General features: G+C 54.2%; 3 protein-coding genes across 3 annotated transcripts; 2 read left to right on the top strand and 1 right to left on the bottom strand.

The window, feature by feature from the left end:
* Positions 1-29,864: 29,864 nt before the first annotated feature.
* On the top strand, positions 29,865-32,204 carry LOC111145911 (claudin 4). Its single transcript, XM_022501219.1, has one exon. It carries the CDS (start codon positions 30,085-30,087, stop codon positions 30,712-30,714), a length of 630 nt encoding a protein of 209 aa, XP_022356927.1. The 5' UTR covers positions 29,865-30,084; the 3' UTR covers positions 30,715-32,204.
* A 76-nt stretch (positions 32,205-32,280) lies between these two features.
* Positions 32,281-35,944, bottom strand: LOC111145910 (methyltransferase like 27). The gene is given in 7 exon segments (XM_022501218.1): positions 32,281-32,557; positions 32,559-32,679; positions 34,014-34,106; positions 34,379-34,514; positions 34,770-34,898; positions 35,527-35,653; positions 35,903-35,944. Coding segments are annotated over 6 exon segments (819 nt in total). The 5' UTR covers positions 35,650-35,653; positions 35,903-35,944; the 3' UTR covers positions 32,281-32,340.
* A 12,694-nt stretch (positions 35,945-48,638) lies between these two features.
* Positions 48,639-50,401, top strand: LOC111145453 (transmembrane protein 270). The gene is made up of 3 exons (XM_022500349.1): positions 48,639-48,710; positions 49,598-50,014; positions 50,108-50,401. The coding sequence occupies exons 1-3, from the start codon at positions 48,639-48,641 to the stop codon at positions 50,399-50,401; spliced, it is 783 nt and encodes a 260-aa protein (XP_022356057.1).
* Positions 50,402-59,045: the final 8,644 nt, after the last annotated feature.

Raw genomic sequence — 59,045 nt, 5'->3', positions numbered from 1 at the left:
TTTATTTAAAAGATTTTATCCACTTATTTGACAGAGAGACAGTGAGAGAGAGAGAGCATGAGAGGGGAGAAGGTCAGCGGGAGAAGCAGAGTCCCTGCGGAGCTGGGAGCCCGATGCAGGACCCGATCCCGGGACTCCAGGATGACAACCTGAGCGGAAGGCAGTTGCCCAACCAACCAAGCCACCCAGGTGCCCTCAGTTTTATTTTATTTTACTGTCAACTTCTGGAATTACTTTTCCCTTTTAGGAGAAAGAAATTCTGGCATGATACTTTCCTAAGAAATCTTGGCCCAGCAAATGAATACAGGCAGAGGAAGTAGGGAGAAAAGGGTGCATATTCTCTTACTAGGTTCAGAGGCAGGAAACTGTTGAGGTTTATTAGAAACCCCTATAATCTGGGGGCGCCTGGGTGGCTTGGTGGGTTGAGCCACTGCCTTCGGCTCGGGTCATGTTCTCAGGGTCCTGAGATCAAGTCCCGCGTCGGGCTCTCTGCTTGGCGGGGAGCCTGCTTCCTCCTTTCTCTCTGCCTGCCTCTCTGCCTGCTTGTGGTATCTCTCTGTCAAATAAATAAATAAAATTAAAAAAAAAAAAGAAACCCCTATAATCTGAAGCCCTATTATTTTAATACTTTGAGACAGGGGTTGCTTGACAGCAAAGAAGTTGAACCCTGAGAGTCTAGGTCGGTGTCAATAAAGACAGAGACAGACTCGTATTTCTCCAAGCTGATTAAGAGTGAGGGTTGGGGGGCGCCTGGGTGGCTCAGTGGGTTAAGCCTCTGCCTTCAGCTCGGGTCATGATCTCAGGGTCCTGGGATCGAGCCCCGCATTGGGTTCTCTGCTCAGCGGGGAGCCTGCTTCCTCCTTTCTCTCTGTCTGCCTCTCTGCCTGCTTGTGATCTCGCTCTCTCTGTCAAATAAATAAATAAAATCTTTTTTTTTTTTTTTTTTTTTTTTAAAGAGTGAGGGTTGGGAAGAGCCCCTTGTAGTTTCTGGAAGCTCAGACCCCAGGAACTGGGAGGACATTGGAAAGACCCACCAGATGTGTGGAAGCAACTGGAGTGCTTAAATTAGTAACTATGTTAAAAAAATTTTTTTAATGCCCTGGATCTTTGCAATAATAATAGAAACTAGAAGGTTTGGGGGGGTCTTCATTTGCCTGAGTTGGAAATTGAGAATTTTACTGTCTTTTTTTTAGGGGACTCATCTCGTACATGAGCAAGGCAGTCTAAATCTGGAGTGGTTGGTTTTCCATTCCACTTTGCTCCTTTTAACTGAAAGAGAAAGATCCCTGTTCAGTCTGTTAATAAACATAGACTTACGTTCCCTGGATGGAGTTAACATCTAAAGGGAGACCAGAATATTCTTTTTTTTTTTTAAGCCCAACATGGGGCTTAACCATGGGACCCTGAGATCAAGACATGAGCTGAAATCAAGAGTCAGACGCTTTACCGACTGAGCCCCCCAGGTGTCCCCAGAATATTCTTAAAGGGCAATTTGGAGCAGACTATAATCGTTAGGAGCAGGACCATCAGATCTCTGTGCACAAGCCCAACTCTTGTTTCAATCAGCGGGCGATGACTGTCATTGCTCGGTGGGAATTTCCAGACAGTGTTCTAGCATCTTGCCAAAAGTTAGGGGCTCCTTCCTCGAAATCCCCTCCAGGATGCTGCTTTCCTGTTCATTTTATCCAGTGCTCAGCCTGGTCCTCAGCAGCAGGCACGTGGGCTGATGGAGAGAAATCTCAGAAACCATGTTGTTAGATGTGAATAAATGTCAGATCTGCCAGCAAGGGGCCGGGGCCCTCCATCACATTAGGAAACTCGTTTTGCTTAAGACTCATCATCCAGCTCTAGTCCGGGGAAGGTAGGAAACTTGAGGTTCGTTTGTTTATTTATTTATCTAAGATGTATTTTTATTTATTTGAGGGAGGGGCAGAGGGACAGGGAGAGAGAGAGTCCCAAGCAGGTTCCACGCCCAGCACGGAGCCCGATCCAGGGCTCGATCTTACCACCCTGAGATCATGACCTGAGTCGAAATCAAGACCCGGACTCTGAACCGACTGAGCCACCCAGGGGCCCCATACTCGATTTTTCTTATTTATTTTTCATTCTTTCTCTTCTCCTGTATGTCATCTCCACGGGGGCAGCCAGAATGTCCCCAAACGGGCAAGGATTTCTGCCAGTTTTATTTGCCCCAAGGGAGCTTTGTAATCTAGTAGGAACCAAGGGCACCTCCAAGGGAGGGGAGAGCCCTCACAGAGCTGGATCTCAGGGGTTTTCTGGTTTGCCCACATCTTTCAAACCACACACATGCAGCCTGTGTCCTCTTCCCTAAGCGCCCAGGCCCCAGGGTGATAGCAAAGTAGAGGGAACAGGGCCGGAGGCCCTTGAAAACGACGGTCCTGCTTCTTGTAGGGGCAAAGGTCTTGGGCTGGGCCTGCTGGGGCTGGGCTGGGCAGGACTGGGAGTGCCCGGCCAGAGGGCCCAGCTGGTGCTGGGTCGGGGCTGCCCTTCAGAAGCTTCGGGTAGCCCAGGTCCATCTCAGTGGACTGCTGGCTGCTGCAGTTTCCTGGTTTGTGGGGGTGGCGTTGGGCGGGAAGAGAAATAGAACCCCAAGGCAGCTGGGCTGGGTTTAGGGGGGTCGAGGTCAGAAGCTTTCGGCCAGAGCCTGGGTCGCTGGCTGGTGGTGCTGGGGTGGGGAGGGCTGTGTGCTCTGTCTGTTGCTAGCTACGGGGCTGAGGACAGTCCTGTCACTTCTCTTACCTGAGCTTCCTCTTCTGTCCAACAAGGAAAACAGTGTCTGTAGGGCCCACCTCCCAGGGCTGGGGTGAGAATGGACACAACGTGGGAGTAAACCAGGAAAAACAAAAACAAAAACAAAAAAAACCAGGCAGGAAACGCCAAGGTGCAGAGAATGTGTGGAGAGAGCGTGGGGTGTAGTTGGCCAGACCGGAAGGGAGCCCAGCGGCCCCTCCCCAGCCGTGTGACCTTGAGCAGGTGCTTTTCCTCCCGGAACCTTAAGTTCCTCAGCTGTGAGGAGGGGCTTGTTCTGAACTGCTTGGGTTAGGGGAGATGGGCAAGGAGAGGGGCCTGGCTCCAGAGGCTGAGGGATGGGGGCGTGCTGGGCAGGGCTGAGAGGAGGTATCTGGACAGGAAGCTTCGTGCCCAGGGGCCAAACTTCAGGGACTCTGCAAATAAGACTTTGGCTCTGGGCAAACAGCTCCAGTTAGCTCTGTGCTTAATATCTACCACGGTTCTTACAACCCAATAATAAAAAGACAAATTACCCAAGCCTCTGCCTTCAGCTCAGGTCATGATCCCCGGGTCCTGGGATTGAGCCCCGCATAGGGCTCTCTGCTCAGCAGGGAGCCTGCTTCCCCCTCTCTCTCTGCCTGCCTCTCTGCCTACTTCTGATCTCCTACGTCTGTCAAATAAATAAATAAAATCTTTAAAAATAAATAAAATCTTTTTAAAAACTATTTTATTTATTTATTTGAGAGAGAGGGTGAGAGAGAGAAATCACGAAAGGGGGGAAGGTCAGAAGGAGAAGCAGCCTCCCCGCTGAGCAGAGAGCCCCATGCGGGACTCGATCCCAGGACACTGGGATTCTGACCTAAGCCAAAGGCAGAAGCTTAACCGACTGAGCCACCCAGGCATCCCTTAAAAAAAAAAAAAAAACAACAACCATAAAGAGATACCACTTCATACCCACAAGGATGGCTGGAATGGACGGTCCCAAGGAGCTGGAGAAACGGGAACCCCCATACTCTGTTTGGGGACGTAACATGTCACAGCTGCTTGTGAAAACCAGTGCGACAGTTCCTCAAAAGGTCAGGCTACTATTTGCCCCAGCTTTTCCGCTGCTGGGTGTCTACTCAAGGGAAGTAATAAATAGGTTCACGCAAAAGCTTGCACACGGATGTCCTGTTTGTAGCAGCATTATTCATAATAGACCCAAAGTGGAGACGTTCCGAGTGTCACCTGATGAGTAATTAACCAAATGGGGTATGTCTATCAACAGAATACTATTTGGCTGTAAAAAGGAATAAGGCACCCACACCTGGATAACTTCTGACACATTACAGTAAGTTAAAGATGCCGGTCACAAAGTCTGACACGTTGGGTGAGTCCATTAAAAAAATATATATATCCAGGGGCACCTGGGTGGCTCAGTGGGCTGGGCATCTGCCTTCCGCTTGGGTCATGATCCCGGGGTCCTGGGATCGAGCCCCGCATTGGGCTCCCTGCTCAGTGGGAAGCCTGTTTCTTCCTCTAGCTGCTGCTCTCCCAACTTGTGCTCTCTCAAATAAATAAATAAAATCTTTTAAAAACTTTAAAAAATTTAAAAAATTTTAAAAATGTCCAGAGGAGAAAGATCTATAGAGACAGAACAGATGGGCGGTTGTCAGGGAGCTGGGGTGGGGGTGTTGGGAGGAAAGGAGGAGCGGCTGCTAATGGGTACGGGGATTCTTTTTGGGGGTGCTGAAAATGTCTTGCAGGTGACAGGGCAGAGAACTCTGTGCATATACTTACTAACCATTTAATAGTGCGATTTAAATAGTGAGCTGTAGGGTGTGGTTGTGCTCAGGGTCTGCAGTATGTCTGTGCATGTGTGTGTGTGTGTGTGTGTGTGTGTGTTTCCAAGGAGCAAAGCACTAGGAAAAGAAGAAGGGAGAGAAAAGTGCCTGCGGCTCCATGAGCCTGTTCCTTATCTCCTGCCCAGTGTCCAACCCCGGAGAGCAGGCATCAGGGGCCTGGGGCCAGCTTCCCCCGATGGCAGCCCCTGGAGCACCCTCCTGTTTCTTCCAGTCCCAGCACGCTCCGGCCCTTACTCTGCCCGCCTCAGCAGGCAGTCTCCGCTGGGGCCACCTTCTTGTAGCCTCCAGCATGAGAAGCCGGGAGAGCTTGTATGCAAGGCGGGGACGGGGGGGGGGGGGGGGGGGGGGGGGGGGGGGCGGGGGGGGGGGGGGGCGGCGGCGCAGAAGGGAAGAGCCCAAGGCTTGAGAAGCTTGGGGGTCCAGATGCCCTTGCTGGGGACAAATCAGGGACAAGGAGAAGGGCAAAAAGTGTACACAGGGGACCCATCGGTGCCTCCTGTGACGGCCGAGTCCTCACAGGAAGTCTCATCGTTTGTCTGCGGCCTCTAGGTGTCCGTCTGGTGGGGGCGTGTGTGAGTGTGGGTGCTGGGGGTGGGTGTAGAGTGCGGCATTTGTGTACGAGGTGTGCGGATGTGTGAGGACGACAAATGAGCAGTGATGATTATGCGTAGCGCTACCCGTGTGTTTTAAAAGTGGTTGTCAATTTCATTTGATCACAGCACTCATCTATGCTCCCAGCGCTTGGCCAAGGGTTGCAAAGTGCAGCCCCGGGGCAGAATTCAGCCTGCAGAGTCTCCTTTGACCAGCACAAGGTTTTTCCAACACTACAGAGTGGGACATGCACACTCTGGTTGCTGATGGTAGCTCGTGTCTTTCTTTCTTTGTTTAACTGGCCTTTTTATTTGGGGATCTTTGTAGATTCACACACAGTGGTAAACAATAAGGCAGAGTTACTCACATATGGGTGTAAAAAGCCACGCGGAGATCTCCATACTCTCTACCAGGTTTCCCCCAGGGATGACATCTTATAAAATTATAGTACAAGATCGTAACCAGGATACTGACATTGGTAGGACACGGAGCATTTCCAAACCGCAGGGGTCCCTCATTGGTGATTGATTGATTGATTGATCTTTCAATTTGTGGGGTAGGTGATCATGAGGCTCTTTTTTTTTTAAATGAATTTATTTATTTATTTGACAGGCAGAGATCACAAGTAGGCAGAGAGGCAGGCAGAGAGAGATGGGGAAGCAGGCTTCCTGCTGAGCAGAGAGCTGGATGTGGGGTTTGATCCCAGGACCCTGGGATCATGACCTGAGCCGAAGGCAGAGGCTTTAACCCACTGAGCCACCCAGGCACCCTCATCGTGAGGCTCTTAATACATTTTTTTTAAAGATTTTATTTATTTATGACAGAGACAGACAGTGAGAGAGGGAATATAAACACAGGGGAGCCGGAGAGGGAGAAGCAGGCCCCCCACTGAGCAGGGAGCCCCATAGGGAGCTGGATCCCAGGACGCTGGGATTGTGACCGGAGCTGAAGGCAGACACCCAAAGACTGAGCCACCCAGGCGTCCCGTTCTCATCTGCTCTCTAATAGCCACTCCCCATCCTGGCCCCTGGCAATCACTCATCTGTTGTCATTTCAAGAATATTATATATAGGGGCTCCTGGGTGGCTCAGTGGGTTAAAGCCTCTGCCTTTGGCTCAGGTCATGGTCCCAGGGTCCTGGGATCGAGCCCCACATCAGGCTCTCTGCTCGACGGGGAGCCTGCTTCCTCCTCTCTCTCTGCCTATCTCCTCTACCTACTTGTAATCTCTGTCTGTCAAATAAATAAATAAAAATCTTTAAAAAATAAAAAATAAAAAAAAAAAGAATATTATATATAGGGGTGCCTGGCTGGCTCAGTTGGTGGAACCTAGGACTCTTGATCACGGGGTCACGAGTTCAAAGCCCATGTTGGGCAAAGAGATTATGCAAATGAGTAAAATTTAAGAAAAAGAGTGTTATGTAAATGGAATCACGCAGTACGAACAGTAACTTTTGGTGTTGGTTTTGGTCACCCAGCGTGATTCTTGTTCACGCAGCTTGTCATGTGTCTCGACGGCTTGTCCCTTGTTATTGCCGAGTGATATTTCCCGGTATGGATGTGAACTTTTCCTGTAACTAACCATCTCCTGCTTGAAGGACGTCTGGATTGTTTCCAGTTTGGGGCTATTACAAACAAAATAGCTGAAAACCGCCTATGTACAGGTGTTTGTGCGAACATGTCTTCATTTCTATGGGGTAAATGTGTATGGATGCGATTTCGGGGATGTATGGAAGTTGTATGTTCAACTTTTAAAGAAACAGCCAAACTGCTTTCCTGAGTGGCTGTATCATTTGTCATTTCCATCAGCCGTGTGTGAGCTGTCCAGTTCCTCTGCATCCTCAGCAACATGCGGTACTGTCCCCAGATTTTACTGAAGTCATGCTGAGAGGTGCGTCATGGCATTTTGCTAGGGTTTTAATTTGCCTTTCCTTAATGACTTCGCGAGGTTGGACTTCTTTGCATCTGCTTATTTGCCATCTGGGTCTCTCCTTTATTGAAATGTCTGTTGGTGGGACGCCTGGGTGGCTCAGTGGGTTGGGCCGCTGCCTTCGGCTCGGGTCATGATCTCGGAGTCCTGGGATCGAGCCGCTTCGGGCTCTCTGCTCGGCAGGGAGCCTGCTTCCTCCTCTCTCTCTGCCTGCCTCTCTCCCTACTTGTGATCTCTCTGTCAAATAAATAAATAAAATCTTTAAAAAAAAAAAAAAAAAGAAATGTCTGTTGGTAACTTTTGCTCATGTTATAATTGGATTGCTTGCTTTTTTTTCTTTTTTTTTTTTTTTAGCTCTTGTGTTTTGAGAGTTCTTTATATATCTTACATAGTAATCCTTTGTTGAATGCGCGATTTGCAACTGTTAACCTTAAAAAAGGAAACTGGCAGTTCCTTATTATTATTTTTAAAATATTTTATTTATTTATTTGATAGACAGAGATCACAAGTAGGCAGAGAGGCAGGCAGAGAGAGAGAGGGGGAAGCAGGCTCCCGGCTGCACAGAGAGCCGGATGCGGGGCTCGATCCCAGGATCCTGAGACCATGACCTGAGCTGAAGGCGGAGGCTTTAATCCACTGGGCCACCCGGGTGCCCCAACCTTATTATTTTTTTAACTAGGTTCCTTGCCCAATGTGGGGTTCGAACTCATCGCTTGTTTATGGACTGAGCCAGCCAGGAACCCCAAAACTGCCAGTTTTTTTAAAATGGTTTTATTTGGGAACAAGGGAGAATCTATGAAAAACAAACTATGGCAAAAACCACAGGCAGGTCCAGGGAGGAACGCTCTTTTCTAGAAGAGGGGGAAGTTGAGAAGTTTGTTAAAACAAGTCCATTAGAGGAAGCTGGGGGCACAGAGTCTAGTAGCTTCTCATTGGCTGAGTGGTGACAGTCTCTCATTGGCTGGGCTGTTGCTGGGGTGTAGGAAAGCCTTTCATCCTCCCTCTGGGTTAGTGAGGGAGAACCTCACTGGAAGAAAAATAGTTTCTTCCTGTTGGGTTTGCAATTGAGCATGAGTGGTAGGACATGAGAAGACTACCCCTACTGGTGGCCTCCGGACTCGGTTTTAGTGAGGTTTCCTTTTATTAATTTTAACCCAGCCGTTGCTTCCGTGCTAGCTGGTCTTTTTGTCCTCTTAACAAAGAGCAAATATTTCTTTATATTTATCTTGTATCCCCAGACCTTGTTAAACTCGCTTATTCTAGGAATGCTTTTGTAGATTTCTTGGGATTTTCTACATGTGCAGTCATGTCATGGGCTAATAGAGCTAGATACATTCTTTCCTTTCTGATCTGTACACCTTGCATTTCTCATTTTTTGCCTTACTGCTTTGGCTACAACTTTGGTCACTAGCTGATTAAGGTAGTGAGAGCTGCCATTCTTGCTTTGTTCTTGATCTTGGGGTGGAAGCATCAAGTACAATGTTAGCTGTAGGTTTTTTGTTTTTGCTTTTTGTTTGTTTGTTTGTTTTTAAGATACTCTTAATCAAGTAGAGGAAGTTCCCTTCTATTACTATTTTTCAGAGAGTTGTTTTTAAATCATGAATGAGTGTTGAGTTTTGTCAAATGCTTTTTCTTTTTTTTTTTTAAGATTTTATTTATTTATTTGACAGACAGAGATCGCAAGTAGGCAGAGAGGCAGGCAGAGAGAGGGGAGGAAGCAGGCTCCCCACTGAGCAGAGAGCCCGATGCGGGGCTCCATCCCAGGACCCTGAGATCATGACCTGAGTGGAAGGCAGAGGCTTTAACCCACTGAGCCACCCAGGTGCCCCCTCAAATGCTTTTTCTGCATCCGTTGAAATGATGATGTGAGTTTTCTTCTTTAACTTGTTTTTTTCTTTAAGATTTTATTTATTTATTTGACGGAGAGATTGAGAGAGAGCACAAGCAGGCAGAGCAGAAGGCAGAGGGAGAGGGAGAAGCAGGCCCTCCACCAAGCAGGGAGCCTGATGTGGGGCTCGATCCCAGGACCCTGGGATCATGACCCGAGCCGAAGGCAGCTGCCTAACCGACTGAGCCACCCAGGCGCCCCTTCTTTAGCTTGTTCATGTGGTGGATTATATCGATTGATTTTGGCATATTGAGCCAATCTCGCATGCCTGGAATAAACGCCACTTGTCATGGTGTATAATTCTTCTTATGTACCCTGAATTCTATCAGCTAATATTTTTGTTGACGATTTCTGAGTCTGTATTCATGAGCAATAGTGAAGTTTTGATTTTTGTATTGTAGTTGTCTGGGTTTGGTATCAGGGTAATATTAAACAAAATGTTTAAATCTGCTGTGATGATCACCCTGTCACCTGGAACCAAATCTCCCGCAATGATCTTCTGTGACCTGAGACCTTCTTGAGCCCATGAACTTCCCCCTCCCCCACTGCCCATTCTTTCCTTTTGTTTAACCATCCCCTTAAGTACACAGTTGGGGCAGAAGGTGCTTAATCCGCCCTGGAGATAGGACTCTGACACACTTGATTCTTAAACATTCTCTTCTTGGATGGTCCCCCAGTATGTACTCCCAGCCTCTAGGGCTAGAAAAGCAGGTGGTTTTTTTTTTTTTAAATTAACATATAACATATTACTTGTTTCAGGGGTACAGGTCTGTGATTTATCAGTCTTGCACAATTCACAGTGCTCACCATAACACATACCCTCCCCAATGTCTGTCCCCCAGTGACCCCATCCCTTCCACACCCCTCCACTCCATCCCTTCCACCCTGCTTCCACTCCAGCTGTCCTCAGTTTGTTTCCTGAGATGAAGAGTCGATTATGGTTTGTCTCCCTCTCTGGCTTTATCTTGTTTCATTTTTCCCACACTTCCCCTATGATCTTCTGTCTTGTTCCTCAAATTCCTCTTATCAGTGAGATCATATGATAATTGCCTTTCTCTGACTGACTTCTTTCGCTTACATAATACCCTCCAGTTCCATCCATATCATTGCAAATGGCAACATTTCATTTTTTGATGGCTGCATAGTATTCCATTGTATATATATGCCACATCTTCTTTCTCCATTCATCTGTTGATGGACACCTAGGCTCTTTCCATAGTTTGGCTATTGTGGACATTACTGCTGTAAACATTGGGATACACGTGCCCCTTCAGATCACTATATTAAGGCTCTTTTCTCTGGTAACCCTGGTGAATGAAGTAGAATTCTCCAGGGAAAACTGGACCTGGAAATTCTTTTTTTAGGAGTTTAATTGATTTATTTATATTTTTAAAAGACTTATTTATTTAGAGAGAGCATTAGCAGGGAAGGGGCAGAAGGAGAGGGAAAGAGAATCCCAGGCAGACTCCGTGTTGAGTGTGGTGCCTGAAAGGGGGCTTGATTTCATTATCTTGACATTATGACCTGAGCCAAAATCAAGAGTCAGATGCTTAACCGACTGAACCACCCAGGTGTGCCAGGAGTTTTAAAGTTACAAATTTAATTTCTTTAATTTTTTAATTTCTTTAATATTTGCAGGGCTATTCAAATTATCTATTTTATTGTAGTTTGTGGGCTTTTTTTTTTTTAAAGAAATTGGTCTGCTTCATCTAAATTATTGAATTTATCTGTGTAGAATTGTTCATAATAATTACTTATTATCCTTTTGAAATCTATAGGGTCTGTATGATAGCTCCTGTTTCATTCCTATTGGTAAGTTGTGTCTTTTTAAAAATTTATTTATTTATTTATTTGAGAGAGTGAGCAAGTAAGAGAGAGCATGAGAGGGGAGAAGGTCAGAGGGAGAAGCAGACTCCCTGCTGAGCAGAGAGCCCTATGCGGGACTTGATCCAGAGACTCCGGGATCATGACCTGAGCCGAAGGCAGTTGCATAACCAACTGAGCCACCCGGACGCCCCAGTAAGTTATGCCTTCTCTCTCTTTTTTTTTCCCCTTTGTCAACCTTACTAAAGGTCTGTCATTTTCATCATATTCTTTCAAAGATGCAGCTTGTTTCATTGATCTCTATTTTCAAGATCTTCATGATTTCCTTCCTTCATTTACTTTGGGTTTATTTTGCTTCTCTTTTTCTAAATTCTTTTTTTTTTTAAAGATTTTATCTATTTGACACACAGAGAGAAATCACAAGCAGGCAGAGAGGCAGGCAGAGAGAGAGAGAGAGAGAGAGAGGAGGAAACAGGCTCCCTGCTCAGCAGAGAGCCCGACGTGGGGCTCGATCCCAGGACCCCGAGATCACGACCTGAGCCGAAGGCAGAGGCTTTAACCCACTGAGCCACCCAGGTGCCCCTGAAGTTTTCTTTTCCATTTGTTTTAAGTGCATTCATAATTGCTCATGCAATTATTTTTACCATGGCTTGTTTAAGATGATTTTTGTCAAGAAATTTTGATATCTCTGTCACCTCGGTGTTGACATCTCTTGATTGTCTTTTTCATTCAGTTTGAGATCTTCCTATTTCTTCGTATGATGCGTGATTTTTAGCTGAATCCTGGGCATTTTTGTATTATGTTCTGAGAGTCTGGATGCTACATAAACCTTCTGTTTTAATTGTTTTATTTTGACACTGCAGGAGAAGGGCAAGGGTCTTCCTTGTATTGTCAGGCAGAAGTAGACATTCCAAGCTCCCCATTTGGCTTTGACTGGCATCTGGGCCATGGAGGAGGGTGGCTCCTTTTTACTTCTGGACAGACACGGGTGTTCTGGCTCTTCAGGTAGTTTCCATCAACGATATGACAAGGGTGACCTCCTCTGATGCACCCCGGTGGGGGGATCCTGTGTGGTGTCCCTCCCCGGTGAGTGTGGACCGCTAATTTCCCCATGGGGTCTCCCCTGACACTGAAGGGGTGGGGGGTGTCACACCACCTTGGTGAGCATGTTTGTTTTGGTACAGCCTCTGGAGGGTAGAAGTCTGGGCTCTGGTTACACAGATGGTGTGAGTACGGGTGGTTATTGTCAAAAGTTTCTGTCTTTCTAGGCTGCGCCTTTGCTGATCCTTTGACGAGAGCTTTCTTCGGGGCTGTCTTTGTTTGTGCCCATTGGTGTCTCCCAGTTGCCTGCTTCCTCATTTCCATGTCTGGGATACAGGAAGGAAAAAGAAAACCCAGAGCACTCACCAGGTGTCACAAGGAGCCCGAAGGTGGCTAGCAGGATGATGACAACGAGGGCATAGCATGTCCTTGGGTCTGGAGGTCCCTAACTGCTCTGCCTTCTCTCTACCTTTCAATCTTCTCCTGTTTGTTTTATCTATAAAGGGGCCAGGGCATTTAGTTGTTCCTGGCAGAAGGAACCGGGAAAGGACATCTACTCTGTCTTCTAAGAAGTGGATGTCCCCCGCCTGCTGTCTTACAGATGGCTCTGAGTATACATTTTCATTACCTGTTCAACCCCTGTAACCACTTAAGTTTGAGACCCCCAGCTTAGCTTTCACAGTTCGTGTTTTGGCTCTGGATCCCTTACTGGCAACCAAAATGAGAAAAGGGGAAAGGAAAAGAAAGAAACCCAAGGGAAACTCAGTGGGGGACAGGCTGGGGCTGAGGGAGACTCAGGAGAGAGGAGGGACATGAGACCTCAGTCCTCAGCTCCTGCAGGGTCTTGGGAAGCCTCCCTCCTAGGGATTGGAGGGTAATAGACTCCGCCGCATTATAAGTTTATGTAAACCTTGGGGACCTTATCATATCTTCATCCAAGCAGCATAAAGTTAAACAAAGCAGCTTTTGAGGCCCAAGGAGAGAGAAGTTGACTTAAGATAGGGCTCTATCAGAGGTTACTCAACCCTTAGCGTTTCCTGCCTTATAGCTGACAGAGGCCATGCTCCCCTGTCAGCACAGTTCTGGGCCACTGGTGCCCTGACTCTGAGCACCAACCCAAAGGACCGTCCTGTTGCTGAAGGGGCTCAAATTACTTTCCAGGCTGATGGACAACCCTGTTGGGTTGGCACCTGTGGGTGCCAGGTAACCTTTTCCCCCAGCCAGCCCAGTGTGTGTTTGCTGGGCTTGCGACTGCAGAGGCCGCTATGGCAGGGACGGAGGCCATACAGGGCTTTCTCTCTCCAAGGCTGACTCCAGCCTGAATCCAATATGGCCGCCTCCTTCCTTAGGGACCATCTGGCCTAAAGCAAACCCATCACCCCAGACTCCTGTTGGAAGGATGTCAGCAATTGGTCCATATCCAGTAGACGGTTATTTGGGATTTGTATTAGCTCTACTGGTGTATCATGCTTCTGCCAATGGCACCCTTCATGAAATTTCTAATGCCTCATCTACTGTTCTGGTGAATGCCACTATATTGCTTCTGATTTAGAAGCTGCTTTACAGCCAAAGAAGCATGGGTAATGTCTTGAGAGCCCTGCTTTTTTCTCACAGACCCCACCGTCTAGAAGCATCTGGCCCTGCAGGATGATGAAATGACCTTTTGAAGATAGCAGTGGCTCCGCCCAGGAGACAGGAGCCTGGGAGATGGGAATGCCATCTGGCAGTTGTTTTTACACCTCATGCTGTTTCTCCTGTGGGAAGAACACAGGTGCATTCCCGGACTTCCCTCCTCCCTTCTCTGCTAAAGAGGATTCATTAATTGAGATGGAATTTGCTTTCCCATCTCATCAATCGGAAGGAGGAAGAATTGCTTGCTGCAGGGAGAGACAAAGTGGATATACAGAAAGTATTGAGATGGACAGGACAGGAACAGAGCTCTTTAGACTGGGGGTGGAAAAGAGGTTTTGGGGGGAAGCTTCTCGATCTGCTTAGGATCAGTTGTAGGGTGTGAGGTGGGAAGAGTGGTGAGGAAACGAGGTTCTCATCTGTTGCAGTAGACCACATATCTCTATATGTTTGACATGTTTCAAAAGGCCAGGGTGGGGTAGGGAGTTCCTACATGCTTCTAGGTCATGCTTAGTAGATGGGACATCAAGCCTGGCCTGAATGAGTTCTCTTGGATCTTGGATATATATGGGGATCCAGGAACTGAGGGGCAAAAATGGGGGTGACATCATCCCAAAAAACTCCTTATAGTCCACTCTTAACAGTTCTGTTTTCTGAATGCTGTCAGAGGAGGCATGCTCTTGAAGGGGGACTGCATGATCACAGGCCTGCTATACTGGAAGGGAAGGGGCCTCCTGGCCATTTGGGGTTCCTCGTGCCCCTATAAGAACAGGCCAAAGGGAATCTGTACAATGGATTAGGTGGTTGACTTTGACCTTAGAAGGTGTATCAAGTCATGGTTACAAGAGGGGAGCAGGGGCAGAACCTGTAATAGCTCAGTGACCCTCCTGAGCATCCACCTTCTGCTGTCACCACTGATAAATGTTTAGAGAAGCCCACATCCAGGACCACCAAAGGCTAGGAGGCCCAAGAATGAAGTCCAAGCCATCTCCATGGGCAAAGAGTGCCAGCCCAGCCTCCAAAGCTGAGCCGTGGAGGGAAGCAGAGAGGGCACAGCCTGGGATCTGCTGCAGAAACCAAGATGGCCGCCCATCCACCATCTTGCTGCTACACTATAAAGTTGTCCTCTTGCTCTTCCAATGTATTTTGTTTGTTTGTTTGTTTGTTATTTATTTGACAGACAGAGATCACAAGTAGGCAGAGAGGCAGGCAGAGAGAGAGGAAGGGAAGCAGGCTCCCCGCTGAGCAGAGAGCCCGATGCGGGGCTCGATCCCAGGACCCTGGGATCGTGACCTGAGCGGAAGGCAGAGGCTTTAACCTACTGAGCCACCCAGGCGCCCCCTTCCGATGTATTTTTGAAGTTATGAGATGCTTCAAACACACGGGAGAGTACAGAGAATAATGTAAGAAACACCCACAGGACTCCGTCACTCAGATTTAGCAAATCTCATTCCACTAAAGCTCTTTTGTGTCCCTTCACTGTCCTCAAGTTGGCATGTCATCTTCCTATTCATGTTTTTATGTTTTTGCTACTTAGTTATACATCCCCTTACAATACTTAAATCTATTTTGTGCGTTAAAATTTTTACATAAATGGGGATACTTGAGTGGCTCAGTCTGTTAATCGACTGCCTTCAGTTCAAGTCATGATCCCAGGGTCCTGGGACTGAGTCCTGCATTGGGCGCCTTGCGCAGCAAGGGGTCTGCTTCTCCCTCAGACCTTCCCCCATCTCCTGCTCTCTCTCTCACTCTCTCTCAAATAAATAAATAAAATCTTGGGGCGCCTGGGTGGCTCAGTGGGTTGGGCCTCTGCCTTTGGCTCAGGTCATGATCTCAGGGTCCTGGGATCGAGCCCTGCATCGGGCTCTCTGCTCCACAGGGAGCCTGCTTCCCTTTCTCTCTCTCTGCCTGTCTCTCTGCCTACTTGTGATCTCTCTCTGTCAAATAAATAAATAAAGTCTTTTTAAAAATAAATAAATAAAATCTTTTTAAAATTTTATATAAATTTTATATATTTTTATATTTTATATATATATATAATTTTATATAAATTTATATATAAATTTTATATAAATGGTCTTAGATTGCACTTATCATTCTCCAGTTTGCTTTTTTCATTGACTCTATGTTTTCTTTTTTTAAATTTTATTTATTTCTTTGACAGAGAGAGACACAGCAAGAGAGGGAACACAAACGGGGAGTTTTCTTATCAAGTTATAGAATTTATATATTCTGATTACTAATCATTTGTTGCAAATATCTTCTCCCAGACCATGGTTTATCTTTTCCCATTTTTATGGAGTCTTTGGCATGTGGTTTCTTTCTTTCTTTCTTTCTTTCTTTTTTTTTTTTTTTTTGAGGCCTAAAGTACATTCAGTGAGGTCCTTAGAATGCACAAATCTTTTTTTTCCCCCCAAAGATTTTATTTTATTTTATTTTATTTTTATTTATTTTTTTTAAAAGATTTTATTTATTTATTTGACAGAGAGAAATCACAAGTAAGCAGAGAGGCAGGCAGAGAGAGAGGAGGAAGCAGGCTCCCTGCCGAGCAGAAAGCCCGATGTGGGGCTCGAACCCAGGACCTGGGATCATGACCTGAGCCGAAGGCAGCAGCTTAACCCACTGAGCCACCCAGGCACCCCAAAGATTTTATTTTTAAGTAATCTCTATACCCAACGTGGGGCTCGAACTCACAACCCCAAGATCAAGAGTTGCATGCTCCACTGACTGATCCAGGCACGTGCCCCTAAAATGCATGAATCTTAGATGTACAGCTAGATGAAATATTTACATTTGTATGTAGTAGGTAACCACCACCCAGATCAAGGGAGAGAGCATTTCCATAATCCCAGAAGGTTTCCTGGTGTCCCTTCTCTTTCTGTCTCCCCAGAGATGGCCCCCCTCTTTCAACCTTGATTAGTTTTGCTTGTTTTGATATTTATATAAATGGAATCAGCAGGTACTTATCTGTTTCTAGCTTCTTTAAGTCAATGTGAGGTCCACGCATGTTGTTGGGTGTGTCAGTAACCGTTTCCCTTTTCAATGCTGTATAGCATCCCATCCCATGACTCTGTCACAATTCTTTTGATGAGCATTTGGCTGGTTTCCAATTGCTTGTCTTCTGGGTACATGTGCCTGAGAGTTTCTCTAGAAGTGGAAATGCTGGGTCATAGGTCTGTTTACCCTTCACTTTATGAGATATTGCCAAATGATTCTCTAAAATTATACCAACTAACACTCAGGCAGCATGTTGGAGTTTCTGTTGCCACATATCCCTGCCAACACCTGGTAGCTTTGTTCTTCTCTGGATATAGATGGTTACTCATTGTAATTTGCATTTCTCTGATGGCTAGTGAGGTTGCACACCTTTTATAGATTCATGGGTCATTCCAATTACCTTCTGTAGGATGCCAGTTCATAGCCTTTGTCTGTCTTTCTATTAAGCTTTCTTTTTCTTATAGATTTTGTAGAAGTTCTTTATTTATTCTGATTACTAACCATTTGTTGGGTGTGTGGGTTTTATAACCTTTTTTATTCTCTTTTATCAGGCCAGGGTTTTTTTTAGTGATTTTATTTTATTTGTTGTTTTTTTTTTTTTCTTTTCCTTTCTGTAGGTAGGGGTAAAAGAGGCTGGGAGACGGGCAAAGTGGTCTAGAGGGCCTGTAGTTCCGTCCCCGGGGCCAGATCCACCCCACCCATCTCTAGTCCTGCCCCCGTAGAGATTTTATTTTTAAGTAATCTCTACACTTGGGCTCGAACCACAACCTTGAGATCAAGAGTCTCATGCTCTACCCACCGAGCAAGCTGGTAACCGAGATCATGCCAGTTTTTTAATGCATCCAAGTTTATCAATTTTTTTCATACCTTTTGAATCTTATTTAAGAAGTGTCCCTAGCTCCAAGAAAGAGAATTCTCCTCTATTTTCTTCTAAAAGTTTTATAATAGTTCTTTTCATTCATATGAATTTAATTTTAATTTATTAATTTTTATTTTTTATATTTATATTTATATTATATTAATATATTTATATTTAATTTAGTAAATTAAATATAAATAAAAATATAATATAATAAATATAATAAATATAAATAAATATAAAATAAATATAAAATTAAATTTAATTATTTAAATTTATTTAAAATGAATTTAATTATTTAATTTATTTCTAGTTTATATATATTTATATTTTTTCTAGCTTATATAATTATATGTATCATGTTTCATTTATTCATATATTTATATATATTTATTTATATATTATATATTATATATATTATTTATTTATATAAATTATATATACACATATTTATATTCATTTATCCCATTTATTCCAAGTATATATATTAGAATTTATATATTGACTATAGATGAATATTTACATATTTTTTAATAATATATATGCATATAATACACTATGCTAGTCCCCAGGCTGTCCCAGTTGCTGCCTTTTTGGAATCCGGTGACCCTTATTTTGCTCCACAAGAAATCCCAGTAGACATGCTATCACTGCTCTCCCCAATTCTCTTAGTATTTTTTTTTGACTTAAGTTCAGCATGGTCCGTTGTTGTTGCCTTCAGCAAAAGGAATCACGTCTAGCCCTCCTGCTATCTTCAACACCGGCGCCCTGGTCTGACTGGAGAGCCATGGCCATGCCACTGGGGAGAATTTTCTGAGGGGACACAGGCCCTGCCTTGGGAAGTCCGTCCGAGGTGGAAAAACATGAAGGACTCACAGACACCGGAAGTTGCGAGACCCCAGCAGAGGCCCCGGCCTGGGAGGTCTGGGCCTGAACACCGCGCTGGGCTGCGCTGATGGGAAAAGCCCGCGTGGCCCCGGGTGCTATCGGTTCCCGGGATTTTCGGGGAGTGACTTTGCCGCTGGCTTTGGTTGTGCACACCTGTGCTGGGATATTGAGGTTTAGGGTAGGGAGCCTAGGCCTAACACATGGGGGTGGTGGGCTTTTGGGTGAGCGCCCGGGAGTGTGTGTGGGTGGCGGGTGTTTACTTTGGGGTGTGTGTGTGTCTGTGTGTCTGTGTGGGTTTGTGTTTATGGGAGAGGGTGTGTGTTTCTCATCCGGGGAACCCACTGTTCTGGGTGTGGTCTGTCCTTTCCTGTGGGTGGCGGTGGGAGGTGGGAGGTGAGAGTGGACAGGGTGGGGTGGGGCTGTTTTCTCTTGGACCGGCCCAGTTGGCTGCTTTGGGGTAATTCCTAGGCTCTGCGGTGTCACTGGAGCCTGGGAGGGAGGAATGAGTCACTCCCTCCCCACCTGCTCAGGGAAACTTCTTCCCTGTCCCCAGGGCCAGGTTTCACCAAAAGCCATAAAGAGGCCCTGCCCTGCCCAGGCCTCTTCCGTTTTTTCGGCGAGGCCTGCTGAAACCGAGCCTGGGGGCTGCCTGGAAGCCGTGCCCCGGGCGCTCCCCGGATGCGATGCCACCCAGCTGTCCCAGCTCTAGCCTGAGCCCCTCCCTGCACTGAACCGCCTACTCTGTGCCTTGTCTCTTCCCTAAGCTCTCTTTCTCTGCAGGGGCCCCAGAAGGGACAACAGGGGACGTGACTCTGGAGTGCCCATCACCCCAGGGGCTCCGGGATAGCTCCTGCCCCCTCCTCCCCTTCTCACCCAGTCACAGGCTCCTCTACCTCCCCGCTTCCTTCCTGGCCTTCTGTGGAGAGACAGCTGTCCTCCCCCTCACGCCCAAGCTCAGCTCTCAGGCCCACCCCTCCCCACAGACCCGGGACAGAGTGCCAGGGCTGTAGTGCCATCAGCCTCCCCTGGGGCCCCACCCCTGCTCCCGGGACCACCCCATCAAGTGTGGGCTGCCCCCTTCCCGTGGACCTCACCGTCCTGCCCTGGGTGATAGGCGATTCCCCTCCCTGCCGTCTGCTTCAGGGCCTCGGCCACACTTGCTGTGCCCTCACCCAAGGGCACCCACTTCAGGCCTGCCCAGCCGAACACGCCCCTCCCACCCCGCATGGCAGCGGTCAGCTTGTATTTTCCATCATGATGAAAAATCTGTAAACCCCACCTATGGCTCACGATTTGCACTGCAGGCCCTCCCTTAGCTGAACCCCACTTTTGGCGGCCCCATTGCATGCACTCCTGTGGGTCACAGCGCTCCCTTCCCCTCCACCTGCCAGAGCGCAGGAGCGGATTTTCCGAGCTCTGCTCCTTGGGCTCTTGGACGCTGTGCCCCCTCGGAGGCTGCAATTCCCACAAGCAAACAGACGGGGGCGACTCCCGGGAGAGTGACCTGGAACCCAGGGCTGGCCCAACACCGGCAGGGAGGTGGAAATGAGTTTGAGCAGACCCGATGGTTGTGGTCGTGGTTTCACACTCAGACTTGGGTTTTGGTCAGTTCTGGGTTCAGGTTCTGCCCCCACAAACGGTGTGTCCCTGGGGAAGTCACTGCAGTGCTCCAAGCTCCCGTTTCTTCGTTGGGAGAATGCACCGATATTACCGGATCGGAGTTTCCCGGGGTTTAACAGTGGCTGTGTGCGCCCGCCTGGCCCCCCGGCAGGCACTGGAGAAGGGCTAATCACTGCTGTGTTTGAAGCAGCTTTATTATTATTTTTAAAGATTTTATTTATTTATTTGACAGAGAGAGAGAGAGCCCAAGCAGGGGGAGTGTCAGAGGGGGAGGGAGGAGCAGGCTTCCCACTGAGCAGGGAGCCCGATGTGGGCTCGATCCCAGAACCCTGAGACCATGACCTGAGCTGAAGGCCGAGACTTAACCCATTGAGCCACCCAGGCGCCCCCCCACCCCGATAAATAAATCTTTAAAAAAAATTTAAAAATCCGTGTAGGGACATAGCACGCTTTGTCTGTGCGTTCATCCACTGCTGGCCACTTGGGTCGTCTCCACGTTTTGGCTATTGGGATGGCAGTGCTATGAACATTTGGGACGTTACTATTAGTGTTACTGGCCTTGCCTCCAAGGCAACGAGGTCTGAGTTCCCCAGCCTGGCCAGAGCCCCGAGAAGAGAAAGAGCTTGGGAGGGCTGCTTTGGTACCAGACTCATCCCAAAGGGAGGCCTGGGGCTGTAGAGTTCGGTAGGACAGGGGAGGCCACTTCCCCGCCTGCAGGGGAGCCCCGTGTAATCAGTTCAGGGTCAGGAGCTGGGGAGAGGCAGGGGAATCGAGGCATGGGTGGCCATGGGGCTGGGGACACGGGAGCCCTTGTAGGTGTCTTTTGGGGAGTGGGTGAACAGTATCTATGTGACCCCGCCCTAGGGCAGCTCTGGGGACCTGGCTTGTGGGGGTGCAGGGTGGAGGAAGGGGCCAGGCCTGGAGAGCTCCGGTCCTGCCTGCCTGCCTGTCTGCCGACGGGCTCTCAGCATGCCCCCTGCTCACCCACCTGCCCACCTTCCCCTCCTCTCTGTCCCTCCTGACTTCCAGGCCTCTGCGCCCTCCCCACCTCCCCCCTGCCTCACCACCTTTGCACCTGTGGTTCCCCCACCTGGAAGGTGCCTGCCTCCCACCTGCCCTCCTGATGGGTCCCTGAATTTTTCTCTTAACTTGTTGTTTTGCAAAATTTAAAACCCACAGAAAAGTTGCAAGAAGAGGGCGATGGACGTTCACCGTCCGCGCAGGTTCACCTTATTTATTTTTTATTTATTTTTTCAGTAGGCTCCATGCCCAACCTGCGGCTTGAACTCACGACCCTGAAATCAGGAGTCACATGCTCCATGGACTGAGCCACCCAGGTGCCCCAAAACAGACTTTTTAATATTTTTTAAAAAATTTATTTATTTGTCAGAGGGAGAGAGAGAGAGAGAGAGAGAGCACACAAGCAGGGGGACCGGGAGAGGGAGAAGGAGGCTTCTCACTGAGCAGGGAGTCCGATGTAGGGCTCGATCCCAGGATCCTGAGCCAGGATCACGACCTGAGCCAAAGGCAGATGCCTAATGACTGAGCCGCCCAAGAGCCTGAGATCACCCTGGCTTCTGACGATTGTTTTTGACCTTGATCACCTGGCGGAGGAAATGTTTGTCAGAGTCCTCTACTATACACTGACCCTTGTCTCCCTCTTCTGTGCTGTCCTCTTTGGAAGGAGGTGACTATAGCCCACGCTTGAGGCAAGGGGGGTTACGCTTCCCCTTAATGAAGGTACAGCCTTTACGCTCATTTTTTGGTAATTTTCTGCCCTGGAGATTTGTCTCTTTTCCTCCCTTTATGTAGTCAGTCATTTATTTCTAGTAATACCTGCTTTCTTTTTTGCCACTCGTGTCCGGTGATACTAAGAATTCAGGAGCTAGCCTTTGATGCTGGTTCAGACACACTTGGGCTCCTCTTGGGAGGATCAGAGAGTGGTACGTGGTCACTCCACCCTCAAGGAACTCCCAGCCTGGTGTGTGTGTGGCGTGGGGTAGATGGGCAGCAGAAGCCACATCCGCAGACAGCGTGTCAGGCACTCTGATGGGGGTGACCACACTATGTGGGCAAGTCCACGGGCCACCCCTGCACTGTCCGAGAGATGAGATTTGCTGTGTTGGCAAAATGATGAGCTTGCTCATGGGGTAGAGGCCTCTGTCTGCGCAAAGGTAGGAGGCTTGAGGAAGATGCGGTGTGCTCAGAGCGAGTGACACGGGACAGGTGGCTGGCGGAAGCCGTGGCCGGGCAGGACATCAGGACGTTAGGATATGTGGCAGGAGAGAAAGGCTGGGCTAGAACTAGGGTAGACTTTAGGGTCTGCTCCTGGGGGCAACCGTCATCTTGCTCACTTGGGGCACCAGAGAAGGCTTCTGCTGCCAAAGGTCAGTGTGTGTCTCAAGGTCACTCTGCCCTTGGGGTGGAGGGTGAGGCCAGAGAGAAGCCAACGAGGAGGCTGGGGAGACAATGGCTGGTGTATGTGTGTGTGTGGGGGGTTGTTGGGTGGGAAGAGAGGGCTGAGGCAGAAGCTCTCCCTGAGCTTGACCCCAAGGTAGAGACCAAGGTCAAGAAGAGCCAGGGTTTGGTGTTCTGGAGTGGAGACAGACCGAAAGGATGGGGATGAGGTGCCTCCATTGGGATGCCAGGACCTGGGGGGCTGTGGGCCCCTTGAGAACGTACCGGGACAGGGAAGGCTGCTACTATGTGCTCCTACTAAGCACCGGCCTCACTATTCCCAGGAACAGAAGGTGATACCTTTTAGGCGATGGCTTTATGGTTCCTGGTCAATGATTTCTGATTCTTCTGTGTATCTGGGGGGCCGCTGAGCCCCAGGCCCTGGAGGGACCCCTGGGCCTGGAGCCTGGAGGTTTCCATGGCAGCCAGGGCCTGGCAATGGCTGATGGCACAAGGAGGGACTCGTGGGTGTCCTGGGACCAAGAGGATCCCTGCGTAAAGATGAGCTGCCGAAGGAGCAAGGTTGGGTTTCCCACCAGCCGGCTGAGATGCTAAAGGCTGGGATGAGGTGACTGCAAGAAAAGAAACGAAACTTGAAACTCAGGAGACTGGCTGCATGCGCAGGTGTGTGCGGGGAACTTCCCACTGCCTGGGTGGCGAGGCCGGGCCTGGGTAGGCTGTGTGGGGGTCGGGGGAGGGCCGTGGAGTACGGGTGGCGACACCAAGCTCGTGGCGGCCGGCCAGCCCCCCGGGCCTCTGCGGCTCCCCCAGCTGCGCTGGAGAGAAAGCAAGGGTGTGCGGAGGGAGGGAGGGCGTGACGGAGTGCTCCGGGTGGCTCCCCGGGCACACACCAAGAGTTCAAGCCAGGTAGGTTAAGCCCTGCCATAAAAAGGACACTGGAAAAGAAAAAAGTTCAAACCTGACCACTCGCGTGGCTGCTCTGGGCTCGGCCCCACCTCCCACTCCCCAGCTGGTGGGGCAAGTGGGGTCCGGGGCCCTTCCTCAGAGCTAGACCCATCCAGAGCCAGGAGCCACGGGGAATGAGGGCTGCGGGCTGGGCTGGATCAGTGGGTGCACCTGACGGGGTCCGAGGAGGTAAGGGGGTCAGGATCTGGGGGCGGGGGCCGCCCCACCCGGGCCAGAGGCGTGGAAGCCAGGCCTGGGGGCCTCTGCAGCCAGAGGGAAGAGTAATGTGATTTCTGAGTCACCTGGGGTTCGGGTGATGCCACTTAGGATCCCTAGACTTTGGATAGGTCCCGTTCCCAGGTAGTCACTGCTGACTCACTGGCTTCCCACCTGGGAGTCCCTAGGTCAGCCTGCTGGTTTCTCTCTCCCTCTCGGTGTGTCACGAAAACAGAAACAGCTTCTCTGCTGTGTTCTCAGCAGGCATGGGCCCTGCCCTGGCGGCTTGGAGGGCAAGGGTGCTGGGTTCCAGGCTCGTCTGGGGCTCCCCCCAGCGGGGTGGGGAGGAAGCAGGTTGGGACGACCCCAGCTCCTGGCTCTGCCGGCTGGAGACACGGCCCAGCCTAGCCCAGGGCCAGCGGGCTGCTCTGGGGGTCTAGGCTGATCCTGGGTCAAGATAACCCCCTAGCCCCAGCCCCCATGAAGCCCCGTCTCCCCTGCCCTGAGGCTCCTTCATCTACCTGAAAGCAGGGCCGCCCCCCTGTCTCTCATTCTCCAATTAACCTGCCACACTGGCCCAGGTACTTCCCCACGAGTCCCAGCTGACTGGGCCTGCTCTTGCTCAAAGACTGTCTGTGGTTCTCCTGTGCCCCCAAACTCCTGGGCTGGGCACTCAAGGCCTCCCCTGATAAGCCCAACTTGCTTTTCAGCCCAGCTCTGTTGTCTGTTGGCTCCAGACCCCACAAAGCACCCCTCCCCACAGAGGCCTTCCCCCACCCCACCCCTCCCCATTTCCCTTTTTGGAGAACTCTCTCTTCCACCTGCCACTTCCTCCAGGAAGTCTGCCCTGGGCCCTGGGTGCAGCTGGCTCCTTCCTTTGCAGAGTTCACACAGAGCTGGCCTCTCTGGTGTAAGAGGGTGCAGAGGATAAGCCCCAGAATCAGGCAGGACTGGGTGTGAATCCTGGTCTTGTCATTATTCCAGTGGCCCTGAACATCGCATCAGCTCCCAGAGCCTCAGTTTTCTCATCTCTACAATGGGAACGATGATACCCCTGTGTAGTTTTATAGAGAAAATGTTTTCTCATAATACTAAGGGCCTCAACCTGGTGCCTGGCCCATGTCAGACATTCGGGAACTATTTGCTGACCAACGGCCTGGAAGGGTCTGGCAGAAGCAGGTTCCCTGGCTGGGCAGGGGTGGGGCTGGGCGGGATGGATACCTCAGATTAGAGTCCTCAAGGATGCCCTGACCTCTAAGTTCTCTCCTTCCACGGCTTCTGGAAAATTGAAAGACACAGCCGGCCTAGACAGGGCTGCCTTGAAGTGGGTAGGGGGCGTGGGGGCAGAGGGACAGGGGTGGATGGGAAGGAGGTCTCATGCCTGGGGCCCAGCATGGCCCTCACAGAGAAGTAGGGGAGTGGCCTGTTGGTGAACGGCTGGACAGCAGGGTGCGATGGTGTGGATGGCGCCAGTCACCATAAACACGGGGCCCTTTGAAACGGCCACCCCAAAGCTGGGATCCAAGGCACACATTTAATGGGAAGCAATTTAAAACTCACTCGGTCCCATCCTCACTGTAAGTCTCCCCCTCACAGAATCCTTGCCCCATCTGACCTCTGTCTAACCAACCACATTCAGGGGCCCCCCAGCCCCTCCCTCTCTCTGAACCCATCCCTGCCCCTCTGCCGGGGGCGGCCAGCCCGGCTTCTCTTCCGTGGAACTGCCACCCTCCCCCTCGCTACCCTCTCCCTTGGCCCACGCAGGTCCCAGCCTGGGGGCAGCACAGGCTCAGCCAGTCTGGCCAGGCCGGGCAGTCAGGCCTCTGGCACAACCAGGCCTGTCATTAGCCCATCCCGAGCCAGTGGGGAGGACGGCCGCCGGTGTGGGCTGCCAGGCTGAAGGCCGAGGGCCACGCGCTCAGCTTGGGGCTGGGCCTCCACTTCCGAGCCCAGGAACTGTGGCTTTCTGGGGCCTGTCCTCTGGGCCCACCGGACCCCTGTCAGGGCGGCCAGAAGAATCCCAGGGGGCCGAATGGGCTCATCTCCTGGGCCCCAGCTCTGTCTTCACTGCACCTTCCAGAGCCTGGGAAGGAGGCCTTGTCATCCTCCTTACCCAGATGAGGAAATCAGCTGAGAGAGTTCAAGGCTGTTGCCCAATGTCACAGAATGGGTCGTGGCAGAGTTGGGACGCGACCCAGGGAGGGCTGGGTTTATTTCAGAGGACAGCCACAAAGGGGCCTCCACATCTTCTCCCAGATTTGGAGCGTGCCAGCCCCGGGCCCAGCCCTCCCAGCCAAGGTGGAGCCACCCTGGGCAAATCCCAGTGGCTTCCAGAGCCACACAGGAGGCGGCTGGTCCGCACTGGCCAGGGCTGGAGGTGACCGCCTGTTGCTGGAAGCCTCCTGGAGCTCCTACCCTGGAACAATGCAGGGAGATGCTCTGAAGGGACCCTTGGTGACACAATGTGTGTAGTCACCAAGGACTGTGACATCCTGTTGCTGATTATTTACGGAAATTTAAACATCTTAGAACTTAATGGCATTGTCTCTGCTTAAAAAAGACAGGATCTTAACTTGAGGCTGTGGGCTGAGAAGTTTGTGAACTTCTGCAGAAATAAATGGTTTTCAAAGAATATATTTTATTTATTTATTTGACAGAGAGAGAGAAAGAGCATGAGCCAGGGCCAGAAGCAGATTCCTTGTTGAGCAGGGACCCCGATGTGGGGCTCGATCCCAGAACCCAGGACCATGACCCGAGCCAAAGGCAGAAGCTTCACTGACTGAGCCACCCAGGCGCCCCAGAAATAAATAGTTTTGGACCAACTTTCAGCTAGACTAATTTTTGAGCTGAGAGTGAGGCTGTTTCCTTGTAGTCTTCAAAAAAAAAAAAAATCTGCTTGATTTTATCAGGATCAGAATGTTATGTTAGGTGTGCGTGGAGGGGGGATGTGGGGGAATAGTTCTGAGCTGACACCAGCTCTCCTGGTCTTCGTGTCCTTGTTCCCAGGAAATAAGGAGGAAAGTTCCCAGAACCCGGGTCTGTTTGGCCCAAGGAGAATCTTCTGGACGTCTGGGTAGGAGTCCAGCAGGGTGGTCCCTAGAAGGACACAGGCTCTAAGCTCAGAAGACAGTGGAATGGCTAGGTTTGGTTGGGAGATGGTAGCTGTCCTTTTCCTAGGGATGCCGGGGGAGCGGGCACAGGGAACTAAGTGTGTGCATGGGGGTGGGGCCGGAGTTGTGATTCTGGGCTTGACTGAGGTCCTAGGGCTGTGGGGAGGAGACGTCTAAGAAGTCCCAGCTCCCTCATGTGAGTGGGACCAGAGCCCGGGGGTGGCTCCTTCCTCCTCTTTGGTACTGCACTTGCCAGTTGACAAGGCTTTTTCACACCCTCATCTCATGCGACAGGTGTCTTCGATAGGGGAGGAGCGCCAATGCCCTCATTTGACAAAAAGGGGAAGTTGAGGCTGAGAAGGAAACCGGCCTCTCCACGGTCCCATGGTTGGCTAGATGCTACTGAGCTGGGCAGGGATGGGTGAACTGATCTGGGGAAGAGGGTTGTCCTGGAAAAAACCGGCATCATAATACAATTCTATCAGCATAAAATTAGACAGTGAGTATTGGGAGGAAGAAAAAGGAAGGAAGTGCCAGCCCTCACCTCCTTACCTTAGAAGCAAAGAGGGTGGGTGGCAGACCCATTAGATGTCACAGCAGAACGTTGTTCAAGCTGTTAGGAGCAGCAGGCTCCGGCAGCGAGAGCCAGAGCCAGAGCCAGAGCCAGAGCCAGAGCCAGAGCCAGAGCACGTGCAGGAAAAGTGTCTGGTTTCTCCTGGTGTTTTTCCTGCAACAGATGGGTGGGACCCTGCCAGGAGCTCCTGGCGTAAGTCAAGCCTCCACAAATATTTCTCCAGCTCCACTCATGTGCAGAGCTGCTCCCGGGGACCTCCTGTTCCTTCTGCATACCTGGGCCCACAGCCCCATCCAGACTCCCCATAGACCTCCCCTGCTCCGGGCCTGCCCTTCACCTGGGGCCCCCCCCTGCACCTGCCCTTCCCCTGTGCTCAGCCCCTCCCCCGCCTGTGATGTGCTTGGCTGAACTGGGCAGGGAAGGAAAGCTTCTTAGTCACTTCTTTGAGCCACAGATGGAAAGTTCTAGGGCCTATGTGCCCCCCACCCCCACTCCTATTTTTCCAAATGCCAGTTGGCTGTGTCGTAAGAAAACAAGGGCAGGAAGTTGGCAGGGGCAGGGGTAGGCCGGGGGTCTGGTCGTCTGGGCAACCCACTTCTGGACTCAGAAAGCTTACTGTAGGGCTGGGACCATGGATGAGGGAGCCCTGGGTTAGGAGGCTCAAGCCCTCAGCCTTCTCTGGGCCTCAGTTTACCCATCTGTGCAAAGGCTGTCAGGAGTCCCTGCCCTACTTACTTTCGATGAGGTCATCACAGGAAAACACTTATTGTCAATCTGGAAGGGTACTTATCTCTGTTGTTCAGCCCGCGGGCATCTGCTGTTCCTCCGAGCCTTGTAAGGAAAACCTGGGAGGTGTGGTGCCAGCAGAAACCATCCGTGTGTGTGTGTGTGTGTGTGTGTGTGTGTGTGTGTGTATGGGGGAGGGGGGAGGAATGCAGGGCAGGGGAGGGGGGCATTTGGGAACCAGGAGAGAGCCTCCTGCCTGAGTGTTGCGAGCATTCACTGAGCACCCCTGCTTCTGTCCTCCGGGATCCCCCAGCCTCATGGAGGGGATGGCTGTTTGTCTCGCCAGCCACAACCCAAGACCTCAACTTCCCCACCGCATTGTCCCAGCCAACCCTGTGATTTGTCACGCCATCCACACGGGATCGCAAAGGCCTCCTGTGTGCCCGGGGCTCACAGATGACTCCAACCGAAATCACGCGCACTTGCTGATTCTCCCGTAGGAAGCTGGGGGACATGGGGCCACCCCAGGGTGCCGGTCTTGGTGCTGGACGGTGCTGGGAGCTCAGGGTTGCCTTGAAGCCATGTCGGTGGTGACCATGTGGAGGGTGAGGGGTTCCCTTGATCTATCCGGGATGAGTGAGGCCCAACCACTGTCCCCCGTAAAAGACCCCTGCAAACCCTGCTCTGCTTTCTTTCACCTCCGTTTGGTTTCCAGAGACATCGTTCTAAGGTGTGTGGACCCCTCTCTGCCTGGCAGCCCTTGCCCTAGCAACTCGTGGTGCGCTCCGTGATATTCGAGCTCCGTGATATTCGATATTCGATATTCAGGGCAGAGGTTTCTAGCCCTTTCTCTCGAGGCCCCTCCCCCATAACCCCAGGGTCTGGTCAGACTGGATTCCTCCGGGTTCCTAGAACCAGCTGCATTTCCCCAGGCTCCCGTACCTTTGCCCTCCATATTGCTTCTCCCCAAATGTCCTCCTTCACCCAGACTAACTGTCTTGCACAACTCCCAGGGGCCCCATTCGTGGTGATTCCCGCCTCTAGCTCATAACCTGAGACTGTAGCCACCCCTTCTCCCCGCTTCCCTGGAGTTGTGCCCAGCAGCCCCCCCCCCCCCGCCCCACCGAAGCCCCCTCCCCAGTGCCCCACCTCCACCCAGTTTCTGTTCTTCCTCCGCTTCCAGGTCTCAAGGGACTTTGCCCCCACCCTGGCTTTATCTGACCACTGTTCTGTGTGTCTTCCCATAGTAAACAGGGCCTGGCCAGTGGCTCTAGGTGACCTTCCCCACTCAGTTCTATCAAGCGGCTTCAACCCTGGGGGGAACTGGCTGAAACTCTCCTGGTTGGGGAAAGTTTTCTTTTCCGCCCGAAGACTTCCTCTTCTGGCAGGGCTGGGAAACCTGGTACTGGGAAGGGAGGGGACAGCAGGTGACAGATCCAGGAGTCCTGGCCCCCCAGCTCCTTGTTCTCCAAACCACCCTCATGAGGCCCCCACGGAAATCCCCCAGGAAGCAAGGGTGGGAATGGTGAGCCACGCCATGGGGCCGGCGGGGATGGTGATAAGGACAGGACTGCAGGAATCAAGGTGGGGCCACTCTCTGACATTCCCCGGGCGTCATCTCAGACCCTCTCCCTGACCATCCCACCCTGTCTGCCCACCCAGGGCTGGAATGAGGGAGCGCTGAGGTGTAGGGATCCTGGTCTTCAGGACCCCAACCCTGGCTGGGGCTGGCTGCCCCATGCGTCCAGGTGCCTTCGAGCTGTGACTCAGTCAGGGTCTGTCTCCAGGCTGACCTCAGCGACGGGCCCGGGGGCAGGGGGAGAGGGCAGTTTTCCCTGAGACTGGCTCTCCAGGATCCTGACTCAGGGGCCCAGGGGCTGAGGCCTTGAAGTGCCTTCAAGTTGGCCCAGGTTCAGGAATCCAGAGAAACTGGTCGGGGGTGGGGGGGGGGGGGGGGGGGGGGGCAGGTCCCGGGACTGAAACCCCTCCCTCTGCTCCCGCCCCCACTGCAGAGCCATATAACCGCTCAGCTCCGCCACGCCAGAATCTGAGCGCCAGAGCCTGCCGCTGCGAGGAACAACTGGTTGCTTGCTTCTAGAAGACGGGGGAGCTGGGGAGCTGATCCGAGGCTCCGAGTGAAAGTCGTCCCTGCGGACACCGAGGGTCTGCCCTCCGCGCGCTTGGATTCCTACAGCCCCCCAGGCCCTAGAGCCCCGCCCCCACAGGCGCCGAGCCATGGCCTCGATGGGGCTGCAGGTGATGGGCATCGCGCTGGCCGTGCTGGGCTGGCTGGGTGCTATCCTGAGCTGCGCGCTGCCCATGTGGCGGGTGACGGCCTTCATCGGCAGCAACATCGTCACGTCCCAGACCATCTGGGAGGGCCTGTGGATGAACTGCGTGGTGCAGAGCACCGGCCAGATGCAGTGCAAGGTGTACGACTCGCTGCTGGCGCTGCCCCAGGACCTGCAGGCGGCCCGCGCCCTCATGGTCGTGTCCATCCTGCTGGCCGTGCTGGGCGTGCTGCTGTCCGTGGTGGGGGGCAAGTGCACCAACTGCGTGGAGGACGAGAGTGCCAAGGCCAAGACCATGATCGTGGCGGGCGTGGTGTTCCTGCTGGCCGGCCTGCTGGTCTTGGTGCCGGCGTCCTGGACGGCCAACACCATCATCCGGGACTTCTACAACCCGCTGGTGGCCTCGGGCCAGAAGCGGGAGATGGGCGCCTCTCTCTACATCGGCTGGGCCGCCTCAGGGCTGCTGCTGCTGGGGGGGGCCCTCCTTTGCTGCAACTGCCCCCCGCGCGCTGACAAGCCCTACTCGGCCAAGTACTCCGCCGCCCGCTCCGCCCCAGCCAGCAACTACGTGTAAGGTGCCCGCTACTCAGCACTGTCCCGCCAGCTTTGTCCCTCCGGGACTGAAGGTGCGGCCTGAGCCCAGGACGGGGCTGCAGGCGGCCTGGGGTTGGGCAGGCGGGGGACTGAGCCAGGCCACCGGCCGGCAACAACTCAACCCGCTCTGGCCCCCTGGGACACCGAACCCAAGCCGCCCCCCCCATGCCAGCAAGGATGGACAGAAAGACTCTGCACCTCCCTCCGCTAAAGGGCCTGTGGACATGGGAGAGGAGGCGGGAAGTCCCAGGGTGTGGCGGGCTGGGGGGAGCTGACTCCTGCTGGTCAGGACAGCTCAGCCCTGAATTCGCTTGGGCTCTGCCTCCGAGTGGGTGCCCTGCCCATTCCTGTGTTGTCCAGGAGAACAGCTCGGGCCTCGCTCAGCCACCTGACTGTGGAGCCAGAGGTGACACAGAGTTGACAGACGGGTTTGGAGGGGAGGGTTGAAGGTGCTGCAAACTGGTTTGGGTAGTGGTGGGGAGGAGGCCATGGAGGCTGCCCAGGCGGCCCACACCCCTTCCTGTCCCCACCCGATGGCCTCAGGGCTCTGCCTCAGCAGCCCCCGCAGCAGGACCCCAGGACTCTTCTGACTTGCGACATCTGCCACTGCTGCCAAGGTCCCTGGACATCCTGGGGACAGCCAGGAAGGGGGGATGGTCTCTTTCTGGCCTGCACTCCCAGGAAGTCCTGGGCCTTTTTCCTGCCTCCTCTGTGGTTTCTGTTTTGTAACTGAAGGAGGTCTATTTGTCATGGTCATTACTGTTATTTTCTACAATAAATGGGAACCGTGCACAGGAAGACCATACGGTTTCTGATTTCAGCCCTGAAGGTGGGCAGGGGCGAGGTCAGCAAGGAGCAGGACCACTGTGATGTGGCTGCAACAAGAACGCTTAAACTGGTTTTGAGGAATTGGGACAAATCAGAGCTGGCCCTCAGCTCTGGAGTGACCTTGCTCAAAGCCCTTCATTTGTTAGAAGGTAAAGCCATACGTAGGAGACACAACTGTGTGCCCAGCACCGTGGTGAAGGGTTGGGGACCCCAGGGGAGTGGGCCACCTGCCCTCTCCCCTTCTTTGTCCCTGCTTTGTCTGGGAAGCCAGGCTGGTCCGCTCGCCCTCCAGGTCCCCTGTCCTGGCCTTGGCCGGGGCTGTCCCTGTTGTGGGTCTGGAATGTCCTTTCCCCTTTCCCCAGCCCTCTGAATCCTGCTCATTCTGAAGGCCCGGCTCCAAGGCTCCTTCCTAATGAGCCTCTAAGACACACCGGGCTTCCTGACTCTCTAAAAAGTCAAGATGAAGAACGGGAGTCCTGGATACGTGAAAGTATTCAGTCAAGGCCAGGGGCATGAGCACGGGTCTCCTGGTCCTTCAGTTAGGGTGGGAGGACCCGCCATGATGGCAGGAGTCACAAGGTCACATCTGCGATCCCATCATGCCTGGCTCAGGGAAGGCTTGGGGTGGGAGCCCCCTCTGTTCCGTCTCTTTTCACTTATGTCCTTCTCAGGGACACATGTCACCTTCTTGGGGGAGAGAATCAGCCAGAGTCCTGGGGCCTTCTGGGACTCATTTAATAGGCAGAACTCCCTGAGGGGCAAGCTGGGCACAGGGACCTCATTTTATAGATGAAGCAGAGGCCCAAGGATGGGCACGGCTGAGGGCACGTGGAGGGTCAGAGGTCAGTGGGGGGCTGAGGACAGGGCCTGACTCCCTCCATCTGGGCCGCCTCCTGCTTTTGGTACAGGTAGACGATGCCGGAGATGAAGCCATCATTGTCAGGAGTTCCAGGCCCCACCTCAAGCTCGGAGGTGGCCAGTTCCCACCGGTCCACAGGCCAGGCCACGAGGCGTTGCCACACCCCAGCCCGCTCCAGCCCGTCCAGCGTGGCCTCCAGTGCCTCCTTGTAGCGCAGGTTGGATGGGTTAGTTCTGGTAGTCAGACACACCAGCCCCCCTGGGGAGGACGGGGTGGGGGAAGGTGAGTGGGGGAGGGGGCTCCTGCCCCTCTGCGATAGATGGGCTCGAGCCCCACCCCTTCCCCATGTTTGTCCCTTTCTGCTCCTGTCCTCAAGGGTGTCCTCAGGGGCATATATCCTCCCAGCTTTGTCCCCCGGCCAGCCTTTCTCCACCTCCATGCCTTTGGTGCTCACTGTTCCTGCCCCCAGGGGTATCCCTCTGCTCCCTCAGCCTCACAGCCTTCTATGTGCCCATCCAGGCCCCAGTGTCCTTTACCCTGGAAATTCTTGGCTTAATCCCCTGGACAGGGTGACTCCAACCTCACTGCTCACCCAGCCCCTCTGCGGGAGGATGTGGAAGTGTCTGGAAGCACAGGAAGGAAGCACTCTGGGCCTCGGGCAAGTCCCCTCACCTCTCTAGGCCTGTATTCCCAGCTTACAGAGTGGGGCTGATTCCCGAGGGTCACAGGAAGGACTGCGGAGTCATCAAGCCCCGGCTCAATGAATGAATGAATGACCTATCCCTTCAGGTCTTCTCCAGGCACCCATAGCATGCCCAGTGCAGGCTCAGATGGTGTCTGGTGGGCTTCCTGGAGGAAGGGGTGAGGAGGAGCAGGGCCTTGCAGGGTGGGTGATGGGGCTCCATGAGAGGAAAGGCTCCAATGCAGGGGAGCCTGTGCCATGTGGACAGAAAGGGCTCCAGCCAGCTGAGGGGCCTGATGAGCACGGGCTGGGCTGGTTCCGAGGGGAGCTTCCTATTCTCGCAAGCCCCATCACTACCTCTCTCTCTGACCCCTCTCAAGACCCTGCTTCTGTCAGCCTCCACAGTTCCCTGAGGCCGAAGCCTGCCCAGACCTGCCCAGGCTTAGCCAGGGGCCCTGCTGGGCCCAGCGAGGCTCTGTCATTCCCCCTTCTGCCGGTGACTTCCCTGTGGCTGTCTTCCTGACTTCCGGTTTCTGCCTGTGGCCGCGTTCCCGTGTGGGCCGCCCTCACTGCCCCCTCCCCCCGTCTCTGACTCCTCAGAGCGTGGGCCCACCGGTGGCCTGGCCCTCTTCCCGCCCACCGCCATCCTGTGGGGGCAGGGCGTCTGCCACTGTTTGAATGTGAGGAGACAGAGCCAGAGAGGACAGCAGAGTTGTCCCACGGATAAGAGGCCAGCGGGCTCCCCGTCTGCCCTGCCTGTTGGCCTGGGTCTGTTGCTGGTGGCTGCTGGAGGCTGGGATGCAAGGCTAGGCCATGGGACCCCGCTTGGCCCAAGAGGCTCTGAGGCTGGCTGGCTGTTGCGTGGCAAGGGGGAAAGTGTGTGCCTGGGGTTGGATGAGCTGCTCCTCACCTGGCTTGGTAACTCGCAGAAGCTCAGGTATGGCACTGCAGGGTACCTGGCCGTCACTGAGGGCCCCCACTATCAGCACCGCATCGAAAGTCCCTATGCAGAACGGGGAGAGGCGTTGTGGGGGTGTGTCTTTGTCACGGCCTCGTGATACCCATCAGGAGGGACTGGGCCTGCCCCTTGTGTCGGGAGTATCTGGCAGGTGGGGCCCTATCCTGGGCTGAGGTCTGATCATGGGGTGGAGGGCTCAGAGAAGGGCTTAGTGAGGCTCTGGGGGGGCTTAGTGTGGGATGGGGGGTGTGGAGGGGGACAGAGGCTGGCCAAGAGAAAGGGGCATTGGCAAGGTGTCTGGGTGGGAGGGGAAGTACCTTCAGAACTGGGCAGAGGCTCTTGGCCCAGGATGCAGAGACTGAGGTGCTGGTAGAAGCCACGGGCTCGGGCCTGGTCCAGCATCTCTGGGCTCCCATCCACTCCATGCAGCTGGAGGAAGCCCCGAGCGTGCAGCTGAGATTGGGGGTGGCGGGTGGGGGACTCAGTCACAGTTCAGACCTGCCATCTCCCAACTGGGTCTCTCATATACCCTGGGTCTCTGAACCCAGGGAGGGCAGTGCACCCTGCCGTAAATGCAGTCCGAGTGTTTGGGACCCGTGAGTCAGACGGGAGGGTGGGTCGGGGGGCAGAGTTCTGGGGCCAGGGGTGAAAGGAAGTCCGAACAAGTGGGGAGCTGAAGAGAGGGCAGGGGACCCGGGAAGGCCTCACCTCGGCAGCCACCAGGCCGGTGCCACAGGCCACATCGAGGATCCGGGCAGCGTGAGGCGGGCCTGGAAGGGCTTGGGTAAGGCAGTCCACTGCGAAGCGTGGGGCACGATACCGCAGGGCAGCGACGTCCTGGGGACAGAGCGCTGAGAGCCGACCGGCACCCAGTGTCCCCCTGTTTGGGGGACCTCCGTGCAGGGTTGTCTAGGAGTCAGCCAGGCCAAGCTGTGTGTGAGAGTGTGTGTGTGTGTGTGTGTGTGTGTGTGTGCGTGCACGCATGCATGCGTGTGTACGTGTGTTTGCGTGCGCTGGGCTCACCAGGGCTCTAGCCCTGCAGGGATTCCAGCACGAGATGCTTTTCCTCTGCCAGAATGAGAGAGTCGGCCCCCAGCCCAACGCTGGGAATGGCTCTGTGGGCCAAGGCAGTGCTCTCTTCCTAGTCCATAGTGACCCCTCAAGGGGCACCTCCTCCAGGCAGTCAGCTGTTCTGCCCAGGCTGCCGTCCCAGGGTGGGGAGGTCTTGGTTCCTGATCTCTAGGGCCTGCCAATGTGGAGCCACGGGACTGGCCCGAGGGTAGGACTGTGTGGCTGAGCCGAAGAGGGGCTGGTCCTCGAAGGGGGCAGGTCTGCAGGGGCTCACCTCGTTCTCACAAGCCACCCGGGGTGGGGGGCGGGGGTGAGGCCAACCGTCCCCACTTTACAGATAGGAAAGTTGAGGCTGGGCGAGCACGAGAGGAGGAGGGAAGCCGGGCGGGTTTACCTGGTCGTAGTCCACAGCCCAGCGCCCATAGAAGTGCAGCTTGCGGCCCAGGTCGGTGATGCCGTGCAGGGCCCCCACCCGGGCCCGCGCCTCGGACAGGCTCCCGCCCTGCTCCTGAGCCATGTTCCTGCGGGGACGCAGCCTGGGTACCCCGGGCCGCCGCGGTCTCCCCCAGGCCCGCCCCTCCCCCCGCCGGGCCCTTGCACAGGCGGTGACAGCACGCGCGGAGCGAGCCTGCACAGGAGGGCTTCGGGGCTGGCGGGAAGGTGGTCCCCGCCCAGCGGGAGGGAGGACCCGCCCCCACTCCCCATCCCTGCAGCGGCGAGCCGGATGCCAGCCCCGGGGGGACCTAAAGAGGTCGGGGGTCGGAACTCACCTCCAGTCCCCCCAGCGCGCGGTGCTCAGCGCGCCGGAACTCCGGGCGGGGCCTGTACGTCGAGCCTGGCCCCGCCCCCACCGCCCTCGCGGATTGGCTGTCCGCTCTCAGAAAGTACCCAATCAAAGGAAAGCGCTGGCCGCCGCCCCTCCACCATCAGCCAATGAGCTCAAAGTTCTTGGCCTTCCTCTAGCCTGGGAGGCTCTGGGCTCCTCCGAGGCATTGTCAGGGTTTCCCGGTGCAGGAGCATCTCCGCCCCCGGCTCTCGACGTCCTATGCGTGCTTTTATGTTTAGGAAGTGGGAGCCTTTGAAGTCTTATGGGCAAGAGGGGGACCAGCCTTCATTCTTAGAACGGTCACCTCGGTCTGGACAGCGCCATCCAGCAGAACCTTCTCTGGCCGCGGAAATGTTTCGTCCCAGGCTGCTGGATACAGTAGCCACTAGCTGCAGTGACCGTCTGAAATGTGGCAGGTGCTACTGAGGAGCTGAATCTTAAGTTGCATTTTGTTTCTATAATTTAAATAGCCATCTGTGGACAGGGACCTCCGTATGGGACAGCGCCGGGATCCTTGCTACGGGTCCCAAGACTTGCAACCTCGATGTCAGCATCTTTAGCTGAGGTTCCTCCTGGGGACCCCCTTAGGGGAACTTGTAAGACATGCAAATCCCGGAGCCCCTCCCCAGACGGAGTGAATCAGAATCAGATTGCTAGGCGGGTAGGGACGCCCCAGAATCCCTCTTTAAACAGACTGTCCGCGTGCTCGCTTCCGCAGCACATATACTAAACAGACTGTCCGGGTGATTTCTGTGCGGATCGCTAGTTGCAGAACCACTAGGCCTAGAGGACCCTTGGGGATCGAGATTCGGGCAGGAGGAGTTTGGGAGCCTGTCGCAGTTGTCCAGGAAGGAGGTGATGACACCATGAGCTTGGAGAGCAGTCACGGCTGTGGAGAGAAACGGATGTAGTTCAGAGATGTTTTGGAGGTAGAAGGAGCAGGGCTTTGGTAATTATTGGGAGTGTGTGGCCTGGGGAGGGGAAGCAAGCCAGCAGGAGTTAAGCCTTTGGAAATCTTATGGGCAAGATGGTGCCCAATCTTTGGGCCGATGACAGCGCCGTTCATAGCAAGGGAAGCTGGGGAGGAGGACCAGTTTGGGGCAAAGAGAACACTCACAGTTTGAGAGTATTGAGTTTGAAGTGTCTGTGTGAAGATGTCTAGGAGGCTGTTTGATGCCAGGCTGGAGCTCAGGGGAGAGGGTCATGCCTCGGGGTCATGAGTATGGCCAGTGGTGATTGAGGCAGCTGGTAAAGGTGAGATGTGTGGGGACAGAAGAGAAAGAGAAGGGGATGGGGCTCAGGATCCAGCTTGGGAACCCCCAACCCTTCAGGGAGGAAGAGGAGTGTCTAGGAGAGCTGGAGAGAACCCAGAGACGTCAGGAAGGATGCCAAGAATCGAGTGTTTCAAAAAGATGTGGAATGGCCAGCACGGAGGTAGTTTAAAATGAAGTTTGGAAGTGAGCCCTGACTACAGGGATGTGGAGGTCTTTGGGGGCCCAGGTAGACCCTGAGAGTGGCCACCAGTGGCCACGTTTGCCTCCTCTTTCTGAGTTAGACGTTGTGCCCCAGGCTCCCCTGCCCGCGGTTGTGGCCATGAGGCTGAATTCTGGCCAATAGCAGGAGGATGGTGGTGAAGCTCTCTATTTCCAGACCTGGACTATAAACACCCTTATCCAATCCTCGAGGGAGGGGCTCCGAGCACCGAGGAGAGTGGGGCTGCCAGATGACAGCATCTGGGACCCTCAATGATTGCGCATAACCGTGCCTCCCCACCAACCTGCATCCGACTGTAGCAGGAGCAAGAAATCAACCTCATGGTGTTGAGCCACTGGGATTTCAGAATTGTCTGTTACAATCACTTGTCATTTCCCTTAATTCATCCAGTGACGTTGGCAAGAGCAGTTTTGGGGGAGTGGAGGAAACCCAGATTTCAGCTGTCACCTGCCAAGGTCCAAACCCAGATCTGCTTTAGTCCAAAGGCGTACAGGGAACGTGTTGGGAATCTGTTGTGTTCAGCTGCAAACAACAGGGCACAGGCAACAGCTCTGACTTAAAGACAGAGAGATGGACAGGGCTCGTCACGGAAGCTGAGACTGGGGAGTCTGGTCAGGGGCTCAGTCGTGCCATCAGGGACCCATGCTCTTGCCATCTCCCTTTTCTGTCACCTTTTGCACAGAGGCCTCTGTGCTCATGACTCTCACCTCCTCGTGGTTTCTGCACCTCCAGACAGGACAGGATGAAGGGGAAAGGGCAGAAAGGGAGGCCAGCTCAGACTACTCATCATCACCAGATCTTTATGGGAAGCCCATGGCTGGGAATTCTACTTCATTCTATTGGCCAGACTGGGTCCCCCGCCGCCCCAGAGAGGTCGCTAGCAGGTGAATCGGGGTCGGGTGGAGGGAGGTTGGGAACGGGGACTGGCTCAGTCAGCCGACAGTGTGGGCCCCATTGCTATGGCCTCGTGTTCCGTTTAGGCCAATAAATATTTATTGTGTACCTTCTGTTTATCAGGCCCTGGGCAGGGCACTGCAGTCACAAGGATGAGTCAGAAACAGCCCCCACTCTAGCCTGGCCCAGGGGTTTGGGGAGTTGGGTGTCTTCTCCTGTTCAGGCTCTGCTCGCTATCCTCAGTATCTGTGTGCAGGCTTTTCCTTCTGAGCCCCCCCAACCCCCCGCCGGGTGTCTAGGACCACTTCTTTGTCTGGGTGGGGGTAGGGAAGACGCTGTGATCTTGAAAGATGTTGTCATGAAGAATGAGCCTTTAAGTAAAGTGGAGAACCCCAAAGGCAGTCCTATTGGACCATCAGAGAGAACCTGGGGAGGACCCGGCTGGGCTGCCCATCTGTCCCCCTAGGCCCTCAGTGCCTCCGCTCAATGGTGCCCCACTCCCTGGTGGGGGGATGCATGGTTTGTGGGCACCAATATGGCTCCCAGAGCAACGGCTTCTAGACCCTGGTGGAGAACAAGACTTGCCATAGGGAGTTCCTGATGGGAGCTGGTGGTCTCAGGATGGGATGCTGCTTTGCTACTCCCAGGCCTGGGCCCCAGACCCCACTGATTTCCCTCCCCAGAGCCCACTCCATTCCTTCCCCTCCGGAGCCCCAGGACCCCATCCTGGCCTCAGGTCAGGAGGTGTTTCTCGGACACACCAGCGGCTTCTGAGTCCTGTTATCAGCCTCCATTAGTCCTAAACTTTGGAAACCCAAAGCCTTTCCTGTGTGTTTGGCTGACAATACCCTTTCCTGGAGCACCAGACCATTTTTGGGAGGTGAAAAGGAGCAGTTTATGTTTCAAAGCTGTTGTGTGACCTGACCGATGTACGAGCCAGAGGCCAAGGGCTGCGGGTGGCGGAGGCGAGTCACCCTGTGGCCAGAGTGAGTGGCGGGAAAGGGTCAAGTGGATGAGGGTGAGGCCACGATGGCCCACAGGCAAGACATAGTGGTGCCAGCGGGCGAGAGTTCTGAGGGGGAAGGCACGACTTTCTGGGGCCAGGCATGTGAGGGTGGGACGTGTGCATCCCAGAGGGTGTGTGTGTGGGGGGGCCGTCCAGATACTTCTGGATGCAAGCGCTGGAAACCCAGCCCCAAGAGGTTTAAATAGCAGGGGTTCGCTACTTAGTCTTAGGTGAAGTCAAGTGGTCTGCATACCAAGACTAGCCCTGTGGCCCGCTGATCTTTCTTTTTTAAAGATTTGTTTATTATTTAAGAGAGAGAGAGACAGAGAGAGAGAGAGCATGAGCAGGGGGAGGGGCAGAGGGAGAGAGAGACTCTCCAACAGACTCCCCGCTGATGGAGGAGACCAACTCAGGGCTTGATCTCGTGATCCTGAGTAGCCTGGGGATGGGGTTGGGGGAGGGGTTGTTGCCAGGGAGGGGCAATTGACAGGTTGGAGGGTGACTGGGGACAAGAGAGCAACTTCCCTTCCTTCTGGTCTCCTGTCTCCTTGGCTGCCTCTTCCTTCTTCTCTCCCCTCTTCCTCCTCTAGTGGGAGAGCACCCGCCTCCCTCCGTCCCGGGCCCTTTCTTGGTCTCTAATTACACCCACTTCCCATAAGATCTCATCCTGTCCCGTGGTTTCAAACACTTTTTATGTGCCAGCGATCCCCAAAGAGGTGACTCCAAGCCCTGACTCTCCCCCTGAACTCTGGACTTGTGCACCTGATAACTCCCGTGGAGGCCACGAACCTCTCTGGCATTGCTCCCAAACCCTGTTTTCCTTGTCCCCGCTCCAAAACCCGCCCCTCCTTGTCCTCCAGAACCACGGTACACCAGGGGCTAATAAGCCCAAGCCATTCTTCTCTCATCCCACATTCCGTGGCCCGCCGATCCCGAGGCTCGTCCCCTCCACCTCCGCCACTCTGGTCCTACTCACCCTCCCCTCTCGCCCAGACCCCTGCCACAGCCTCCTCCCTAGCATCCCTGACTCCCTTCTGCCCCCGCACCCCGCAGTCCACTTTCCTCAGAGTAGCCAGAGGTAGTATTAATTATTGTTTTTTTTTCTTTAAATATCTTTTATTTATTCGCTTGACAGAGATCACAAGTAAGCAGAGAGGCAGGCAGAGAGAGAGAGAGAGAGAGAGAGGAGGAAGCAGGCTCCCCACCAAGCAGAAAGCGCGATGCGGGACTTGATCCCAGGATCCTGAGATCACAACCTGAGCCGAAGGCAGAGGCTCAACCCACTGAGCCACCCAGGTGCCCTTGATTATTGTTTTTAAAATTTGAGTGGATGGGGCGCCTGGGTGGCTCAGTGGGTTAAGCCGCTGCCTTCGGCTCAGGTCATGATCCCAGGTCCTGGGTTCGAGCCCCGCATCGGGCTTTCTGCTCGGCGGGGAGCCTGCTTCCTCCTCTCTCTCTGCCTGCCTCTCTGCCTGCTTGTGATTTCTCTCTGTCAAATAAATAAATAAAATCTTTAAAAAAAAAAAAATTTGAGTGGAAAATTTCAAATACACAAGAGATTAATACAATAGACCCCATGGTTTTTTTGATCGCTCAATTTCCACTTGTTAACTGTGGTTAGGTCCTAACCAGAATGATGTTTTTACAGTATACATTTTTATTTATGTATTTTTTATTTTTATTTTTTTTAAAGATTTTATTTATTTATTTGACACAGAGAGAGATCACAAGTAGGCAGAGAGGCAGACAAAGGGGGCGGGGAAGCAGGCTCCCTGCTGAGCAGATAATCCAAGGCGGGGCTTGATTCCAGAACGCTGAGATCCTGACCTGAGCCAAAGGAAGAGGCTTAACCCACTGAGCCATCCAGGCTTCCCTACGATATAAATTTGGTGAGTTTACTCCCGTGCTTAAAACCTAAAATCCAAATTCCTTACCACCCTCTTCCCTAACCTCTCTCCTCACTCCACCATCCTAGCCTCTGCTGTTCCTGGAACACGCCACGGTTAACCCAGGACCTTTGCACTGCTGGCTTTGGTCTGGATCACTCTTCCTTCCGATCTCTGCTCAAATGGCTTCTTCTCAACCTTCAGGTACCCACCACCCAGAATGAACAAATGTTAGCTTTTTGTCCTTGTTGCTTCAGAACATGTGAATGTAGAAAAAGACGAGATTATGGATGAACCTGAAACTCTCTCTGAGTTCCTCCCTCCTCTGTCTGCTGCCCCAGGGACCCAGTTACCACCCTAAATGGGCAGGACCTTCTAGGTCTTGTTTTTGTTTTTGTTTTTTTAGGTCTTGTTTTTATATTTTTACTACATTTGTGTGGAACATCTAATAATACTTAATGGGTTTGAGAAAATGCATGTGAATGCCATCATTTTATAGCTATTACTCTGTAAATTTTTACTGAACTCCCCGTCCCCCCGCCTTTACTGTGTTTTTGAGATCTTTCCACATTGGTGTTTACAAATAGCATTCATGGTAACCACTGCTTAGTCATCTCTCAAACAGATACACCCAATTCATGTATCCGTCTCCCTACTGATGGAAAATGATGCTACCGCAAATAGCCTTGCACATGTTTCTTTGTTCACAAATGACTACTTCTGGAAGGAGTGCTTTACAAAATGGGGTTTGCATCCCGGTAGGGGGTAACGAGAACAATTCAGTTCATTGTAAAATCGAATGAATAGAAAGTGCACATTGCACATAGGAAGGGCAATTATTATCTGGTGAACTCGTTTCGGTTTCGCCTATGTATGCAACGGGCAGCTGCGAATAACACCCTTCTTACCACGGGGGGCTCTCAGAGTCTGAGAGCCAACATGGCACTGCCAGGTGGGGGCATGTGCCATGTTGGATGCTCCAGTTGTCCCCACAGACTCACCGACACACTTGTACAAGAGAGTATCTCATTGTGGTTTTAATTTGCATTTCCCTCGATTACTAATGAAGGTGCACAGCTTTTCCTAAGTTTGTCGGCTCTTTGGATTTCCTCTGCTGTGAGTTGTTGTTGCCTATGTGTTCAATCGAGTCACTTTTTTTTTTTTTTTAAATCTTATTTACCTTTATGTTTGGAGGAGTTCCTTCGATGTTCTATATATTCTGGATACTAATTCTTGGACTGTTTCATGAGTTGCAAACATTTCTCCTAGGTTGATGCTACCTTTTGGCTTTGCTCGTGGTGTCTCTGTACCAGATTCAGCAAAAAAAGAGTTTATTGGTCCCTCGGCCCAGGGCAGTGGTGGTTGGGATGTGGCGGCAGAGGCTAGATGGCCAGTGGCTGGTGGTGGCAATAAGATGTCTGCAGAATTTATTTCAACAACATGGTTTAAAAGGTCAGGTGAGGGGGCACTGAGGGACACTTTCCTTTTGTAAAAGTTGTGTATATTTAAGGTGTACAACTTGATTTTTTAAAAAAGATTTATTTATTTGACAGACAGAGATCACAAGTAGGCAGAGAGGCAGGCGTGGGGTGGGGCGGTGGGGAAGCAGATTCCCCACTGAGCAGAGAGCCTGATGCGGGCGGGGCTCGATCCCAAGACCCTGAGATCATGACCTGAGCAGAAGGCAGAGGTTTTAACCCACTGAGCCACCCAGGCGCCCCCAACTTGATGTTTTGAATATATATACATACATTGTGAAATGGACACCACAATCTAGCTAATTAATCTGTCACCTCTACATAGTTACCATTTGTGTGTGTGTGTTGAGAAGATTGAAGATCTATTTAATTAGTAAATTTCAAGTAAACAATACAGTATTGTTAGCTGTGCTCACTAGGCTGTAGCTAGATCTCTAGAACTTATTCATCTTTATAACCGAAACTTTGTATCCTATGACCAACCCATTTGTCCCAACCCCAGCGTCTGGCTAGCAACCACCATTCTTTTGGGTTCTGAGCTCAGCTTTATCAGACTCCCTGTGCTGATGAGATCACGCCCTCTTTCCCATTCTGCTTCTCACTTATTTCACTTTGCATAATAATAATATCCTACAGCTCCATCCCTGCTGTCAGAAGTTTCTTCTCCAAGGCCAAATAATATCCTATTGTGTGTGTATATGTATGTATGTATCTATCAATCATCTATCCACTTATCTCTCACATGTTGGAATGTAAATTAGTACAACTACTATGGAAAACATATGGAGGTCCTCAAAAAATGTATGGAGGTCCTCAAAAAATTAAAAATAGAACTAGCATAGTCTTGTGGTCCCACTTCTGGGGTATATATCCGGAGAACTTGAAATCAGGATTGCGAAGAGCTACCTACTCCCATGTTCCTTACACTGAAATTAGCGATAGTCAAGATACGCAAACAACCTAGTTGTCTTTCAATGGATGGAGGAACATTTTCTTAGGACCCAAGAAGCCTAGTAGAGAAAAGAGCAAACCGGGAGAGGGGGAGTGGCTGTGGATTGCTGGGTGGGTGGTGGGTGGGAGAATTTCAGAGAGAGAGGTCTATCTAAGTGAGCTGGCAGAAAACAAGTACATTAAACACATTGGTTGTGCACAAATTGTTCAAGAGACAAATTAGTGAAAATTCTATTTCCCATAGCTGTTTGTTCGTTTGTTGATTTTTGTACCATAAAGGTGTGATTCTGCACTCCATTGCTGGCATTTATACATTTTGGTCCATTTATCAGACCTTTTATTTGGGGATGAATGATGTCTTTGAACAATGGGATGATCTGGCCACTTTACATCCTTTTCAATCTTTTTAGGACATTTTTACTCATTTTTGTGTTCAAAAATTTTTTGAACTAATTTTAAAAGGTATCAATGACCCTTCTTTATACTGGGCCATGTTGTTCTGGAATTTCGAAATGTACTCTCAGCCTCCAAGTGAGTCTCCTGAAAGTTGTTTGGTTCAGATGAATATTTCCACATGTTGGCTTATGACTCAATTCAGTCTGTGCACTCTGGAGGCCATTTCCTTTTACAAATTTGTGCATGTTTTAAAGCAATTTTGCCTAACCTGCAGCTTATTTTGTTTCTAAAAATTTTTGAGTTCGGGATCCCTGGGTGGCTCAGTGGGTTAAGCATCTGCCTTCCGCTCGGGTCATGATCCCAGGGTCCTTGGATCGAGTCCTGCATCCGGCTCCCTGCTCTGCTGGGAATCTGCTTCTCCTGCCTCTTTCTTTCTCTCTCATGAATAAATAAATACAATCTTTAAAAGAAAATTCTTGAGTTAACTTTCCAATCCACAGGTGCTGACTTCGGCCAGGTGCTGCTCCAAGCGCTTCCCAGACCCCGCTGCATTGACGCCTCCCCATAACCTCACCTGCGAGATTCTACAAAGTATAACCCAGTTTTACAAAAGGAGGAACTTGGGGCGCAAGCACAGACCTGGGAGTAAATGTCAGAGGTCAGTTCGGACGGAGTCCAGGTTCCTCTCTCATTCATCAGTTCCTAATTATTTTTTTTAAGATTTTATTTATTTATTTGACAGACAGAGATCACAAGTAGGCAGAGAGGGAGGCAGAGAGAGAGGAGGAAGCAGGCTCCCTGCTGAGCAGAGAACCTGATGAGGGACTCAATCCCAGGACCCTGGGATCATGACCTGAGAGGAAGGCAGAGGCTTTAACCCACTGAGCCACCCAGGCACCCCCATCAGTTCCTAATTACTATTTTTGTATTTAAGTGGCCTTGATAAAGTCATTTTTAGACAGCCAAAAATACAAATTCCAGTAACTATGAAGGCATCTTTATTTCTTTATTTATTATAGTTAATATGTATAATATATACATAATATATTAGATATAATAATATATACATAATATGTATTATATATTATATTTAATATGTTTATTTATTATATTTATTTATTTTTGTGTACTTCGGTGGGGGGGATGAAGATTTGAAATACAGTGAGATTCTAACCCTGGAACAGGAAAGAAAGGAGAATATTGGTCTAGATCATTTCCGTGGTTTCGCCTCCAGTAACCTGGGCATGACGAGACACGCACCGGGCGAGCTCCTCGGGATGACGCATGGTTGTTGTCACAGGGAAACCAGCCTCCATGACTGACAGGGGACAAAATAGCAACGGAAAACTTTCCACGCCATGGAGCATCGCGCGCAGGTGCACGGGGCTCCGCTCGGCCGGTGTGTGCTGCCCCCGCGCGGCCGCACTGCCGTCCTGCACCCGCTGGGGATGGCACCTGAGAGCGCTCGGCCCCAAGAACGTGAGCAAGTCCAAGGTGGGCTGCTTGCCTTTCTGTAGCCCCAAGTCCTGGGCTGGGAGGGGAGTCTCTGTGCAGAGGGGCGCGGGGGAGGCGTGGCACCCCCTGGAATCGCGCAAGGCAGCAGCCACTGGTAACTGGGTTAACCCACTTGGTCCTCCCGGTTACCCTGCAAGGTGCAGACAGGGCCAAGGGAGGGGAAGTCGTTATTGCCCAAGGCCACACAGTGCCATAGTACACGGATGGCCTTGAACCTGGGTGTTGAGTAGGAAAGAGCAGGGGATGGAGGGCTCCGGGACTAAGAACCCACGTTCTTGGTGGGAGGCTTGGCAGGAAGGTGAGGAAGGAAGGTTGGCCGGGAAGGGACTCTGGGGTTTCTGGCCAATGGTACTACATGGCTGGGGCTAGGTGTGGGGGAGCTCCTGGCCTCTGTCATTGGATTTCCAGCTCTGTGGGCCTGGCTGTGACCTCTGCCTCCTACTGTCTGAGCAAGCGCAGAGCCACAGAGAGCCCTTGCTGAATCTTGCTTGGGGACCAAGCTCTGGAGGGGGTGGGGACAGCTGACGGAGCTGGGACTGAGACTCAGCTTGGTCTCGAGAGATGCCCCGAGGGGCTGCCTTGGTGGTCAGGTTCTTGCAACCTATCTTCTGCCTGGACCGCATGGCCCAGGGGTTTTGGTCAATGTGAAGTTGAAGACCATCAACTCAGCCTAGAGAGAGTGGCATTCTTGGTTTGGCGGTGCTGTGTGATAGTGGTGTGGGGTGGTGAGCCAAGGAGGGGAGGAGAGGGAGGGAGGAAAACAAATTGCAAATCCTAGTTTCTGTCCCTGCCATGTCATTCCCCACAATCTGTCAGGCCCTTCCCCAAACCCATGCCTCCTCCCCACCCCCACTTTGGTGGGCAGTACCACCATCCGCCTTTCATCCAAGCGTTTTGAGGGGGACTGCTGACCCGCGCCTTGCTTTACTTCTCTTTCTTAACCCTCTGTTGGGAGACAAGGGCACAGGTCTCTCCTGGTTCCACACACTGATCTTTGTTCTGGATTATCTTTTTGGGATGTCTGCCTATCGGACAACCTTGGAATCCATGGTGTCTCCCTCTGGGGCAAAGCACGGGAATATTCTAGCGTGATAACATCTCCGATCGGGAGCAAAGGGCAGGCTTGCTTACTGCCCGTTACAAAAGATTTGGGTTCTATAAGCTCAGGCTTACTGTCTCGTAATATACCACTGGGTGGACAGGGGTCCTATGGCCCTGTCCCTGTCACCCTGGGGGATCGGCGCCTCCAGGAACCAATGCTAAACACTTAGCATCTAGTACTGTGCTCAGTAGATGGTCCTCCCTCTCTGACCCGGGAAACTCGTGCTTCTGCTAGCAGCCAAGGAACTCGGGCAGGCTGGCTGATTAGCCGCTAGTAGGGTCCCATCTTGGACCTTTCCCCGTATATGACAGCGTCCAACGCTGTTGCTCTACGTTCTACATGTTTCTGGCATCTGTCCACCTCTCTCCATTCCCAGGACTTATTGTTGTGGATTCCTAGCTGATCCCTCCTGCCCTGCCCCTTGCCCCCTGCCCCAGACCCCTTCTTACTAGTCTCACCTCCTCACGAGCGGGAGGGACCGTCCTGGAGCCCACAGCAATCTCCTTGCTGCCTCAGCCCCTGCACGGCTCTCACCGTGCGATAGAATGTTCCACGGCCCACGTGGCCCTTGCCGATCTCACCCCTTGCCTTGTGCCCCTCCCCACTTCCCGCTTTATGCTCTAGTAATATGGAATCGGTTGAATCATGCTGTCTCCTCTGTCCAGACCATCCTTCACACTTCGGGAAGTTTCTAGCCATCCTTCAAAACTTCGCTCAAGGAGGCCTTTCTGAAGCCTGGGTGACCCCTTAGTGTCCTAATGTTGCAGATGCAGAGGGTGGGTGGGGGAGGGGCAAGGCAGAGGACAAAACGGAGGGGCTTTGCACACTTCACCCTCTGGACCCCAGCTGTTGCCCCGGGAGAGAAAACGAATGGGTGAACGGGACTTCCCTGGGCTGAGGTCATCCTTGACGTTCTGGGGACTCACTATGGCAGGTTTCCGTGTCCAGTTGGGCAAGTTGTATCCTGCACAAGGGTGCCTGGCCAAGGTGGCAAGTGCGGACTGAAATCATGCTGTGTGCAAGGGCTGGGGTGCCACCCACCTTTTCCGATGGGCGCAGGGGGGGCCTCCCATCACCCAGCCCCGCACTACAGCAGCCTGTCCCGCAGAGGGTGAGCTTTTAAAAATTTCTAAAAGGCGTGATGGCAACCTCCGCCAGCCTCCTGGGGCCACCTGCGGGGACCCAGCCCCTAAAGCAAACTGAGAAGTGCTGTGATCACGGTCCTGGATTCTTCCAGAGAATTCCAAGCCTTTGACCCTAATCCCAGCCTTTGGCAAGCTTTGTGAGATGCTCCAGACAGCCGATGGCCTCCTGGAGTGGGCTAGCTCAGCAAACTTTCCTTCAGTCCTTGCCTCTCTCCAGAACTCTCTGGGGCCTTTGGTCAGCACACTTTTTCTCCCCTACCCTCCTCTAACAGAGTGGCAGGTGTCCCTAAGATCCCAGAGGAAAAGTCACAACTTCGTTTCTCAGCTTTGTGACTGGGGTGGGGAGGGGGCTAGGTAGGGGCCTGGAGGTTTGGACAGCAGAGGCTTTCATCCATCTCCAAGTACCATGTCACCTGTGGTCCTGGGGGGTGGTCAAGATTTCTATTTCCTGGGCCTTTGATACTTCGGGATTTCCACGGATGTGGGCAGGGGCAACACCCAGCCACCCTCAGCCACGTTTCTGTACTTGATGACGGCCTCAGTTGCCCACTCAGGCCCCAGGGCTGACCATCGAGGACCTCCTCCAGCACCTCTGTGGACAGGCCAGACGTGGAGTCCGGGGAAGTCTCCAGCCAGGAAGGGGACAGGATGGAGACAACAGATACCCTAGTTTTGTGCCATGCAGGGGCGGGAGGCAGGTTCAAGAGGGTCTCTTGTGGCAACTGGGTCCCCATGGTAACTCGGCCCCCACCCTGCAGTATCTGTGAGGTCACCCTCCCTCTCCCAGCTGGAGGAAGGGGAGAAGGGCTAGATATGGAGGCCGTCCCGCCCGCCAGATCCAGCCTCCTGGGGATTCTGCTGCTGCTGGTGAAGCTGTTGGTGCTGGTGAGTGTGGCACGGGGGGCACTGGGGTGGGGTTCCTCCCAGCCCTCACAGCCACCTCAGAGCTGTTGGACCGCGTGGACCTGTCCCATCCGGTGGCACTAGGTGACTGCCTGCCTCAGAAACCCCAGCCCCAAGCCACGGTGCCCATGGTGGGGTGTGCAGCCAACCCCAGGTGGCTGTCTCCACACCGCTCCCTAGGGCTCCTGGTGGTCCTCTGGACAAGGGAGCATGGGGTCCAGAGAGGGGGATGTGGGGCTCTGAGGAGGGGCTGTTCAGCCCCAGGACTCAGGTGGAGCTTTCCCGCTTACAGACTCTTTCCCTACCCAAGCTCACTCTTTTCTCCCCGTGGATGGGAGACAGGACATCCAGGACAGAAGCCGGGTCCCTCTGTCTTCATAGGTCCCCCAGGCCCTCGGGTCACTGCCCCCATGCCTCCCATCTCTCTACCCTACCTGGGGGCACTGCCCTTTGCCCCCAGCTGCCATCGTGATACCAGCAGGCAACCGGTGGACAGGAGAGCCCAGGTGTTTGGGAGAAAAAAAACCTGCCCAGGATTCAAATCCCGCAGGATCAGAGGGCTGAGAGGGGTGGATGGTCCTGCCTTCTCTAATAATAATAATAAACCCACTTCCTTCCTTCTAGAATATTACAAACACTCACTTAAATCCGGGGGAAAGGAAACAACGATAACTGAAAATACTTTCTAAAACCACTTCCCGAGAACGGAGTCCTTAGAAGTGGGCAGAGAACGATCCTTCTTGTGGGGGAAATTGAGGCCCGGAGAGAAGGAGGCCCAGCCGGCAGGGGGTGGGGGTGGGGGGGTAGGGGGGAATGTAGGGCCCCTCCCCCACGTGTGTGACCACAGTTGGCTCTCCCTCCTTCCGAAGCTGGTCCAGAACCGGGTCCACCTGTACAATCTCCTGCTTCTCAAGATTCTCTTCTTCAACCACTGGCTGTCGGGGCTGGCCCAGGAGGCTTGGGGGTCCCGCGGCCGCCAGACCTTTCCGGCCCCTGGGCTCGACGCCAGCCCCCTGTGCCTGGTGCTGCAGGAGGGGCTGGGACTGCTGTGGGTCCCCGTGTGGCTGGGGCTGCGGGCACCCCGGCTGGCGTGGGCGGGCGTACGGCGCTGTGCCCGGGCCTTGGGCCTGGCGCCGAAGCGGCTGGGCCTGTCTGCGGCCACCTGCATGGACCTGCTTCTGTCCTGCCGGCGCGGTCTGATGTCGGTGGGCTTGCTGCTGTCGCTGCTGACCTGGAGGCTATGCCGGAGGGCGCGTCGTTGCAGCCCGCGCGGGCTGCTCAGCAAGGTGGGCAGGCCGGGCGTGGGCCGGGCCGAGAGATGGCAGACCTGGGGGGGTCCCGGGCCTGGCCACCTGCCCATCCGCTCGTCCATCCTCCAGGCGCTGCTGGACAACTGCGTGGCGCCGGAGCTCCCGGTGCTGCTGAGACGTCTGTACTGGTGGGTGGAGACCACAGCAGCCCTCGCCTGGCATCTGGCCTATCTGGTCACCTGGACCACCTGCCTTGCCTCCCACCTGCTGCAAGCCGTCTTCGAGCACACCGTCCAGCTGGCCCAGGCCCAGGAGGCTGAGCCGCCGCAGGGCTCAAGACCCTCATCCGCGTCCCTGCTCCCCGAGCCTCTGGGCCCCAAGGCTGGACCAGCCCTGCCAGAGCATGGGACTCCTACAGAATAAGTGTGTTCCCATCTGCCTTTCTGGATCTGATCTGGCTTGGGGTCTTGCTCTGTGTCCCTCCTCCCTACTGGTGTGTGTGTGCGAGTGTGCGTGTGTGTGCGTGCATGCATGCCCTAGGGCTGCCTGTGGGAAGGAAATCACATTCCACGGGCCCCTGACCTGTGCCAGATAACCCTCTCAGATGCTTTACATGCATAATTTTGTTTAAATCTCATAGCATCACAGGGGTCAGGTTTGAGTAGCTCCATTTTCCAGATGAGAAAACTAAGCCTCGGAAGGTTGAACCATTCCCCAGTTCCCCAGACCAAGTCAGGGGAGGGGCCAGCACTGGACCCTAGGTTTCTGGTTTCCCAGAACCCCTAACTTTTGCTAGGTCTGCGCCCCTGATTCTTAGGACAGTTGGTGCCCAGGGCTCTAAGGGAGATGGGTCGTTAGAGACTCTGGCCTCTGGGGGGTGCTAAGGCCTCACGTTTCAGAGATTTAGAAAGTTCTTTGAGATGTAGGAACTCCTCAGCTAGTCTGCAACTAGTCCATCCATTCAATTACACTCTTAGCCACTCACTTTACGACTCAGCTACCCATCCATCCATCCATCCAACCAACCATCCATCCAACCATCTGCCCATCCATCCATCCATCCATCCATCCATCCATCCATCCATCCAACCATCTCCCCACCCATCCCTCTGACCATCCATCCCTCCATCCACCCACCCATCCATTCATTTCTCAGCTTGTTTACACACCCCTACCATCCATCCACCGCTCCCCCATAAATCCATCCATAGACCCATCCATCCTTCTTCCCCAGGGAGAGGGAAACATCCAAAATCTCAGCTGGGGGAGCCAAGCAAGCTCAGGTGCAGTGGGTCAGTCTCCCCCTGGCCCTGAGCCCAGTAATACCATGAGAGGAGGGGGAGGGATGGTTTCGTGGGGGTTAGCAATCACCTTCCATTCACTCCCAAGCCCGAGGGTGCTGTGATTGTGGGAAGATGTTCCAGAGAGTTCTGCCCCATATTTGCCTTCTGGATTCTGTTTCCTGGGGAAATTTGGGCCAGATTCCTGCTCTGCCTCCCATATGGACCCGTAGATGGCCCCGGGTAGGTGTGGGGTGAACTTCTGGGCCCTTCCTCCGAGTCTGAGGAGCACACCCAGCCTGCTCCTGGGGGGAGACGTCTGAAGGGCTCCCCTCTGGCCCACACGGCAGAGCATGCGCTGGGAAGGTGCTGGAGTAAACCCGACTGGGATTCCAGAACATACTCCCAACTTGTAGGGAAAGCCGTGCGCTGAGGCGTGTGGAGCTGGCCTGCTACTGAGGCTGGGGATGGCGGGGAGTGGGGCTGCCTGGGCCCAATCGGGTGTGATGGGACTGTGGCCTGCTTGGGCCTGGGATGCCCGGGAGTGAGGAAGGGGGTAGGTGGAGAGGGGCCTTAAGGGCCAAAGGGGGACAGGAAGGGGACGGCTTACACCCCCTGGAGGGCGGGGAGGGGGGAATGACAGGAGCAAGGATGGGTCTGGGGGAGGGGCTGGAGGCTAGGACCAGCAGGGAGGCTGGCACGGCCCTGGGCAGTGGGGCTAGAGGCGAGACTGTGTGTATGACACTAGTATTTTTCCTTTTACTAACTTTTTAAAACATTACCCACAACACAGACATGTTAAGGTAAACGCGTTCCCTTCCTCTCCAGTTGGAAACTCGAGAGAAACGGGGTGGTCTGTGTGCTGTGGACCCTTCCAGCCACGGTGCTTGGCATACCTGCGAGCCCGAGGCCAGGCCGCCCCGTCACACCTGCAGCCCGGTCTCCGACCGAGACCCGTCCTCCTACGCACATCAACAGGCCAAAGGCCTTTTTGCCTTCGATGACATGCCACCGGCCCATGTCCAAGTCAGTCCGCGTGGATGTCTTGTGCTTCCTAGTGGCTGCGTCGAGGTTGGCTCCCAGTTCTGCTCTCTCCCTGCGAGGGAGCTCTGAAGCACCAGAGGGGGTGGACCCCCAGGAACCGCATGCGGGCTCGGGCAGGGGCGGGTGCAGGTGGGAGCTGGCCCCGGCCCTGCGGAGCTCCTCCGTGACCCTCCACCTGCCGCACTCCCACCTCTCCTGCCTCATCCCTAGCGGTCTGGGGCCGAGATATCTGGGGCACTAGGGACGGGCTGGGGCAGGGGCTGCGGTCAAAGAGGCCAAGAGCCTCTAGGACCTCTGGACCCGAAGCATGGGCTGAGCTGGGGCCAGGAGACCAGCTGGGATTCAGGATGACGCTGTCCCGGGCATGCACACCTGAACTTGCCTTCTCAGACAGCTGGCTCCCAAATCCTTGGCCGCTGGCAAGAATGAGGCCGCAGCTGGAAACGGCCTGGCCTCCACTTTCCACACTGGGGCTCTGTAGAGGCGGGGGGTGGGGGTTGTGGTGTCCGGGTGCCGGTGGGGCGTGGACACTCCAGTGTGGCTTCCTGGGCTAAGTGGCCACTCAAACGACACACTGGTGAGACTACCTCAAGGCCCGAGAGGCAGAGTAGGCCTGAGGGCGCACTGGGAGCCCATCCTTTGGGTCGGGGTGGCTGGGAAGCCTTCCTGAAGGAGGGGCCATTTGAACTGGGTTTATAAGAGAGGAACGCACCACAGCCCCTGGGTGCTGGCCCCAGACTTGCCCCGTGCTGTGTGAAGGTCGCCAGGCTCCAGACCTCTCTGGACTTGGCTTTTCCTAGTCGCTGTGGCCGACCTGTGCCGAGGGAAGGGCCCCGGCTGTGTTCCAGAACACAGGCTGACACCTGAGTCCCCCCAGGAAGCATCCAGTCTGGGGAGCTGGGGCAGCACTGAGGCCACAAGGCTTTCGAGAAGGTTCCCTGGGGCCTGAGGAGAAGGCCTGGTGGCAGACACTTGGTTCCCTGGCTCTGGCCTGCTTCTCGCCGTGACCTAAGTGAAGCTCGGCCCCCGGGTCTCAGTTTCCATGTCTATGCAGTGTGGGGTGACCGGGTTATCCCGATGGGACAGCCAGCGCTCGAGGAGGGATGCTCCGGCTGGGAGGAGGTCTGGAGCGGGGTGGGACGGGGGCCACACGTGCATCTTTCCCCAGCTGAGCTACACGTTCAGGCCTCACCAGAAGTCCTCCAGGGCCTACCTAGGGCCCAGGGGCTGGGGCTTGGGAGGAAGGCAGGAGGGCGAGAGGCTGCCCCGACTGCCCCTCTCACAGAGCGGGCAGTTCAGAGGTCTTGGGGTAAGAAAGCCTCGGATTTGAATCCCGGATCCACAGTCCGCTGGGACCCTAGGCCTGTGAACCTCAGTTTCCCCACCTGTAAGCAGGCCCGATTCTAGGACCTCAGGCCTCCCAGGACTGTCACCCGGTCTGTGCCTGAGGCAGGAGGGACTGGGAACCCAAGCTCCCCCTCTCTCGGGCCTGCTGCCTTCCCAGGGCCCACAGGAAACCCCATTCCTGAGGCCCCAGGGCGAGGACGGTCGGTCCATCTGCCTCGGGCCTATGTGTGTGGAGGGGCCCTGGCCTGGCGGAGGAAAACAAGTGGGGGGCGGTGGTGGGGGCTGCTGCGGGCAGGGTGGGGGAGCTGGCTGAAGGGCTGGCCGGCAGCTCCACGCAATCTGTCTGCTATGCGGCCCCGGGCCTGGCCTGTATTTATTTATGCTGAGTGTATATTTATATCAGCCCCTTTCTCATTAATAGGGCAGGAAATGGCTGGAATTGTTACATACCTGGCCGCCCAGGGGTCCCGCTCCGCCAAGACACACAGGGCGCTGGCTGCCCAGCCATGACGGCCTGCGAGTGGCCCCCTCCTCGCTCCCTGGCCCCGAGTCGCTGGCCTTTCGCTGACCTGGCTTGCAACGAGTTCCCCTCTTCTTCCTCGAACTCCCACGCACTCCCGAGCCCGCAGCCCTGGGAAAGGGGCTCGTTTTCTGGCATGTCCCTGTCCCCCTGCTCCCGACACCATCCCAGCCTCAGGAGAAACAGGGGTGTCAGGCGCTGTCCAGGTGCAGCTTGTCAAATTGGGGGAGGGGGCGTGGGACAGATGACAGGGAGAGCCTCTGAGTGAGAAATGGGGGTCCTCTTGATTTGGGGGATGGGGTCCTGGAGCCCTAGGGCGGGGTATGGGCAGCAGAGGAAGAGAGGGGCTGGAGAGAGCCCTCTTGAGGCTTGGGGGTGGTCCCCCGGGCTCTGCTCCCCAGCAAACCCAGCCACACGGCCACCAGGGCCGAGCCCGCTGCTGGTGGGGGGCTCATCCTGCTCCTGCCTTCCTGGCCACCGTGGCTAGCCGAACCTTCCCTAGCGGCCCAGTGGCCCCCTCCCCGGCCCCCAGGCTGTACTCAGAAGCAAGCCAGTGTCTCTCCAGGCCGAGCTCTTGGGTGTGGGCCCCAGGTGAGCCTGCCAGAGCTGAGAGGCGCAGTCCTCTCCCCAGAGCACTCGCCTGACATAACCTGTCAGGGCTTCGGCCTCAGCCTGCTTCCCCGGCCAGCCTCCCTCCCCAGGCCACACTGTGTTGTCCTACCCTCTCCCCACCTCGCCAGCCACCCCCCCCCCCCCCCCCCCCCCCCCTCTCGGGGGGGGGGCCCCCCCCCCCCCCCCCCCGCCCCCCCCCCCCCCCCGCCCGTGGCTTTGCCGGGGTGGGGTCAGAAGGAGCCTGCAAAGGGCCCACCAGCCCTGGGGCGGTAGCTGTGCCTGCTTCCTCTCCCCTCAGGGGCCCAGGAGCTGTGTGCATGCCGCAGAGGCCTCTTCTGGGCCAGGTCTCCTGGCTGCTCCCTTGCTGGTCAGTTGGTCCTGGCCTCCGCCGACTTGTGCCCTCTGCGGCCTCCATGCCCTCCCGGCTCAGAGCCCAGAGCGGGGCCAGTGTGCAGACCTGGCCGCTGGGCTCACCCTTTGCCCTCATCCCTCGATCTCCTCAGTCCTTCTAGGGTCTGGGGAAAGGGCCTGGCAGGGGGCGGCTCCCGACATCGAGGAGGAGACATTGAGAACTTTCGGTTCTCTGGGCTGAGAGCCCCCTGGGTGGTGGGAGGGGCTGCGGCATGCCTGGGGCTCAGGCAGGGTTCTCTGGGCTTCTCGGCTATCCCACCATCCAGGGCAGATGGGCTATATGGGGACAGGAGGGTCAGGCCCCAGGGACAGCATCTCGCCTGGGCTCCCTTACAAAGGTCTTCCCCAGATGCCATGTTGAGCCACCGCCTGTAGAGCCTCAAGTTCATGGCCAAGGCCAGGCCAGCGGCAGGTCCCTGCTGTTCCTCCGGCTCGGCCTGGCTCGGCCTGGCCTGGCCTGGTGGTCCTAAGAGAGCTGTCCATTTGCAAGATGAGAACCCCACACCCTGCATGGGAGTTGTGGGGACCCAATGAATGATGAGGGGCTTGGATGGTGAGTATTCAGCAAATAGGAACATCTCTTCTACCACCTCACCTTGGCGGTTAGGTGCCCAGGATCCTGGGGCGGGGGTGTCAGTGGTTGGCCCAGGTCCTCTCTGCCTAGTGTCCTCCTGACTCTCCACTTCCTAAATGGACAAGCACTGTCCGGACTAGGGGGAGGCTAGGGACTGCCAGCTCCAGGGCAAGGCTGCAACCTCAGAGGGTCTCCTGGGGCTGGACTATGTCCCCCGCCCCGCAGACCCTGCCTCGAAGGTCAGGACAGAGCCTTCTCTCAATGCTGGGACAAGGATGTCCCGGTCACCCAACCGTGTGGGACGGAGTGCATCCCTGTGGGTGGCAAGCAGCAGGCATCCGTCCAGGAATATCCCTCCCCCAACGCTTCCTGTGACTGGAGGGACATCAGACCCTCTGCTCCAGCCGGGGTCCTGCCCTCCCTGGCTTATGGGACCCTGAGCAGGTCACTGGGTTCTGTCGCTGTTCACGCCATGAGGCATGAGCCTTTGGGCTCTGTGGCTCCTGAGTCAGAATTTTCTTTTGTGAACTCTGAACCCCTCTTGGCCCTGGGGTGGGGCGTGCTGGAGAGGGCGAGCATGGAGGCCCCTTGTCCCAGTGCCCAAAGCCTCAGACCCCGCCCAGACTGCCTCCATCTGGAGCCGCGTCCCGCCCCCAGCTGAGCCCCACATCTGGAGCCCAAAGCCGGCTAGCCGGCTAAACACAGAGCATCTGGGCCCCGGAGAGCCTGCTCCCAGGTTAATGCGGCCCATCTGGGGCCCTGACAGCTGCTCTGCCCTGTCTCCACAACAGAATGCTGGCGGCACATCTGGAGGCTGGAGCCCTGGGGTCGCTCCACCTTCCCCGTGCCTGGTGGGGCTGGAGCTGAGGCTGCCTGGGGTTCCCTCCCTGAGGCAGGGGGTCCCATGCTGAGGGGGCTCGCTTTTCCTTTCTGGATGGCACAGCTCACAGAGCTTCTCCTGGGGGCTGCCTTGGGAACAGCAGAGTTTTGACATAATGGGGGCACATGGCCCTTGCCAGGAGTGGTGACAGCTGGCACTCTGCACCAACTCGCCCGGCCGCCCTGGGCATCGCTTGAAAGAGCCGGCCTGCCTACCTACCCCCACCCCGGGGCACCGAGGGTTCTATGGCGTGCCCACCAGCTGTGCGGGGACCGTCCTGGGTCCCTGTCACGAAGCCCGTCTCACATGATGCGTCCGGTTGTCACATCCCTCCTCCTCCCCACTGCTCTGCCAATACCCATGCTCAGCAGGATGGGGACAGAGGTCTCCCCAGAGGCCCCAGATGCAGAGAAGAGGGCCCAGGAAAGGAGGTTGCCCAAGGGAACCAGGGCTTGGCAGGCCAGACAGACTGCGTGGGGCAAGGGGCTTCTGGGGGCAGGGACACGCCACGGGGCAGCCAGCGGCGGGACACAGGTCTGGCTTGGAGGAAACTTCTGAGCCATGGGAACTGCCCCGTGGTGGCTTGGACTGGCTCCTCCTCAGACGGTCCTCCTGACCTCCCCGAGGCCACGGGGCCCTCCTGAGTGACAGCACAGGGGCCTTGTCACCGTCACTGCAGTAGTGAGCTCCTCGTGCTGCACGGAGGCCCTAGAATCCCCAGATCCCAGGCTTCGGAGATGCTGCTTCCTCAGTCTCTGAGCCTCCTGCAGCAGGAGGTGGAAACAGGGCTGGGGTGGAGGAGAGATACTGGGCACAGAGGGTGGTCGGGAAGGCAGTGGGGAGAGGGCACCAAACATGCAAACATGCTGAGAGATGTCACCGGCCTGTGGCCCAGCGGCTCAGGGACTGGGGCTGCCCCGCCCAGAATGGCCCGGGCTCTGCGGCTGGCCCCGCCTCTGAGGCGAGGCCGGGGTGAAGGTTAGCATCCTGTGGTCCCAATTTTATCAGAGCATCACTGGCCCCCATTGAAAGGAATGCTTTATTGCTCCGGCCTCCAGCCCCGAGGACCTGGAGCTCCAGGCGATGGAAACCGAGGAGTTTCATGTCTCCTGCTGTAGCTCCTCACCCACGGAAAATCTGACTCAACAAACAGGCGGGATGGAGACACAAATAAGAAAATCACAAGGGCTAGAATTTACTGAGCCTTCACGATGGGCCAGATACCATTCCGAGGGCTCTGCTGCTATTAACTCATTCCCGGCTCCCTTGCGACGGAGGTAGGAAGTACTGTTGTTATCACAGACCCATTCTACAGATGGGGAGCCTGAGGCTTAAGGTCCACCCAGCCACGAGGGGGGCAGAGTTGGATTCAAAGTCCGTGTCCTTAACCACTGCCTCTCAGCATGTTGTGGAGGGGGGACACCGGAGACGGGGCTGGAGAAGGGACAGAGGGAGGCAGAGACGGGGTGGCTTTCGGGCCCTGAGAAGCGATGCTGCTGTCCACAGCCCAGGAAGAGAAGCAGAGGCGGCGTGGTCACAGGGACCGCCTTGTCCTGTGCCCCTGTCCCGTCTGGACTACTCTGACTGACCCTTCTTGTCCAAGAGCAACCTTCTATAAAGTTTTTTTGTTTTTAGATTTTATTTATTTATTTGACAGAGATCACAAGTAGACAGAGAGACGGGAGAAGCAGACTCCCTGCCGAGCAGAGAGCCTGATGTGGGGCTCGATCCCAGGACCCTGGGATCATGACCTGAGCCGAAGGCAGAGCATTAACCCACTGAGCCACCCAGGCGCCCCCCACAGCAACCTTCTAACAACCTCTCCCACCGACTGGACCACCTTCCCTCTTCTGCGTGAGCAGGGCAGCCGACCTCAGTGGCCGCCTCCTTTGTGCCGAGGGCATTCTTAGGTGATGTAACATCTCCCTCCCCACGGCGTGGCAGGAAGGTGTCACGCACACCCCCATTTTACAGATGAAGAAACCGAGACCCCGAGTGGGTAAATCACTTGTCCACACGCTGACAAGAGATTCGAATCCTGGCCAGTTCTGACCCCTCTCACGGAGCCCCTAATTCCCACCCCTGCCAAGAAGGGCTGGGGAGAAACCTCCATTTTCCCCAACTCCTGGGGCAGACCCAGGCTTCCCAGAGCCCCTGTCTGATGCCCCCATTCCCTCGCTGGCTGGCGTGGAGAGGACTTGGGGGCTGGCCGAGGGCCAAGGGGGAAGACAATAGGAGTGGGAGAAGCGGAACCCCTCTCGGAAGTGAAGGGGGGTAGTGCAGACCAGGCCAGCAGGGCTTTCTAGACGGGCTGGGTCCCAGGCTCCACGGGCTGGGTCCCAGGCTCCACAGGGCAGTGGTGAGGAGGAAGGGGGTCCCCAGGTCATGTCTCCTGCATA

Source organism: Enhydra lutris, unplaced genomic scaffold (assembly GCF_002288905.1).
Source record: "Enhydra lutris kenyoni isolate GAN:26980312 unplaced genomic scaffold, ASM228890v2 scaffoldscaffold13, whole genome shotgun sequence".
NCBI lineage: Eukaryota > Metazoa > Chordata > Mammalia > Carnivora > Mustelidae > Enhydra > Enhydra lutris.
Note: the sequence above shows the minus strand (reverse complement) of the source record. Positions and strands in the feature narration are given on the sequence as shown.

Excerpts from the sequence above, each read along its gene's own strand:
- LOC111145911 (XM_022501219.1), top strand. The coding sequence starts at position 30,085 with ATGGCCTCGATGGGGCTGCAGGTGATGGGCATCGCGCTGGCCGTGCTG.
- LOC111145453 (XM_022500349.1), top strand. The coding sequence starts at position 48,639 with ATGGAGGCCGTCCCGCCCGCCAGATCCAGCCTCCTGGGGATTCTGCTG. Across the intron at positions 48,711-49,597 it reads TGGTGAAGCTGTTGGTGCTG|CTGGTCCAGAACCGGGTCCA; the intron begins GTGAGTGTGGCA and ends CTCCTTCCGAAG. Across the intron at positions 50,015-50,107 it reads CGCGCGGGCTGCTCAGCAAG|GCGCTGCTGGACAACTGCGT; the intron begins GTGGGCAGGCCG and ends TCCATCCTCCAG.